This window comes from Cervus canadensis, chromosome 19, assembly GCF_019320065.1.
Source record: "Cervus canadensis isolate Bull #8, Minnesota chromosome 19, ASM1932006v1, whole genome shotgun sequence".
Lineage (NCBI taxonomy): Eukaryota > Metazoa > Chordata > Mammalia > Artiodactyla > Cervidae > Cervus > Cervus canadensis.
Window position 1 is genome coordinate 19,597,869 of NC_057404.1, and position 72,089 is coordinate 19,669,957.

General features: G+C 44.5%; 1 protein-coding gene across 2 annotated transcripts; it reads right to left on the bottom strand.

Annotated features, from left to right (window-relative positions):
* Positions 1–24,523: 24,523 nt before the first annotated feature.
* Positions 24,524–37,170, bottom strand: SMIM20 (small integral membrane protein 20). 2 transcript variants are annotated; one of them, XM_043438587.1, is made up of 3 exons: positions 36,939–37,160; positions 25,938–25,994; positions 24,524–25,187 (listed from the first exon to the last, which is right to left on the bottom strand). In XM_043438587.1, the coding sequence occupies exons 1-3, from the start codon at positions 37,045–37,047 to the stop codon at positions 25,150–25,152; spliced, it is 204 nt and encodes a 67-aa protein (XP_043294522.1). In that variant the 5' UTR covers positions 37,048–37,160; the 3' UTR covers positions 24,524–25,149. The 2 variants fall into 2 exon arrangements, with proteins under 2 accessions (XP_043294522.1, XP_043294523.1); XM_043438588.1 differs by having other exon boundaries at positions 25,052–25,187; positions 25,881–25,994; positions 36,939–37,170.
* Positions 37,171–72,089: the final 34,919 nt, after the last annotated feature.

The window sequence follows — 72,089 nt, forward strand, 5'->3', positions numbered from 1 at the left end:
GGATGCTACTCCACTATAAAATTATTTCTACTGTTATTCTTTGTAACTGTGCAGTATTTCAGGTGTGTATTAAATTACATGGGCTAACCTGGGCATCTAATAATCATCTGAAGCATCATCCTGTGTTCCCTTACCTCTCTGCTTTTCCCTGGCTGATCTCTCTTCCTGGCTTGCTCTGATTGCTTCTTTCACTGGCAAATGTTTACTTGTCTTTCAAAATCCAGCTCAGGCAGGCACCACCCCTCCTGGAAGGCTTATTTATCCACTCTGGTTGGATTGAACATCCTGCTGTATACCGCATAGAGTGCATCACTTTGTGGGGTCACCGTCCCCTAACTTGTCTGGTTCCTTCCCTGTTAGGGTTGATTCCTTGAGGGAAGGATGGTGAGTTTATCTCCATAATCCCTGATGACTAGCCTGTGCCTGCTTCCTAATAGACTTTGAACAAGCATTTACTGAACGGATATGAGTGTTGGAGCACATGCTACTCTCTATATGAGATGATGTTCCCTTCTCTAATATATACATTCTCTCTCTCTTTCTCTCTGCAATCTGAATTGTATTCATCTTTGGTCTTCAGTTAAAGCCTCTGCTCCAGATCCTGCAGCTACGTACACCGACACACCCATACTTCTGCTTCTCCAAGACTCATCAGTCAAGTTATTGCTTTCTTAGCATTTGTCTTTCTGGCCTGACAGTCAGCCCCACAGGGACAAAGCTTCATCTGCTGCCCCTTCCAGCGCTGATCACAACATTAGGCACCCAGTAGGCTTCCAATCACTGTTGGTTTAATAAATGAGCAAACAAAGGAGCCAGTGAGCAATTATATTTTTGAGTCTCCAAAGTCAAAACTTCCATTTGTGGCCAAATACTGGGATTACTACCCAGAGCTAGGACGAGTGAGGGAAAAGGGCAAGGGCACTGGATTTGAGAAGGAGCTCACTTCTGATGCCAGCCTGGTAACTCCTCCTGGCATGGTGGGCCTGGGGGTCTTGCCTGCCCCGCCCCCACCCCGCCCGGTGCCTTCCTGGTAAACCTCAGGCCTTGAGAGAAGCTGACAACAGAAATCTAATATACACATATCAAGCAAACTGCTGGAATTGAATTGCTCTTATAATAAAATCACAAGAAGGGGAGAGCTGAAATTTCCTGGCATCAGGAATTCCAATATTACTGGAATTCTGTTTCTCTTCTTCACTTTCCTCTGTTCCTATGTAATATTCTCTCAGAATATCTTATACATATAAAATCTCCTCTTGGTTCTGTTTCTCCAGAGAACATTGACTCATACAGTGCTGATAGAACTTTCTGGAGAGAATGGATTCATACTCCCTTCTCCTTGGCTACCCTTCCCTGCTTCATTGTGCGTTTGGTGTGGGGAGACCAAGGAAGGCAGTTTCCCAGGCCTCACTGTGCTCCTTGGCACTTCTTTCTGTATCTCTCTGATCAGGGCAGAAGGGGCCCTCAGTCCCGAAAAGGGGTGCAGAGTCTGCAGCTCCCAGATCATCTGCTCCAAATCAGGCAGGGGGCTACCCGGCTGGGAGGGAAATTGAAGCTGAGCTGAAATGGAACAGGTGGGCCTCTTTCAAAGGCACAGCCCATTGGGGAGAAGCAGAGCAGTTTAGCCTCCCTTAGCAACCCACCCGGAACCTGCCAGAGTGATGCTGCCCTTTAAAGACCTCAAGGGCTTGAGGAGAAGACAGAGCCTCCAACACACAACACAGCCGTCCGTCCCCTCCTTTTTTTGCATCGTCACTTGCCGGGCTATTTCCAGATGATGTTAGAGAGAAAAATAAAGCCCCTGCCTCAGAGAGTGGATGGGACCATCAGAGCTCTCTGTGGCCAGAACACAGCATCTGCTACTATGACTATCGCTGCAGAGGGAGAGTCGGTCTGCACAGGGGAGAGACAGACAGACAGGTGGTTCTTTCTGCCTCCAAAATGCTGCAGTTCTCCAACCTCAGTGTGCATGAGAATCACCTGGAGGACTCACTGAAACAGCTCACCAGGTCCCAGCCCCAGAGTTTGTGATGCAATAGGGCAGGGCCTGAGAATCTGCATTCTCAACAAGTTTCTAGGTGCTGCTGCTGGCCCGGGGGCCACACCCTGAGAACCCCTGGCCTCACATAGCCTGACTGCACTTGAGAGTCACTGGGGCACTTTATACATGCCTGGCTGCCACCAGGACTCTGACTGAAGCGGTTTGGGGTGTGGCCTAAGCATTTGCATCTTTTATGCTTCCCACCTTTTCTGCATCAGTACCCCGGTTCTGATGGCTGTGTTGAGGCAATGGCTGTGCACTCAATGTCTCAGTTAGGAGACTGAGGGATCTGCCAGCTGAGCCTCGCATTTCCCCACTGGGCAGGGATCTGATCCAGCTCCCACAGTTGGCTGAGAGTTGTCCACTCCTGGTGCCTTCTCTCAGCCTCACCTCACTTTCTCCATGTGACATCACCCGCTGCCCATGTCAGGGTCCTGTGAGGTCCCCAACCAAGTTCTCGGCCCCAAGACCCAGGCCAAGGCTGACTGAGCTAACAGGTCCTGCTGACAGACCTCTGTCTCTGGGTCTGAATCTCTCTGTGTGGGGCTTCTAGGGCCAGGAGCCCCACCACCGACCCCTGGGTCCCCGTAGACTCTAGGATCTGACCAGACGTGGGCCCAGCTGTCCTAATGCTGGCCCATGTGGGGGCTCACCCCCTGGACTTGCCCCGGTGGCCTGCTCCCTCTGGGCATAGCTCATGCATCTGGCCTCCTGCTTCCTCTGTGAATCCTGTGATGTTCTAGGCATTAATTTGAAACAGCAGCAAGCTCTTGAGAGGTAAAGCCTTACATTTAAATTTCAGAGAGGGACCCTCCTTACCCTTTGATGTTCATGGCACAAGCAGATCTTCAAAGGCTATGATATTTACCTCAGCACCTCAGCTCCCTAAAAGAAAAAATGCTTCATTGTTGAAATGCATCGTTTCTAATTAGAGCCTTTGCCAGGCTGAGGACTCTGGGGGATGTGCCCCTCCCCCCTCCTACTTCTACCCTCCCCACCCAGGAAACTGAGACCCTGGTTTATTGCTCCTCATCCCCACTTCGCACCTTCAGTTCCCCTACTCCTTGCCCCTAAGCGCTCCTTCTTGAAGCCCACTCACTCGGAGGACACAGTTAGGATCCCAGGAAATAGTCGACGTCCAGGGGCCTTCTGGGATAGAGGTGGCTGGGGTGATTTTTTTCTTTTAAATTCTTTTCAACGTATTTCCAAGTCTCATCAGGGACATTTCCTCCACTCCCTAGGGCACCTCCTGGCCTGGGTCATCTCCTCCTTTTTTTTTTTAATGTTTCTTTATCTGGGTGCTCAAGGTGTTAGTTGTGGCACACAAACTCTTAATTGCAGCTTGTGGGATATAGCTCCCTGACCAAGGATTGAACTTGGGTCCCCTGCATTGCAAGCGCAGAGTCTTAGCCCCTGGACCATCAGGGGCCCTCATCTTCTTCTGTATGTCAGGATTGATAGGGTATACTCCATCCCCAAGTCTCACAGGCTTACCCCAGGAAAGGATTTCTTTTTTACTTAGGCTAAATCTGATGCAGGCTGGGCATTCCTCTTTCATCTTGAAGCTGCACTGTCTTGAAATTGTGGCCTCCACAGTCTCTCTGTGTGAGAGGGAGAGAGAGGTGGAGGAGTCCCACTGGCTCCTAACTGCTTGGGCCAGAATGTGACACGTCCTCTCTGCTGCCAGTCCACTGGCCCAAAGTCGTCAGGAGACCCTGAGCTGCTCCATAGGGAGCACGTGAAATTTGGGGTGAGCTCCAGCTGTGATATCCTCCCTTCCCAGCTGATGTGGCTCAGGGGACATACACCACTTTCAATATGTTGCCCTGGATCCCCAATAAGAAACAGTCTTTGTGGGGTATGTGTGTGTCTGTGTACTCACTCCGACTTTTTGCAACCCTATAGGCTGTAGCCTACCAGGCTCCTCTGTCCATGGAATTCTCCAGGTAAGAATACTGAAGTGGATTGCCATTTCCTCCTCCAGGGGATCTTCCTGACCCCAGGACTGAGCCCTCATTTCTTGCATCTCCTGCATTGCAGGTGGACTCTTTACTACCGATGCCACCTGGGAAGCCCCTTTGTTGGGTAGAGGGGTTGTTAATTCTGTATTTACCCTAGATCCATCTCCTATCCTTCTAGGACCTGGGATCTGCTGGATTCCTCTGTCCTTTGACTTACAGTTGGGTTCAGTCAGGGGAAAATGAGTGCTGGGAAATCACCAACAGGAATGGGAAATCAGCAGCAGAGGAATGGGAAATCACCAGCAGAGAATGGGAAGCTGGAGGAGAGGGAGGCAGAAGGCGCTGCTCCTTCACCTGCTCCCTGCCAGCCTTGATTTGGCAGCACTGCTCTCTCCCCACGGCTACAGCACCTGTAAGGCGGCCTCAGTCCCTCCACACTCATATTCACAACCCCCCTCTCCCCTCTTCCAGCATCCTGCTCTTGCTGGTCCCTGGGAGTTTCATAATCCTCTGTTGGTTCCCTTCACTCCGCTCAAGCCTCTGAAAATAACATCTCCGTCTTCATTAACCTCTTTTCAACTTCCATTTGAATTAACCATCTTCCCACTTGGAAAGGAGCAACCGAGCAGGCCCAACTCCTGGCCCCAGCCAGGGACAATATCTACTAACCTGTGGGGGCCAGTGATGAGGGGCCAGGCACCCCACTAAGGTCCTAAGCTCTTTTCCTGGGTTGATAGATATAATCCTCATGCTAACCCTTTGAGACAGATTATATTGTTTCCTCAATTTTCAGATAAAGAAACCAAGAAACAAAGAGGAAAAGTAACTTGCCTAAAATCACATAGCACTTGAATTTGAACCTAAGCAGTCCCTGCTCCTGACATCTACTCTACCATGCCACACTTCAGCCCACCGGTTAAAGAATAGGCTCTGGTACATGTTGGAACAGTGGACCATCCCCCCTTCTCTTCCCGTGACTCATATAGGTAGGGGTCTGTGGGCTTGCCAAGTGTTCCTTTGGCCTTTGACTCCTGGTTTCATTGATTACTCTGGTTCCCAGACCCTTAAACTTCTAGGCTTCAGGGAAGCTGCAGTTGTATGGTCTCTGGACCTCTATCCAGTATGAGGGCTCTGCTTTCTTATGGTTAAATAATGCATTTTTTAACTCCCTAGTTCAGCAAAGTGTTGCCCTTTGTTATTGGTTGAATTGTGTTTCCTGAAAAGATTTGTTGAAGCCCAAACCCCAGTACCTCAGAACATGCAGATTATTTGGGGACATAGGGAGGTTACTGATGTAATTACTTAAGATGAGGTCATACTGAAGTAGGGAGGGCCCTTAACCCAGTATGACTGGTATCTGCATAAGAAGAGAGAAATTAGGACACAGCCATGAACAGGGTGCATACCATGGGGAGACAGAGGCACGTGCTGGAGTGATGTGTCCACAAGCCAAGGAATGCCGAGGATTGCCCACAGCCCCCAGAAGCTAGTGAAAACCATGGGATGGACGCCCCCTCACCGTCTCTGGAAGGAACCCACTCTGCCAACATTTTACTTTTGACCATCTAACCTCCAGAACTGTGAGACAGCACATCTTCATTGTTTTAAGCTGCTCGGTTTGTGGTACTTGCTATGGCAACCTTAGGAAAGGAACAGCCCCTTTAATCACCACGGTTACCGCCTGTATTCCCACCCCTCTCTCAGAAGTGCTCCAGCTCCACTGGCCTCCTTGCTGTGGTCAGGGGACGCCAGGCAAGATCCTGCCTTCGGGTTTTGCACTTACTGTGCGCTCTTCCTGGAGTGATTTCCCTTAGACGTTCACAGGACGCCTTCCTTCATAATACATTTGTCTGTGTGTGTGTGTGTGTGCACACTCGTATTCAGTCAGGTCAGACTCTTTGGGTGTTAGCCAGCCAGTCTCCTCTGTCAGTGGGATTTTTTAGGCAAGAACACTGGAGTGGGTTGCCACTTCCTTCTCCAGGGGATCTTTCTGATTCAGAATCACACCTGTGTCTTCTGTACGTCAGGCAGATTCTTTACCTGCTGAGCTAACCGGGAAGCCCATAGGAGATGGAAGGTTTTAAAGACCACCAGCCACACTTCAGTCACTCAGAGCCTCTCAGAAAACACCAAAATTTGCCAACATTATAAAAAGCAATACCTAAAATCTTAACAAATATTCACTATAAGAAGGCAAACCTACTTCAAAGATAGCTCTGAGGAGCAGACATTCTAGAGCTAAACTGAATCGGCTTTCTCACCTTCACTCTCCTGAATCAGCTATTCTACTGCTTCATGTAGAAACTGACTGCCTAAATGAAACTTTATAACAAGCTGTCAGAAAAGTCTTTGGCCTCCAAAATCTGTAGAGAGCCAATAAAAAATTGCTTTGGTACACTTGGAAAACAAAAACCTTCAAGAAACTGACAGACTTGTTAAGAGCTACAGCAAGAGAGGAGGATTGAAGATAAGGGATCAAGTCAAGAAAAAGAAACTGACATCAGGGAAATGCACAATGAAACCATCTCATACCCACGAGTATGGCTACTAGAAAAAATAGACAATGACAATGGTTGGCAGGCTGTGAAGAAATTTGATCCCTGTGCACTGTTGATAAGAATGTAAGATGGGATAGCTGCTATGAAAAACAGTATGGAAGCTTCTCAAAACATTAAAAAGAATGACCATAAAATTCAGCAATTCTAAAAAAAAAAAAATCAGCAATTCTACTTCTGGGTATATACCAAAAAGAATTTAAAGAGGACCTTGAGGAGATAACTGTAATATGCATTTATAAGCAGCAGCATTCACAATAGCTAAAAGCAACCCAAATGCCTATCAAAAGATAAATGGATAAATAAAATGGGATATAGACATGCAACAGAATATCATTCAGCTTTAAAAAGGAAGGAAATTCTGAAATAAGCATAGATGAACCTTGAAGGTATTATGCTAAGTAAGTCACAAAAAGACAAATACTCTATGATTCCACTTAAAAGAGTTACCTAGAGAAATCAAATTCATGGAGACAGAGAGCAGAACTTCCCTAGGGGCTGGGGAAGGAGAGAACGGGGAGTTACTGCTTAATGTACACAATTTCGCAGTGGGAATGTAAATAGATGGAGCCACTATGGAGAACAGTATGGAAGTTCCTCAAAAAACTAAATACACAGTGACCATAAGATCCAACAACCTTACTCCTAGGCATATATCCAGACAAAATGATCATTTATAAGGTACATACACCCTCTATGTTCATAGCAGCCTTATTCACAATAAAGACATGAAGGCAACCTAAATGCCCATTGGCAGATGAATGGACACACACACACATACAATGGAATGAGATGGCTGGATAGCATCACCAACTCAATGGACATGAACTTGGGCAAACTCTGGGAGATAGAGAGGGACAGGGAGGCCTGGAAGGCTGCAGTCCACGGGGTTGCAAAGAGTCAGACACAACTTAGCGACTAAACAACAACACACAAAGGAATACGACTCAGCCATAAAAAGAATGAAATAATGCCATCTGCAGCAACATGGATGGAACAAGAGATTATCATACTAAATGAAATAAGTCAGGAAGAGAAAGACCAATACCATATGGTATTGCATATATGTGGAATCTGAAATATGACACAAATGAATTTATTTATGAAACAGATTCACAGACATAGAGAACAGACTTGTGTTTGCCAAGCTGGAGGAAGGATGGGGAAGGGATGGATTGGGGCTTTTGGATCAGTGGATGAAAATTAGTATATATAGGATAGACAATAAGGTCCTACTGTATAGCACAGGAAACTATATTCAATATCCTGTGATAACCAACACAACATTGTAAAGCAATTTTCCTCTAATTAAAAAAAATTTTTTAATAGAACCTAAAAAATATCCTGTGATAAACCATAATGGAAACGAGTATGAAAAAGAGTATCTGTGTGTGTGTATACACACACACACACACATATATAACTGAAACAATTTGCTGTACATCAGAACCTATCACAACATTGTAAATTACCTATAGGTCAATAAAAAATAAGTTTTAAAAATGTACACAGTTCCCGTTTGCAAAATAAAGAGTTCTTGAATTTGGTTGCAGAGCAATGTAGATGTATTAACAACTGAATTTTACACTTAAAAATAGTTGACATAGTAAATTTTATGTTATGTACATTTTACCAAAACTAAGTAAAATTGTTTTTAATTAAAAGAGGAAAGAGGAGGAAAAGGGGAAGGGGAAAGAGAAGAGGAAGAAGAAATGAGACTGAAGAGTGTGAGGGGGAGGGGGAGGAAAACCCATGTCCCGTTCCGCTGTGGTCAGCGAGCTGCGTCTGCCTGCCGTGTAAATGGTATCGCCCAGGCCATATCTTTTTTTTTTTTTTTTTCATTTATTTTCACTAGTTGGAGGCTAATCACTTCACAATACTGTAGTGGTTCCCGTCATACATTGACATGAATCAGCCATGGATTTTCATGTATTCCCCATCCCAATCCCCCCTCTCACCTTCGTCTCTACCCGATCCCTCTGGGTCTTCCCAGTGCACCAGGCCCGAGCACTTGTCTCATGCATCCAACCTGGCTGGTGATCTGTTTCACCCTAGATAATATACATGTTTCGATGCTGTTCTCTCGAAACATCCCACCCTCGCCTTCTCCCACAGAGTCCAAAAGTCTGTTCTGTACATCTGTGTCTCTTTTTCTGTTTTGCATATAGGGTTATCATTACCATCTTTCTAAATTCCATATATATGTGTTAGTATACTGTAATGGTCTTTATCTTTCTGGCTTACTTCACTCTGTATAATGGGCTCCAGTTTCATCCATCTCATTAGAACTGGTTCAAATGAATTCTTTTTAATGGCTGAGTAATATTCCATGGTGTATATGTACCATAGTTTCCTTATCCATTCGTCTGCTGATGGGCATCTAGGTTGCTTCCATGTCCTGGCTATTATAAACAGTGCTGCGATGAACATTGGGGTGCACACCCAGGCCATTTCTTTGGCACGTTCTATGGGAAGTGTTTCTTGAGAAGGAGAGGCATAAATGAAGCATCCCCTCAAAGCTAAAATCCCTCAATGGTTAAGACCTACTCTAGACTAGAAATGTCCTGCTTGAAATAGAGGAATAAATGCATCTCTTTGTTGGTTGCTTTTATTTCACATTTTACTTTCAAATAGGCGATACATACATGCATACTACAAAATCCAAAAAGTACAGGAGGTACATGGTGTACAAGTCAATTTCCCTTCTTTCCTGGCCCAGCCACCAGTTTCTCTTCTTGGGAGCAACAACTGTTGATTTCCTCTGTGTCATTCTGGAAGGTAGATTTACCTCTGCCCTCTCTCCATTTTTTTTTAAGAACTCAAATGATAGCATTCTAAGCCCATTATTCTGTCTCTTGTTTTATATATATATATATATATAATTTTTATATATAAAAATTTTATCCTGGTGATCATTTCATCCCATATATGGAGATATGGAGATATGCCTCCTTCTTCTCCTTGCCGCTCCCTTCTTCTCCTCCTTTCTTTTTAAAGTAATATGTCTCATTAACTGACATGGGCGGGACCACGGGGAGCCTGTGACATCTGATCCCCACCTTGAGAACGACCAGCTTTGGAAAGTCACCCCTACTTCCTCCTCCCATTGTACTAGGAGGAGACTAGTACAATGGAGTCCCACACACTCATCACTCAGATGCAATGATTATCAAAATTCTGTGACATGTACTTTATCTCGATCCATCTAAAAGTTCTTTGTTTTTTGTTCTAGCTGATGTAGTCCAAACCAAAACTGGCATTGGGTCATATCACCCCTACATTTTTCGATGTGCAGTTCTAAAACATGTCAATTCTGTCTCACATAACCACAAAGTTATGATTGCACCAAACAAAATTTACAAGAATTCTCTGATATTGCCTTATACCCAGTTCCCAGCAAATTTCCCCATTTATCCTGGCAAATTTCCCCATTTATTCAGTGTCCCCTAAATAGTTGGTTTCTTAAAAAAAATTCTTTCATTTGATGTCTTTTCATTTTCTTTTAATCTCTCCCTCCCCCCATTCTCTTTTAACCATAAATACTCCTGCCACCATCTTTATTTCCCACCACTAACTTGTAGAAAGTGGGTCAGTTTTCCTGAAAAATGACCCACATTCGGGTTTGTTTCTTTGCTTCTTGTAGTGCCATTTGCGTGATTTTACTTATTCTCCATGATTCCTGTGAATGGAAATGGGCTCTAGAGGCGCAACTGGCATTTGTGGCAGGGACCTGTCCTGGAGGTACCATGTGCTATTACATATTATATCACATTGGGAAACACACAATGTCTTCCTTTCAGTGACACAAAGATTAATCATTGATTTAGATAGTGACAGCCTGATCCCTCTGTGGTCAAGTTCCCCATCAATCTTTTATCTAACGAGTTTATGCATTGATGACCATTGTCTGAATCAATGATTTCCCCAGGAGTTACGAAATGATGATTTTCTAAGTCTCTCATTCCTTCCACATTTATCAGGCATGTTTTTAAAGAGCCGGAGAACCTACCTTATCCACAAGTCTTCCTCTGAATTACTTAAGGTTGTTTAAACTCAAAATCACTCCTAAGAGACTGTTTCTCTACCACTGAGGACAATTTGAAGACTGTGTGTTCGACTCAAAAAGCAAGAATGAATAGAGAATTCTCAAAATTATTTCTCTGGGGTGGCGTTGTTAGGATAAGCACATAGCTACCCCAGGTGTCTGATCATTTGGGCATATAACTTCTGAAAGTAAAATGGAAATCAATTGCATTATTTTTTTTTCAATTGCATTATTTAACTACCACACCCTCACAGGTGCGTGCATGCGCGCGCACACACACACACAAATATTGTAAACAGATCAAGAATTAAATCCTAATGCAGGATTTACTGTATGCAGTGCTTTTTTTTTTCAAAAACTTATGTTTCTGCCCCTGGAGCACCCACCACCCACCATGAGTGAGGCCAGGTTGGGAATGGAAACATGACATCTTGCCTAGAGTTCTAGGAAGAGCTTGATCAGGAACAAGACACCCCGAAGCAGTCTTCTTTCTTCAAAAATGAATCTAAAAACAAGTATTTGAGGAAATCCATATTTTAACAATAGATTGTTCATCACCTTGCCTGAGTTTTGTCAGACCGAGGCTGTGAGTCTTCCCTTCCTATCAGCAAGCACACGGTTGAGAGTAATTGGCCCAAGGATCACCTCTGGCTGAAAGGAGACAGGTTTCAGAACGCCCCTGCCATGGTTGCCCTCACTTCCATTTGTCTACTTGACATTTCTTTCCTCATCTCTGAGCTGCCGGCTTGGGATTAGCCCAACTGAAAGGAAGGTGGCATTTCATTTTTACTCAGGTTAAAAAAAAAAAATCCATCTCAGAAACAAATCAATTCTAAATCCAATTAAATCAGAGATTGTGAGATTTGGAAAGGGATGTGTGGAAACACTGAAGCCATCGGATTCAGAGTTTTTTAGCTAAAAATCACCTTAGAGAGCTTATAATTAATTTTCTATTTACAGATGTGGACATTGAGGCTCAGCGGAGTGGTGGGACTCACCCAGGATCCTGTGGCAAAGTTAAGGCCAGAAACCAGATTTTCCCACTAAATCATGGACTTCCCCTCCCCACATTTTCCACATTAGGAGAAAGAGGCCTGGAGGGGGTCATGTCACTTGCCTAAGGTTAAAGAGTTAGGCATTAATTGCCTACTACATGCCAGGTACATGCTGGTGTGTAACCATACCACGCTCTATTCCTTGGATGCCATGCAGCTGTTTCCTACAGAGAAGCTCATTTACTGTCCTAAATAGTCAGCATTCTGTCATTGCAGCTAATTCATCTCCTAATGGGCAAAATACATTCACTGTGCTTTTCAAGGAAAATGTTGGCTCCATCAAAGTATTCCTCAGATGAAAAAACAATTCCACATTCTCCACAGTAAGCCATCATCTTCCTGCATGAAGTGAGGAGTATGAAAATGGGAGTCTAGAGGTGCCACATAGTCTGGAAGTGAAAGTGAAAGTGTTACAATAAGTAGTGCTAGACTCTTTTCAACACCATGGACAGTAGCCTGCCAGGCTCCTCTGTCCATGGAATTCCCCAGGTAAGAATACTGGAGTGGGTATTCTTCTCTAGGGGATCTTCCCGACATAGACATCAAACCCAGGTCTCCTGAACTGCAGGTGGATTCTTTACCATCTGAACCACCAGGGAAGCCATTGGTAAAAGGATGGTTTCTCTCAGGCTATCAGAAGGTTGAGTGCAGTTCTTGGGTTTTCATTGCTACCTTGATGGAACTCCATCTCTAACCCACTCCAAGAAGTCTTGGGATCCACCAGGTAAAAAACTTCCTTTAGTCTTCTGGTTCTAAAATTCTTCAGTTCAGTTCAGTTCCGTCACTCAGTTGTATCTGACTCTTTGCACCCCCATGAGCTGCAGCACACCAGGCCTCCCTGTCCATGGCATATTGGGCACCTACTAACCTGGGGAGTTCATCTTTCAATGTCCTATCTTTTTGCCTTTTCGTACTGTTCATGGGGTTCTCGAGGCAAAAATACTGAAGTGTTTATCCATTTCCTTCTCCAGTGGACCACATTCTGTCATACCTCTCCACCATGACCCATCTGTCTTGGGTGGCCCCACACAGCATGGCTTAGTTTCATTGAGTTAGACAAGGCTGTGGTCTGTGTGATCAGATTGGCTAGTTGTTTGTGATCATAAATTCTGTGATCTTCCTCAGGGGTAAATATTTGAGGTTTCCTCAATGGCAACCCACTCTTGTACCCTTGCCTGGAAAATCCCATGAACGGAGGAGCCTGGTAGGCTACAGTCCATGGGGTCACAAAGAGTTGGACACGACTGAGCGACTTCACTTCCCTTCTACTGATCACTGGAGTTACTTCTCCACTGATCTGCAGTAGCATATTGGGCACCTACCAATCTGGGGAGTTCATCTTTCAGTGTCCTATCTTTTTGCCCTTTTATACTGTTCATGGGGTTCTCAAGGCAAGAATACTGAAGTGGTTTGCCATTCCCTTCTACAGTGGACCACGTTTTGTCAGAATGCTCCACCATGACCCATCTGTCTTGGGTGACCCTACAAGGCATGGCTCATGGTTTCATTGAGTTAGACAAGGCTGTGGTCCACGTGATCAGGTTGGTTAGTTTCTTGTGATTGTGGTTTTCATTCTGTCTGCCCTCTGATGGAGAAGGATAAGAGGCTTATAGAAGCTTCCATGGGAGAGACTAACTGAGGGGGAAACTGGGTCTTGTTCTGATGGGCGGGCCCATGCTCAGTAAATCTTTAATCCAATTTTCTGTTGAAGGGTGGGGCTGTGTTCCCTCCCTGTTGTTTGACCTGAGGCCAAACTATGGTGGAGGTAATGAAGACAATGGGGACCTCCTTCAAAAGGTCCCATGCACTCAGTGCCCCCCACCCCGCAGCAGGCCACCGCTGACCCACACCTCCACCAGAGACTCCAGGACATTCCCGGGCAAGTCTGGGTCAGTCTCTTGTGGGGCCACTGCTCCTTTCTTCTGGGTCCAAGGTTGTGTTTGTGTCCTCCAAGAGTCTGTTTCTCCAGTCCTGTGTAAGTTCAGTGGCTTTATGTTGGGGTTAATGGCGACCTCCTCCAAGAGGGCTTATGCCATACCCAGGTATACTGCATCCAGAGCCCCTGCCCCTGCAGCAGTCCACTGCTGACCCGTACCTCCGCAGGAGACACTCAAGCACAGTTCTGTCTCAGTCTCTGTGGGGTCTCTAGGTCCTGGTGTGCACAAGGTTTGTTTGAGCCCTCTAAGCATCTCTGGTGGGTATGGGGAGATCAGTGAAAAAATAACTCCAGAAGGAATAAAGAGATGTAGCCAAAGAAAAACAATACCCTATTGTGGATATGGAAGTCCGTATTGTGGACTGGTGATGGAAGTAAAGTCTGATGCTGGAAAGAGCAATATTGCATAGAAACCTGGACTGTTAGGTCCATGAATCAAGTAAATTGGAAGTGGTCAAACAGGAGATGGCAAGAGTGAACATTAACATTTTAGGAATCAGTGAACAAAAATGGACTGGAATGGGTGAATTTAACTCAGATGACCATTATAGCTACTATGGTGGTCAGGAATCCCTTAGAAGAAATGGAGTAGCCACATAGTCAACAAAAGAGTCTGAAATGCAGTATTTGGATGCAATCTCAAAAATGATGGAATGATCTCTGCTCATTTCCAAGGCAAACCATTCAATATCACAGTAATCCAAGTCTATGCCCTGACCAGTAATGCTGAAAAAGTTGAAGTTGAATGGGTCTGTGAAAACCTACAAAGTCTTCTAGAACTAACACCCCAAAAAGATGTCTTTTTCATTACAGGGAACTGGAATGCAAAAGTAGGGAGTCAAGAAATACCTAGAGCAACAGGCAAATATGGACTTGGAGTACAAAATGAAGCAGGGAAAAATTTAACAGTTTTGCCAAGAGAACGCACTGGTCATAGCAAACACCCTCTTCCAACAACACAAGAGAAGAGTCTACACATGGACATCACCAGATGGTCAATACTGAAATCAGATTGGTTATATTCTTTGCACCAAAGATGGAGAAACTCTATACAGTCAGCAAAAACAAGACTGGGAGCTGACTGTGACTCAGATCATGAACTCCTTATTGCAAAATTCAGACTTAAATTGAAAAGAGTAGGGAAAACCACTAGACCATTCAGGTATGACCTAAATCAAATCCCTTAGGAGTATACAGTGGAAGTGACAAATAGATTCAAGGGATTAGGTTTGATAGACAGAGTGCCTGAAGAACTATGAATGGAGGTTCCTGACATTATACAGGAAGCAGTGATCAAGACCATCCCCAAGAAAAAGAAATGCAAAAAGGCAAAATGGTTGTTTGAGGAGACCTTACAAATAACTGATAAGAGAAGAGAAGCAAAAGGCAAAGGAGAAAAGGAAAGAAATACCCATTTGAATGCAGAGTTCCAAAGAATAGCAAGGAGAGATAAGAAAGCCTTCCTCAATGATCAATGCAAAGAAATAGATGAAAACAATAGAATGGGAAAGACTAGAGATCTCTTCAAGAAAATTAGAGATACCAAGGGAACTTTTCATGCAAAAATGGGCACAATAAAGGACAGAAATGGTATGGACCTAACAGAAGCAGAAGATATTAAGAAGAGGTGGCAAGAATAAACAGAAGAGCTATACAAAAAAGATCTTCACAACCCAGATAATCATGATGGTGTGATCACTCACTTAGAGCAAGACATCCTGGAGTACAAAGTCAAGTGGGCTTTAGGAAGCATCACTAAGAACAAAGCTAGTGAAGGTGATGGAATTCCAGTTGAGCTATTTCAAATCCTAAAAGATGATGCTGTGAAAGTGCTGCACTCAATACTCCAGCAAATTTGGAAAACTCAACAGTGGCCACAGAACTGGAAAATGTTAGTTTTCATTCCAATCCCAAAGAAAGGCAATGCCAAAGAATGTTCAAACTACTGTACAATTGCACTCATCTCACATGCTAGCAAAGTAATACTCAAAATTCTTCAAGCCAGGCTTCAACAGTATATGAACCATGAACTTACAGATGTTCAAGCTGGATTTAGAAAAGGCAGAGGAACCAGAGATCAAATTGCCAACATCTGCTGGACCATTGAAAAAGCAAAAGAGTTTCAGAAAAACATCTACTTCTGCTTTATTGACTGTCAAAGCCTTTGACTGTGTGGATCACAACAAACTGTGGAAAATTCTGAAAGAGATGGGAATACCAGATCACCTGACCTGCCTCTTGAGAAATCTGTATGTAGGTCAAGAAGCAACAGTTACAACTGGACATGGAAAAACAGACTGGTTCCAAATAGGAAAAGGAATACATCAAGGGTGTATATTGTCACCTTGCTTATTTAACTTATATGCAGAATACATCATGAGAAATGTTGGACTGGATGAAGCATAAGCTGGAATCAAGATTACTGGGAGAAATATCAATAACCTCAGATATGCAGATGGCACCACACTTACAGAAAGCAAAGAAGAACTAAAGAGCCTCTTGATGAAAGTGAAAGAGGAGAGTGAAAATTTGGCTTAAAGCTCAACATTCAGAAAACTAAGATCATGGCATCCAGTCCCATCACTTCATGGCAAATAGATGGGGAAACAATGGAAACAGTGGCAGACTTTATTTTCTTGGGCTCCAAAATCACTGCAAATGATGACTGCAGCCATGAAATTAAAAGATGCTTGCTTTTTGGAAGAAAAGCCATGACCAACCTAGACAACATATTAAAAAGCAGAGACATCACTTTGCCAACAAAGACCCGTCTAGTCAAAGCTATGGTTTTTCCAGTAGTCATCTATGGATGTGACAGTTGGAGTATAAAGAAAGCTGGGCGCCAAAGAATTGATGCTTTTTTTTTCTTTTAATTGATGCTATTGAACTGTGGTGTTGGTGAAGAGTCTTGAGAGTCCCTTGGACTACAAGGAGATCCAACCAGTCCATCCTAAAAGAGATCAGTGAATATTCATTGGAAGGACTGATGCTGAAGCTGAAACTCCATTACTTTGGCCACCTGATGCGAGAAATTGACTCACTTGAAAAGACCCTGATGCTGGGAAAGATTGAAGGTGGGAGGAGAAGGGGACAACAGAGGATGAGATGGTTGGATGGCATCACCAACTCAATGGAATGAGTTTGAGTAAGCTCCAGGAATTGGTGATGGACAAGGAAGCCTGTTGTGCTACAATCCATGGGGTGGCAAAGAGTTGGACACGACTGAGCGAGAGAACTGAACTAACTGAACTACTGGTCACTTCCAAAGGCTGTTTTTAAGAAAGAGGCTTGCAACCTTAATACTTTGAACCAGGAAATGGGCTTAGGTTCCTTTAGGCTAAAGGCAGATGCTGAAATGAAGATTTAAAGACATGTCATTAATTTGGGAGATGATATGAGAAGAGAGAAGTAGGACAGAAGGGAGAAGGATACCAGCTAAGGGGCGTAAGTGTGTCGACCGCTACTGTGTACGTCTGGGGCTCAGCCCCATAGCAGGGCAAGAGCCCTGGGTTGTTTCTCCACCCACTCCATCCCCTGCTGCTGGGGTCTGTTCACCGGGGTCAACTCGCTAGCAGTTCTGACTTGCCCTGTGAATGTACAGAGACCCAGTCTCTGGCTGGCTCAAACAACAGGAATTAATTTTCTCAAAGTTCTGGAGGCTAGAAGTCCAAGTTCACAGTGACGGGCAGAGTTTGTTTCTGCTGATGCCTCTCTTTTTGACTTACAGGTGGTTTTCTTCTCCCTGCATCCTCACTTGGTCTCTCCTCGATGTGGGTCTATGTCTTAACCTCTTCTTATTATTAGGAAGCCAGTCATATTGGATTGGATTTCCACACGGCTCAATGGTAAAACATCTGCCTGCGAAGGCAGGGAACGCAGGTTTGATCCCTGCGGTCGGGAAGATCCCCTGCAGTAGGAAATGGCAACCCATCCCAGTATTCTTGCTGGGAAGCTCCATGGGCAGTGGATCCAGGTGGGCTATATCCTCCATGGGGTCACAAGAGTTGACCATGATTGGACACACACTCACGCATGCATGTTGAATCAGGGCCCACCCATATGACCTCATTTTCTCTTAATCATCTCTCTGAAGACCTTGTCTCCCATGCAGTCACATCCTAAGATGCTGAGGGTGAGAACTTCAACCTATGAATTTCGAGGGGACAAAACTGAGCCCATGACACCTGTTAGTTGGTGTAATCATGTTAAGTCTTCTAGAGAATAGAGATGTAACCACCCTCCTTGTCTTCCCACACCTCTACTGGAAACACACCCTGGAGGCCAGGGCCTGGGGGACTGGCTATGCTGCATCCTCTGACACTGACTCCCTGCAACAACTCTCATCATCACTGAAAACAACTGTGTTTCGCATGAGCTGGTGCAAATATTAATGGGGAGCCCCAACGGGCCGAGGAATCACATGTTGAGTCAGTGAAGAACAGGAGTCACCCTCTGGGATTCTCAATCTGCTGCCTAACAACAAATTGTTCTCCAAAGCTGCAGACCAAACGTTCGAAAGGCAGGAACTGGCAAAAACCAAGTCCTGCTCCCTTCATTGCGAAAACCAAATAATGGTTTTGTGCTTGGGCATTTTATGTCTGTAATATGAGTCCACATCAAATGGGAGCACAAATAAAAATAAAAAATAGCCATTTTAGAAAGCAGATTTTGCTTATTCCACAAGATAAATCACCAGAGCTGCCGTTTTCCTGGTAATTTCAAAATCAGACATGGGTTATATTTTTTCTGAAAACAATTGTCTTCATTTGAACTTCTCTGAGGGAGTGTGTCCCTTTGGTTTTTCACTCAACTTAGCAAGGGCAGTGAGCTCCGCGCCCCCTGCACGTGTTTACCCTGTATTCCAGCACCACATTTATGGGGCTTAAGTGGCTCCAATGTATTCCAGGGCACATGTACTTAGCAGGGAAGTTCAGAAGTTAGCAATTCACAGTTGCCCAAATTGATTCCACTTCTGCCTTAAGTAAACCTGCTTCCTCTGATACAAACAAGCGTTTGTTTTGTTTTTTTTTCTCCTCCTCTTGCAAGTCAGTGTATGCTATTACACTTTGATTGAAAGGTTGAAAATAAAGGTTGAAAATAAAGGGGTTATTTTAGAAAAGAAGAAAAACAAGTTAAAAATCAGCCTGAGGTTCAGAATACTGCTGTGGGTTACTGTGCCTTCTTTGAAGAAACTAAATAACTTTGCTAAATTATAAGACATTTCAGCCCTACCTAATTTGCTCACATGGCACAATTTTTAGTGTGAAAATTTTGTTACGGTAAAATTCTCAGCCAGCAGGAACATCTAGAAACCTCATCTATCCAGAACAATGCAGAAACAGAAAGCAAATACCATTTTTAAAAAAAAAAGAAGAAAGAAAGAAAAGAAAAAAAACACTTCAGGGAGCCAAAATGTCACAAAGCCCTTGCACTTTATTCTCACCAGTGCTTCTAAATCCACATTAAAGACATTTACTTTCATTCAATGCCAAATTCCAGAATTTTGGCTAATGCTTCCCAACCTCACTGCACACTAGAAGCAGTAAATCTGAGATGAAGCCAGAGCCTGCTCCTTATAACTGTGAGGCAGGGCAGAGATAAGAAAAAGAGAAAAGCCAGAAATCTCACAAGCACAGTAGGTCTGACCCACCCCCAATAGTCCCTTAGGGACAACTGTATAATAATAATAAGCCCAAGTCATAAAGAAGGGCTGAATTATGTTCAACATCCTTTATGTAAGGTGAAAATAACATGTGGAATACATTTTAGAAAAAATGATTAAAATAAAAAGTTTAGATGCCTTGTCAAGACTCTCTTGGTTGTATGTGACAAAACCCAATTTAAATTGGTGCAGAAAGGAAATTTATTAACATTATTTATTAATCCAAAATAGCCTTGCTTCAGACACAAATGAACCCAAGGGATGTGAACAACATCAATACCTGGCTTCCATCTCCTGTTGTTTTGTTTTTAAATTTTTGGGCTGTGCTGTGTAGGATGTGGGGTCTTAGTTCCCTGACCAGGATCGAACCCAAGCCCCCTGCATTGGAAGGTCAGGATCTTAGCCATTGGACTACCGGGAGGTCCCTTCTGTTGTTTCCTTCCAGGATGTTAGTCTCAGACCAGCTCTGCCCTAGTGGTGGCAAGATGGCTGCAAAATCTGGTGAATAAGAGACCCTCCTCTAGTTTGAGCACAGAAGCCAACAGGCAAGACTAACTCTAGCTAGACCTGCCTTACCTGGTTTGTGCTCCACATTCATCCAAGATCCAGTTTCTGCTGGCCAGGAGCTTTCACAGAGGTTCTGACTGGCCAAATTTGGGCCACATGCCTGCTCCTGTTCATGGGGTGATGTCAACTCTACCCAAAGCAGGGAGACAGAGTGGGAGAAAGATGAACAAAAGACTCAGAGGTGGGAGTAGATGACCCCACGAAAGAGACAGAGTAAGATGTTAGAGAGAGCAAGAGCAGCTAATGTCAACCAGGAGAGAAAACCTGTAACCCTTAGGATATCCAGCATGGCTCTTTCTTGAGGATGCTGGATATAATTACTCTTTACATTCAGAAATGAGTGTCAGTCACTGATTTTTATAGTTCAAGATATGATCATGACAGTAGGAAATGATTGTGACTCGAGTTTTCAATTACATGACCAAATTCTCTTTTTTGCACTATTTGGAGTTTGATTTTCTGTCACTTGCCACCAAAAAGCTCTGGACAACGCATCTCCGCCCCCCACCCCCCAACACTTTTTTTTGGCATTTATTTTAATCATGTATGGTGAGATACAGAAACCCAGGCAGATACTGTCGTGCACGGTGGCCTGAGTCTTGTAAGAAGCCGTGACACTTCATTTCTCTGCATAGTATTCAGAAGATCAGAGTTTGGGAACCACTTAGCGGAAGTGGAGGAGTGAAACCCCCCCCCCCCTTCCGCTGCTGCTAATCTGCTGGGGGATTTTAGCGGAGGGCGACTTCCTGCCACTGCCTGGCTTACCTGCCCCAGGAAAGAGGGCGGTGGAGTTAATGTGCGCCTTCAGACCACATTCAGGGGAGCAGTGCAGCAGGGCCCTCAGTGCTCCTGCTGCCTTCCCACACACGGGGGCTGCCAATGAGCTGTGTATTTTGTCATCAACGGGCAGAATAAACTGTAGAGGGCCTTCTGCACTCAGCAGGTGTGAGGGGAGTCTGGGAGATTGAAATCACTGCCGCGGAGACCCGCCCAGGGCTAAGAAACAGGGATGTTTCATCTGCTGATGCTGCAGAACCCCGGGTCACGGGCAGCTGAGCCCAGGAACCCAGATCTGAGGACACCTCAGACCCATCCTCCTGTCAGTGCTTTTCAAACTACCTGGGGTGAAGCCCAGTTGTTTGTCTAACCACCAATCCACCGAGCACCTATAACATATAATAAAAGTAATTTTATTAAAAAATTTTAAAAAGCAAAAAAGTACAAAAGGAAAGCCCAACCTTTTGGAAAATTGAAGTATAGTTGATTTACAATATTGTGTTAGTTTCAGGTGTAAGCAAAGTGATTCAGTTATACACACATATATGTATCTATATATTCTTTGAATTCTTATCCATTGTAGGATATAAGATACAGTGAATCCTCGTTAAGAAAAGCCCAATTTTAAAAAATCGGATTCAAAAGATAAAACCTGCTATTGACGCTTCTCACTGTTGTTTCTGCACTTTGTTCACATGTACAGGTAACTGCCTCACAGTGCGCTGGGGAAAGCTCTCTTGCTTTGTTTGAAAGTTTTCAGGCCACTTCCTGCTTCCAGTATGTGTCTGAAAATTAAGTAAAGCTTGTCAGTGGACATTGGAGAGTGTTCACCACATGGTCGTAAACACCATTCCCTTCATTTGTTCCCTCACTCATTCTTTCCGTTTCTCATTCAATCTATCCAAAATGCTGTTCCCACTGGGCTCCTCCCACAGCCCTGCATCCCAGTCTAACCCGCTCTCAAATGCATGCTTAGCTTTGCTGACTCTGCACCTGTCTCTCACCATGTGTGTGAATCCCAGGCATTTTTCACAGCTCTCTTGAAATGTCAGCTATTCCATCAATGAAAGTTGTCATTATTCTGACCTCTGCCAGTTCCCAGTATTCACTAGGTACCTCACATACGGTATTCCTAATATCCCCAACAACAACAAAGGGGAAGTTGTATCATCTTTCCTGAAACCTGTGCTCCTCCTCCTGGACAATGTGGTTTTCTGGAAAGTTTCCTGCACGACATACATTTAGAAAAGTATGTGAAATTATGCAGCTCAAGGAAGTATTAAAAATCTCACTACACCCATGTAACTTGCACCCAAATAAAAATATATATATATAGAACATAGCGCCTTGAAGACCTCCTGTATCTCTTTCCAGTCACTACCCCACTTCTTCCTAAGAGCAGTCTCTACCCTGAATCCCAATTCCATGGCTTAATTTACCCTGTTTCTATTCTTTATCTAAATGGAATCTCAAAGTACTCTTGTAGCTTGCTTTTGTTCATTCTGCATCGCTTGTGAGATTCATTGCATTGTTGTTCATTCTCATTGCTGTATTGTATTCTATTGTGTGACTGTATCAGTTTACTCTTTGTACTGTGTGATGGGCATTTGGGGTTTCCAGAGCTGCTGGGTTTATAGTCCATGCCTATTGGTGGCTTTACAGATGCATTTCTACTGCATAAATAGTAGAACTGCAGGGACATGGGGTTTGCATGTGCCCAATGTCAGTAGATACCCTGAACCTTGTTTAAGGCACTTTTAATATTCCACATTATTTTATCTGTGAATTTACATCATTTTTCCTTAACAGATTATAAGTGTTTTCAATTAAATAAACACTGTGCTCTGGCTCATTTTAAAATGACCAATCTAGCATACAATATAAAATGGAAAACGAAGTGAGAAAGCAGAAATGAAAATAAGTTCAGAGGAAAAAAGAATAAAGGGAATGTAATGGCTCGAATACATTCCACAAGGTACTTTTCAACAAGTTGAACCACAAATGTGGTGGAGCCTCCTATCAGCCAATACAAAGAGGGAAACAAGTTACAGAAATCAATGTTCACAGGATAAATGTACCAACTGCTCAGCAGTGTGGCTATTTCTGGTGCTGAGATTTTTAAAAAGTCAATCAGAGTCTTCCTCAAGAGGATACTGTCTGGCATTGAAAATGAAGGATCCAACAACTTCAATTGACAACAACAAAGGAAATTTTATGTTTCTCCCCTCCGGTTATAATCTCCCTCAACGGGCAACTCCAGGAGAACTAATGCAACCAGATACATATTTCTCCAAAGGTGTAAGACCAAGAAACAAAATAAACTAGACTCAAAGTATGGTTCAGGTACCTGGAGGGGTCCCTAGGATCTTTCTAGGGGTATTGCACAATCAAAAATATTTTTACAATCCTACCAAAGGTTTTTGCCTTTTTTACTCTCATGAGGGTGTAGTTTTCCAGAGGTCATGTAACATGGGATACAGCAATAGATCAGATGCAGAAGTAGATAAGAGAATCTAAAATCTTCCATTAAGCCAGACATTAAAGAAATTTGCAAATTAATTTTGGAAAATAAAATTTTTCCACACAAAAATGTCATATACTTTAGGTCTTCTATGGATATTTTTAAATATTAAAAAAAAATGTTTTAATTTCTAACACATTAAGCATCAATCCACTTAAGAAAAAACATTTGGGAGTTCTCAAAAATTTTTCAGTGATAAAGGGTCATGAGACTATTTGGCGAATGTCCCCAAAAGTCACGAGGCCCAGAAGATAACTGGTAAAAAATGTTCTGTGATCAAATACACTTGGGAAATGTCATGTCTCTCTTGGAAATTGTGAAATGAGAAGCAAATGAACTTAATGGCTCTGCTTCCTAACTGTATGTGACTGTGACCGAGATCCCCTCTTTCGAGTGCTCTCCTTGTTATCCTGAAGGCACACCTGGAGAGCCATGGATGAACTACCAGGCCCTCATTCAACCCTCATTAAGTAGCATCTCTTACAACTTGGGGTTCTGTCAAGTGTGGGCAGCACAGTCTGACACGACACCTCTGACACCATCAAGAGTGATCCTTTTATAAACATCGAGGCAGCTGAGCAGGGCAGAAAGACTCTTTATCTCTGCAGAGGTAGACCAAGGGCAGGGTCAAGGCCAGGACAAAGAGCCCACTCAGACTAAACCGAGTCTGTTCCAGCCGACAGACCATCGAGGCCCCTCTCGTCTATGACGCTCAGACGCAGTCATTTCAGTTGGATGCCTTCCAAAGCAGATGGTACAGACATTGGCCTCAGTTACAGAGAAATCTCAATTAAGCACCCATTGGATGCTTGACTCTTAGGTCACACCTCCTGGTGCCCCCTCCAAAGAAAAGAGTGATTAAATGTACCCCGAATGAGTCAACTTCTTTTATTGGGTTGTTAACTATGAGTCAATTAAATGTTAAGGAATGCTGACCAGAAACGATGACTTTGGAACTATCAATCTTATTTCTTTCTGACAGTAATTAACATAATTATGCCAGTTTTCTATTAGGCCTACTCCCAGTTCACAATAATAAAATTATGTCATCAGGCAGCTCATCTAAAAGAGAGCATACAGCAATGTGCAAGGCACTCTGGAGAATCAAAAAATGAAAAAGATGTGTCTTTTTGAAAGCACAGAATCCAGGTAACAGGTCAGAAAGAGACCAGAGAAGGAAACAAGTATTCTCATGCTCATCTCTGCAGCACCTGGCGAGGTATCTGGTAGAGAACTGCATTCAGTGAACATTTGTCTCAACATATTTGCTATTTACCTGTAAGATTTTTACTTGACAAACACCACATAATCAAATGTCTGGTCAAATATAATCCAGTCAAACAGTACTTCTTGGTATAAAAATGAGCCTATAAAAAAGGATTTCCAAAAAACTTATACCATTATGAAGTAAGAGAAATCATTTTAATATATACATTTTCACTTCAGTCAATTCAACAATGATTTCTAATAGGCATGCAGACCCATTTAGTTTGCTTCAAATTTATTTCTCAACATGCAGCAACCTTCCTAATGAGATAGTTGAGCTGAACTACTTATTCCTAAAGAGTACAATGTACCTTGTCCTCAAAGAGTTTTATCAACGTTAACATTTTCAAAGAGCCCTATGAGGCTGCTCAGTATGGTAGTTTTCCCCTGAAATTTCCTATTTGGAGGATGGCAAAACAGTCTAGGATCTTTCCCAGTCTACTGGTTGCTTGTATTCATATCACAGCATGGCTGGCTAAGAGGTAGAGACTGAATAATATGTAGATAGCCTTCAAGCCCAGCTGAGTGAGACAGCTTCGTTTTTAGAAAGGAAACCAAATCATGAAAACCCTCCTAATAGTATGATTTGTTCCAGGGTTCTTTTAAGAAGGGACGTAATCCTCATGCACAGGACTCTTTGTGGCCTTCTAGAGTTTTCTGCTCCAGCCAGTGTTCTCTAGCCAGGTGACTTATTGCACTTGCTGCAGAACTGAAAGCATGACGTCTCTGTCTACTTGCATCATTAGAGGTGGTGTTCGTCTTCTCATTTCCGGCCAAATGGATCCGACCACACTTTCAACCCTATAGAAAGAAACATAAATTAAAAACAGGATTCGTTTTTAAATTTCCTACCACTTCCCTCGACCCCAAACAAAGAAGATGACATCAGAATGGAGTTGTGCAATTTCCACGGAGTTTGAGGTAGTCTGGGCAAGCTGCTGGAAACCTAGAATGGAACGGCTGGGCAGCCCTGGCAGCCAAGAGATTTTTAAATGGCTCAGAATCTGCCCCACAGTAGGGAGATATGTATCTGGCCTAGTTAAAAAATAAATTAAAAAAAGACTGCCGCCACAAGAGTTTTGGCTAATAAGCTAGAAACCTCTCATTCTCAGCCAACTTGGATTGTCTCAAAGTAACTAACCATTCAGCCATAAAGGGAACTTCTGAGCTTCTGTATAAAGCAGAATCCTGCATCAATTAAAATAGCTCACAAGTAAACAGTATTTTCCCATGAGGGTTGTGTTTAAATAGGTGCTGGGTAAATATGTCTGCAAAATAGCTATTTATGCTTCATAGTTAATTGCACACTTGTTACATGTTTATGCCCACTTATCAAACTCAAGAGAAACATGCAAACTTGCAAAAACTATTCCGGAGTGAAATATTAAGAGGAAGTCTTAGGGTGGCAACCTCTAAAATGGCAACTGCTGAAAAATAACAACACAATCACAATCTAGCCTCAAAGTAAAAAAGATTTCTCTGCAAAGCACATACCTCCCCCCAACAACGCAGCAGTTCACATGAGATTTTTGTCTTGATTTTTAAGTTTACCTGGTGGCTGCACGTCTTCTTGAACAATACCAGCTCGATTAATGGCTTGTTCCTTCTCTGAGAAACACAACAGAAAAATTACTCTTTAGAGAGGGGGTGGGGGGCAGAGTGGAACTCTTTGTATGTACATGGGACAATAAGAGAACAGTATATCTGAGTGCTATTAAATTCAGAGCTGCCATTGCCCAGAGCTTTTAGGTAATGGAAGTTGGATCCTATCAAGCAAAAAGACTGGATATTTTCAGTGAAAGAAAGCAAGCCATACTTCAGAAGAAAAACTCCCAATGAACATCTTTTCTCAGTGATCTCAGCAGTTTGGAAAGGCAACAAAAACAACAGAAAAAGAACAATTTTGAAAGAACTAGTGGGTGTGATGCGATGAGGGCAGGGCTGTTGAATTGATGGAACAAGTACAATTAACAAGGAAACGATGCAGTTTATGTGTCTAAAATGTACTCCACTGAAGGCCTAGACCCAGAGCTAAATATGCTATGTTTTTGATAGGAAATAGAGCAGAAAATTAATCTTTGGGTGGGTGGCTTTGGTTTGGATAATTGAAGCTTCCCTAATTGACTGCAGGTGCTTCACCAATTAGTAAGCGCGTTCTAGCGACAGCAGCTTAGCCGATCTCTTTGGAGATGTCCCACAGGCGAGGGCCAAGAGAAACTGGGCATTTTATGTCTGTGGGCTTCGGGCACTCTGACACATCTTTCTAAGTGGTTTCAAATAAACCCAAGGGCTGTAAAAACAAAGACTTATTATTTTAAGTATCTTGACAAATCGTGGCTTTTCAGCAGAAAGACTTGGAGCCAAAGGATGTTTACTACTATATTATAGTAATTAAGTGCTGTAATCAAACCTCTGTTTTAATCAGGCTAAAAGTCTTTCTTTTAAATCCGTATTTAACTCTTCTTTAATATTAGGCCATTTTCTTTATTCTGGCCTCTGGATTCTCATAAAGTTACAAGAAACAGGGCTTTGCCAAATCAAATATTCATCGAACTTGCTTCCCTGGTGATACGACGGAAAGTCAATCCTAAGGGACCTATCTGAGGTTTTATCAATGCTAAGTTTTGCTTTGGCAACTGAAACACTGGGCAGTAGGGATCATCTGAATCTTGACATCCAATTCTAAGTGAGACAGAGAAGATACAGCACAAAGAAGCCCCTTACAGGCAACGGTGACAGTTTCACCGGGCCTCTCTGAAATAGCAGGTAAATGACAACCAAGTCCCTATGGACCAAGAGATGCCAAAGGATGTCTTCCATTTAGAGCGGGTGATAATGGAGCCTCTAAGGTGTCAGACTTTCTAAAATAACTCAACACAAAAGACGATCTTATTTCCTAAGAAGTTGAATTCCTGTAGGATTGAGCCCCACCACGCTGTCACCATGTAAGTCTCCAAGTATGGATGTGTCTCAAACATGCTCTTAGAAAATGCCAACTAGGAGAAGACCACACTGTCATCAACAGTGCCAGGACCAAAAATAGATATCATTTTTCATACCTAAAAGGTCCATTCTCCAGTATTACGGAAGCAGGAAGAGATGAGTTTAAAAAACACTTGATTGCCAGAAAGCATTCTAGATGTCCAGATTTAAGAGAATCAGATAGCCTGGTGTACCAAACACATGCTACAAGAGGCAGGTTGTACAAAGCCAAAGAAACTGGCAGCCTGCCAAGCATCAAAGGAAGCTGACTTCTGGTGGCAACAGAATGCCTAATTGTGTCCTCACCTCTTATAATGCAATAGAGAACCAAGAGAAAGGAATCCCTGTCTTTACACTTCCTTGCTAATTGCTAATGAGGTTGGAGAGAGGCTGAGGATTTATTTTAAATAGACCATAATCTCTTTATAATCCTTGTCCTTATGCAACCACCTCTTTTTTTTGGCTTGGACGGGCAATTTAAACTGATTTGCAGAACTAGTTCTTACAGAGTGAAAACTGGTATTAGCATCCTATCTACATCCCCTGGTTCTTTTATCCATTAATGTTCTGTAAGTGCTTGAAGACCAAAACAGTCTTATATAAATTCACAATATGACACAAAGACACTTTATTTGTGAATGTGGGATATGCTAAAGGGAAACAAACTGGCCCCTCGGGACTTGGCAAATACGTCTTGATGAAGCTGACAGTAGGTGTCTATTCTGCTGTCATTAGAGAAACAGCAGATGTCTCTGGGCCTCAGGAAAAGGGCAACACAGAAGTCAGGGGTTTAACTATGTGGGCAAATCAGGATAAACTAATTACTGACTTTTCGGTAGTGAGCATATTTCTATCAGGAGTGAAATGATTAAAATGCAATACACAGCACTGGGCTGGGAGCATTGCAGTGTCAGTTAGACAAGCCCCCTCTCCAATGTCTCAGCAAGTCCAACTCTGCCCCCTGGTGCTAAGGCAGCGAGCTGATTTGCAGTTTAATCGAGGATCCTTAGCTATATTATTCAAAACTTAGTAATACATGCAGATGGGCTCATTTTTGTACAGTAGCAAAAAAGTCTTAAACCCATCTTTTAAGACTTTTTTAAGTTTTAAAGTTTAAGACTTTTTAAGTCTTAAACCCATCCTTATATTAAATGTCCATACTGTGAAATCTGTGTGACTTACTACTTTATTTAACATTTACAGCAAATGGACGCAGCACACCCATGCACCAGCCCCCTCAGCGGTCTTGTTCGGGACGGTGTTCTTGGGGAGCACTAGCAGACAGAAACGTAAAAGCAGGTGCAGAATCTCAGCTCGGGACCCTCTGCAGCGAGACCACCACCTCAAGAACACCCCTTCCATCTCCTCCTGCCAATGAACCAGTTAAAGTACAAGCAACTCACCATCTGAGCTAATTGGCCAGATGTCAGCATCTGAATATGGACTGTATATTACATAATAGTATTGTGTCAATATTAAATTTCCTGGATTGGATAACTGTGATTATGTAAGAGAATGTCCCTGTGCTCAGGAAATACATACTGAAGTGTTTAGGTATCAAAGCTCACAAGGCCTGCAACCTAACTCTCAAATCGTTCAGCAAAATAATAGTAACAGTAATATGTATATAATATGTGAACATACACATATCTCTATGTATGCATGTGTGTATAGATGTGTCACATACATGTCGGAAGAGAAAGCAAATGTGGCAAAATGTTAACAACTGGTAAATCTAGGTGAAGAACACAAAGGGATTCATTGTACTATCCTTAGATTTTCTCAGTTGCATTTTTTAACAACAAAAAAACACAACTGCAAAACAAATAAGCAAGTCCAACACTGACTATTTCATGATGATTAAGTCAAAGTCTCTTTTAAAAATAGCAAATATAAAATGAAAAAGTACTTTTCTAGTGCTCCCATTTTGCTGCAGTCTGCGGGGTGACCCCGGCTGGATGTGTATGCCATGGGAGTGAGTCTGAGCCGGTGGCTGAGGGCATCAAGCGGCCACTGGAAGCACGGGCTCCTCCCAATGCTGGGAACACCTCTGTTTCTCACCAGGGTGTGTGATGGAATCCAGACAGCTTTGTAAGGCCTGTTAGAAAAAAAGACTTTAGTCTGCAATTCATTTTACTCAAGGTGAAAGGAATAAAAAGCATATTCTGAGCACTTGCCATGGAATAGGGAAAATGCCCTTTTAAGGTAAGAGGTATTCCTCATCAAGTGACTTCTCACAGGCCTGCTCCGACTACCACACACTGTGGATGGGGGCACAGAGAGAGAGGAAGAATTGTGGTGTCATGGCTCTTCCACCTTGGCTTTGCTGGCAGGCCCTCCTCTGTCCTAAATGCAGGTGGAACTGGGCTTCATGAAGCAGCAGACAAGGCTGGGGAGTTCGGGTCTAGTATTTACCCAGCAATGAATGTGCTAAGTGACCCTGAGCAAGTCACCTAAACATGGGGGCTGAATGAGCACAAGGTTCCTGGCAAAACCCTACGGTTTTACGCTTCTCCACATCTAACTAAAATTAGTTAAAAATGTACAGGATCACAGGAAATGATCTTATTTTGTCTCATTTCATAGGTTGCCCTGAAATGCTGTTATTTTTAAAAGGCCACATTCAGGATCCCTGGTTGGTTCTAAGACAAAATGCAATTAAGCTTCAAGCTGTATCACTTGTGCGCTTCCCTAAACATGGGCTCTATCCCACAAACCACATTGGGCTGAGAGCTAAAAAGTAACATCCGGACTCCCCCGCAGAAGGACTGCAGAACTAACTGAATACTCCTGGTTTCGGACTGACAACTGCCATCTCCCCTGGGCTCATTTCAGTATCAGGTATCACGAGTCTGACCTTGTATGCTACCTAACACTTGGTAAAGTCTGGCTGAGTTAGTTAAAGAGCTGAAGGTCACACTGAATGTCAAGATGAAATTCAATATGGCAGTCTTATAACGGTGGCCTGTCTGCTTTTAAAGCAGAAGATCCTGGCTTTATTTTACATAAGGGGCCTTCTGCCTCTTTTCTACTGCCTTGAGGCTTATTCCAGCAGGGGCCCGGAAACCCACCTACCCCCTACCCAGGCCAGCCAGCATCTGTCAACTTGGCCCAGCTGAAAGCTCCTGCAGTGACTCGGCTCTTGGGCCCTACATGGCCTGCGCTCCTTGCCAGCCTCTGGCTCCCCTTGTCAAGGACTGGGCGTCTGCCCAGGCCTTCCAAGGACCGTGGGCTTCTCCTTGGTCTGCCCAGAATTCTGGGGACCACAAAGGTATGAAGCAAGCTCAGAAGAAAAAGAGCCAATGAGAGAGGCTGAGAAGGAGTGGATGAAAGGCAGGAACAAAAGAGGAAAGCCAGGAGTGCTGGTGGAGGCAGACCACCAGGCCCGAGGAGGAACGCGTCCCCAGGAGGGAGAGCCTGGCTGGGGGTCGCGCCTCTCACGTGCAGTCACCCGACCTCCTGCGTCACAAAGAGAACAGGAGCCAAGGTGACCAGGAAGGACCCACAACCTCCCAAAGTCACACCGCCGTCTAGCTGTATCCATGCCCGCCCTTCCTCCTCTGCTGGTGGAAGAAGTGTCCCGCCCTGGGTCCAAGGCTGCTCCTCCTCCATCTGATGTTGAGATTCCCCCACCTCCTCCAGCAGCCTTCTTTATCCAGAGACCCTCTTGGCTCCCCAATGCCACAAAACAGAACCACCGCTCCCCTAGCGCCCTCGACCAGCTGCAAATACAATTCCTCATTCTCCTCTTCAGATAGCCCAACGTCTTCACATAGTCAACCTAATACACTATTTACTCTTCATCCGCTGCAATCTGCCTTCTGCTCACTGTCAAACCACTGAAAGCACTCTTAACAAAACAGCCACTGAGCTTCACCTTCTTTTTGCTAAATCCAACGGACATTTTCAGTTTTTATCTTCCTTACTGTCTCTAGGCAGCCGAGCCCTGCTGATCACACCCTTTGCCATGAAAAGCTACCTTCCTGGGGCTTATGACTGCAGCCTCTGCCAGTTCTAATGCTCGCACTCTGGCCACTCCTTGTCAGTCTCCTTAGGAGGCCCCTCCTCCTCTGACCACTTGCTCTTCAGACCCTCAAGTGCCGGTGTTCACCTGCCCTCTGTCCTGGACCAGTCTCGGAATGCTGCCTGGAGCCCCACCTGCTGCAGTGCCTCCGCTTCCCATCTGATGCTGAAGGGGTGCCATCTCTAGCTCCAGCTCAGATCCTGTGGCTCGGCTCCAGATTGGCATGTCCCACCTCCTAGGGGAAATCTCCAGGAGCACATCCAGGTACCTAACACTCAGTACATCCCAAACTGAACCAGCCTGTCCCCTCATCCCCTAAACAGACTTCATGTATTCCTTAATGCCTAGCACCACACCTCTTCAACTGCTGGAGCCAGAAAGCTGGGGGCCAGTCTCCTTCCTCTCCCTTGCTTGCCCTTGAGCTAATCAGTCACAAATCCCTGTAGAGGATTTATTTCTTAAACCTGGCTCCTGAATTTGGTCCTTCTGCCCAGTCTCATAACCACTGGCACTCTGGTGCAGGCTACCGTCATCTCTCCTGAAGTCACAGGAAGCACAGCCTGCCTGGGTGTTGGCCTTCTTACCTTCAACCTTGGCCATTCCCGCCCCTTCGTCACATACAGTCAGAGATGCCTGGAAAGGCTGAATCTGATCACCTTGCTCTCCTGATTAGAACATTTCAATGATTTTCCACCAGCTGGACTCTGAGGACAGCAGAGGGTTATTCAAGTGTTTTAAAATAAGCAAGTGAGATGATCAAATTCCAAGAGCAAATGGCACAACAATAGGCTTTTCAACAGGCACAGTGGAAAACCGGGGTTCTATACATTTTCTGACACACACCCCTGTATTTTCCCAGTTACAAATTCTCACCAAAGAAACACAAAGATGTATTTCAGAATGAAGAAAACTGAAACTAGAAAAGGTGTGAGACAGAAAGATCAGCGAATAAAGAATGTGGGTCAAGAGAAACAATCAGTGACTGTGTAAAATGCTGATGGTCCTAAGTGGTCTAGAGAAACAATCAGTGATTGTGTAAAACACTGATGGTCCTAAGTGGTCTGGGGAGCAAGTTTCTTGTGTTTACAAGGCAGGAGGGGTGGGGAGTGTGGGACAAGAGCTAAGGCCTTCTAAGGTCTTTGTTTATTTCATAGGAGGTAAAGATACTGACTGGCTCTAAATTGTCAAAACAAAAGAAGAAAAACAGAATGTAAAACTTTCAAACGAGTAGAGGGCAAGAAAATTAAATAAAGAAGCCTTGAAGCAGAAAAGGAGAGGAAAAAAAAAAAAGTAGAGACAAGATTAAATAGAAAACATAAGATAGGGAAAATAATCCAACATTTTAAAGATTATCAGACTGAATTTTTTAAAAAAAATCCCAGTTTGGGTTGCTTATAAGACTTAAGGACAAATAAAGGCTAAATATAAGAGAATATGTATACCAGGAAAACACTAAACCAAAGAAAGCTGGTAACTATGATGATATTAGATAAGACAGAATTGGGGAGGCATGTTAGGGGATAAACAGGACTCTTACATAATGATAATTGAAAAAAAAATTCTTCAGAACATTCTAGATTGTGAGCAACAACTAATATGGCCTCAAAATATATAAGTAATAGAATTAAGAATGATTTGGAACCATCATACACAAAACTCTGTGCCCCCAAAGAAGAGAACATACCTCATTCCAAGCATACAGGGAACATTCACAAAAACTGGCCTGTACCAAGTCACAAAGCAAGTCCTGACCGGCATCAAAGAATCAAAATCACATGGTCTGAATTCTCTGACCACAAGTGCAAAGGTAGATAAGCAACAACAACGTAGCCAGGAAGACCAGCGTGGCTGCAGGGTAGAGAACGGGGTGGTCGTGGTGCTGGTGGGGCAGGGAGACCAACTCAGGGCACCAGGAGTGTGTGGCGGGAGAGGGGTCGGACGCGGGTGGGGACAGCGGCATGAGAGAAGAGCTCTGCCTGACCTGTCCGGTCTCATATGTCCAGCACCTAACACAGTGCCAGGCACACTGCTGCTAAAATACAGGTTTTTAAAAATAAAAAGGCTAAATAAATGCTAACTGAATGTGCTGAAACGAATCGAAGCCCCGTCCTCACAGCATATCTCCATGACCTGGTCACAAACGCCTCACCTGGGTCTGAGCATCTGCTTAAATCTCCTTGTCTCACTTCCCTGCCCCTGTAGCTCCTTATTTTTGAAATCTTTTTATGGGATTCCTAACGTAAAAATATGAGCTTCCCTGGTGGCTCAGCGGCAAAGAATCCATCTGTGAATGCAGGAGGACACAGTTTTGATCCCTGGGTCAGGAAGATCCCCTGGAGAAGGAAATGGAAACCCACTCCAGTATTCTTGCCTGGAAAATTCCATGAACAGAGGAGCCTGGTGGGCTACAGTCCATGGGTTGCAAAGAGTTGGACACAACTGAGCAACCACACAACTGAGCAACCAAAACAAAAAGAAAAAATAAGCATTTCTACACCTTTTATCTCATTTAATTCACTCCAAAACATGTAAATTCAGTCCTGCAAACTTCACTGTTACAGATGGGGAAACAGGCCAGGCTCAGAGAGGTACCTAGTAGCTCATCTTAAGATCCTCTTCTAGGAAGGGAATTAGACCCTCATCTGACTTTCTCCCTCTCTATCTTCTTAGAGAGGCAGTCTGGTGCCCTGGTGTAATAGTGCACTGGTTCAAATCTGGGACTCGCTGGTTGTGGGTTCTTGTACAAGTTAACTGTTTTATACCCCAGTCTGTCCATGTATAAAGTGGGGATGATGATCACATGGCAACTACCATAAAAGGTTGCTGTTTGCACCAAATGGGTTAATATATAAAAAGTGCTTGGAAGAGTATCAGACATATAATCCGTTTTCAATACATATTAGCTATACAGTATCATTTACCTGTTTAAGGACTCAGTTATAACTCAGATAAGAGTGTCCAAATTAATTAAAATTGAACCAGAAACGTAGGCAGGTGTTGACTGCCTTACATTTAAAAATGCTGATATTGTAGCCACACACTCAGTGTTCACTTAAAAGGCCTAATTTGTCTTAAAGTGACTCAGATAACCATAGACTATGGACCTGTAAGACTGTTGTTGCGAGACACAGCACAAACCCACACCCTGAACCAGAGGCGGGTTTCCCAATCTTGGCATATTTGCATGTTGGGCTGGGTAATTCTTCATTATGGGTGGCTGTCCCGCGTGTTGCACAAACTTTAGGAGCCTGGCTTCTACGCGCTAGATGCCAGTGGCACATTCACCCACTCCACCCTACCCCACAGCACCCATTTTGTGAGCCAAATGTCCCCGTGAGACAAAAATCACCCCTAGTTGAAAAACCACTGCTCGAGTCGTCCTAGACTGAAACTTTTCTGGGGGATCCAAAGCAGACCCTCTTGACCCAAGTTCAACTCTAGAGTCTATCATAAAACAGAGTGAAGCAGGATTCTGTAAGGAGGGATAACACAGATTATGCAAGGCTTCACTCAACCCCATTTTTATTTACCCCATGCATGGCACACAGAGACAGGCTGGAAGGCAGAATGCAGACCATTTCAATCCCGGGTGATAAAAAAGAAGCTGCAAGGAAATCTGAGTGTGTGCTTAAAACGCTCTGTCTCAGAAACCAAATGTTGTAGCCTTTGTAATGGGCAGAGCATTTACACGGAGCTTTCCGCTTTAGATCGCCAAGCTTTCAGCCTCCGCTAATATTCTCAAGGGGCATGGCTGGCCTTCTTCCATCTTCAAGATGATTCAGGTTTCCTGGAGAACAAAATGAGCCTCTAATGCCTGATATTTTCTCTCTGACAGATGGTTTCAGATGTACCAAAGTGCTAATCCTTGCTGAGGTATAGGTCTCAAGGAAGGAGAGTTTGGCTTTTAGAATGATAGGACTTGAATGATTAAGGAAGAAAATTACTCCCAGGATATTCGCCATTGTCATGTGAGCAGCCGGCTTAAAACGAAGGAAGACAGCAGAATGTGAAAAAAAGATTTGAGGAGAAAGGAGAGGAAAAACTCAAAAATCCAGGTTAACAGTTTAGGTTTGAAACATGTCCGCTCAATGACATCTTTGGGAGTGGAAATGAAGTGCCATAAAAACACCTTCAAGCTCAGGATAATGAGGGGCCATCCCTCCCCAGCTTCATCACCATTCCCAGCTTCAGGGTGTGGAAGAAGGCCCGGAAACGAAGGCGGAAGTTGGAATATTAGTCTTGCCACTTACTAGCTGTGTGTCCTTGGGCATGTAATACAACCTCTCTGAGATTCCCCATCCATAAAACACTTGATAATAACCTGCCTCAAAATGAGGCTGCATAAATTAAATGATCCAGTATTAGTCGCTCAGTCGTATCCGACTCTTAGTGACCCCATGGACTGGGGCTCCCCAGATCCTTCTGCACCTGGGATTCTCAAGACAAATACTGAAGCGGGTTGCCATTTCCTTCTCCAGGAGATCTTGGCAACGTGCTTAATGAAGACACATTAAAAAGCCTCCAGTGAATACCAGTATGAACTAGTATTTAGTGTTGACCTACTATGTCAACTGCTTTTATTACCACCTTTGAGTCTCACCAGATGACAGTTTTAAAGATATTACACAGACACAAGAGACGCAGGTTCGACCCCTGGATTGGGTAGATCCCAGAAGGAAATGGCAACCCACTCCAGTATTCTTGCTTGGAAAATTCCATGGTCAGGGTGGCCTGGCGGGCTACAGTCCATGGGATCGCAAAGAGTTGGACACGACTGAGCGACCCTGCACGCACGCACGCACACACACACACACAGTTAACTACTACTGAGGATGGTGAAGGTCTCAGAGGTTTGAGTCACTTTGTTAGGGGAAGCACACTGATTGAAACCGCCCACCCTGGCCAGGCACCATAGTAACCATTTGCATGAGTTGTTTTATGGCAGGAGATCCTGATAAGGAATACAGAACTAATAGGCCACCACCAGCTGGAAGAGTTCGGGAAAGATCGAGAGGAGACACTCACTACCTGTCCGTCCACTTCCCAGAATCCCTCTTGCTAGCATCCATCTTGGCTGAGCGATGCGTGCGCCACCAGGAAAGACTGTGAATTAGAATGATTGGCCAAAGACCACCCGGAAACTAATCCCATCACCATAAAACCCAAGACTGTGAGCCACGAGGCAGAGCAGTTCTCCTGGGTTGCCTTACCCTCCTGCTCTCCACCCGGGTGCCCTTTCCCAATAAAATCTCTTGCTTTGTCAGCATGTGTCTCCTCGGACAATTCATTTCCGAGTGTTAGACAAGAGCCCAGTTTCGGGCCCTGGAAGGGGTCCCCCTTCCTGCAACAACTTGACCCCGGTCACGAAACTGCACACAGCCAGAGTCGAACCCGGGTCTCCCTGACTCGTGAACCAACCTCTGTCCATGGCCCCACGTGGGGATGATGAGGGAAAGCGGGAGAGTTACTAGGGCCAGGCGGCCGCGTGGGGTCAGATATCACTGTCAGCGGGCTCGGGACGCCGCGTGGGGTCAGAGGTCACTCACTGTACTCCTCCAGCCGCATTAAGGGCCGGAAGTAGATGGGGTAGAAGGCGGCGCCGATCAGGGAGATGAAGCCACCGAAAATGAGAGCAGTGCGCAGGTTCCGGGACATGGCTCCAGCCGGGGTTACCCGGATTCTCCGAGTGCCCCGGACTCTCCAAACCCGGCTCCCGCCGGCTGGGCCGTGACCCCGCTCGGAAGAGGAGGAACAGCTTTCGCTTCCGGGCCTTGGGGGCGAGGCTAGAAGTTGGGGCGGGGCCGAGGTAGAGCGAGGCGGGAGCAGGGGTGGAATCAGAGGCGGGGCCTGGGGTGGGTGGGGCTAGGGCGACGTGGGGCGGGGCCTCAGGCATGGCGCACCGCCTCCCCGGTTGTCCCGGCGTCCCTTAGTGCCCAGCGAGAGCCAGCAGCTAAGAGTGGAGGTTTAATTGCTCATTGCTCTCGGTTCCCAGTCCCTCCCCCAGCCGCAACCCGCCTAGCCTAGTTTTTGTCTCAGCTGCCCCACCCACCGCTCTTCTGACCTTGTTTACCACTCCCTCCTTTACCAACCACGTTTCTTGGTTCTTTCCCCGCAACTGATTTTCCTGACTACAGTAGGAGGTGGAGGATCTCTATAGTTGGTTGATTTAATCCTCATGTATTTTACTAAGTCACTTAAGTCGTGTCTGACTCTGTGCGACCCTATGGACTGTAACCTGCCAGGTTCCTCTGTCCATGGGATTCTCCAGACAAGAAGACTAGAGTGGATTGCCGTTTCCTTCTCCATATCTTTTACAGGTGAGGGAATCTTGGCTTGGCTGCGCGGATTTGGACAAGTCACTTGGCCTAAAGGGCGATTTGAGGGGATTAGAGACAAAAGTGCAAAATGCCTGGCCAAGAAGGCCTGCAAGGGAATCTGAAGTCGGAGCCACAGGAGCTTCAGAACCAAGATTAACCTGGGAGGAATGTTATTTCAACGTTCAAGCTACAAAGCAGATCTTTTCCGACTGATTTTCCGCGCCCTCCTCTCTCCTTCCCCTTGCTGGATGTCAGGCTTATGGATGAGGATAGAGAGTGAATAGAGTTCAGCACAGGGCCGGGAGCCAGCAGCCAGTCCCACTGCAGGGACCCTGGGGCTCTGCCTTGTTCCCTGAGCAGGGAGCCACTGAGGACAGACATCTGCTTCCTCTTCCTGTGCTTGCCATTCTCCAGGCTTCTGTGTCTGCTCTGCTGGCACAGGACCCACCCAGGGGTACTGGCAGCTGAGACTAAGATTCCTCGGGCCTTCACTCAATCCTTTATTTTAAAAAAGAATGATACCAGCTACTGGGGGCTTTGGAGCAAAGAAAATCCCAGCAAATCTTGACCCCAGCATCATTAGTTGAGGAAATTATCTACGATCCTTCAGAAATGGTGTAGAGGGCACAGGTTTCGTCTGTTTTGGTAGTTTTGTAGTTAAATCAAGCTACTATTTACTTCCATACTTCCAGAAGCATGTATACCAGGTGTTTGATCTGTCAGCAGACTGTATGGACAGTCTTCTATGCCTCATGCATCAAGCAAAGTGCTTCGGGAGGCACAAAGATGAATAAGACGTGACCCTTGTTCCCCAGGATCCTGCCAAGTGGATGAAGAGAAAGGACATATACATAACAAGATAACTGATGACCCAACTCAGCCCGTTGCTGGTGAGTGATAAGGTCCTGTGGGCTACAGGAATTCACAGGAGGAAGACAGATGACTGTAGATTGAGACAGCTGGTCCTGGGGAGCTTGCAGGAGCTTTTTAGGATGAAGACAAAAGACTTCATGGCAAAGAGGGAAGCTGCAATGCATGCTTTATATCACGTGATATAAAAATCCCAGGTATAGGACTTCCTTGAGGGTCCAGTGGTTGAGAATCTGCCTGCCAGTGCAGGGGACACAGGTTTGATCTCTGGTCCTGGGAGATCCCACATGCTGCGGAGCAACTATGCCTGTGCACCACAACTACTGAAACCCGTGCTGTAGAGTTGGTGTTCTGCAACAAGAGAAACCAGGACAGTGACAAGCCAGCGCACCACAATGAAGAGTAGCCCCCCGCTTCCTGCAACTGGAGAAAGTCTGCAGGCAGTAAAGACGACCCAGTGAACCAAAAAAAAAATCCCAGTTATAGTGCACATTTTAGCCTCCCAGCATCCACTTCTCTTTCTGTTAATAGTACCCCAAGTATCTTTTGGCAGACCACTCTTCTCCCATTCTCGATCTGTGAGGTAAACTAGGGCTTCTCCCCCTAATTCCAACCCTTACTCTTTCCCAGCTCCGAATGTTAGCCATACAACCAAGCCTGACCAGGCTCTCTTACTTATCATAGGGATTGATTGGCACTGGACTCAGGTCTGATTATCCAATGTGGCTGCATCCCCCCAGCCAAATGACACACATAGAGCCAACCATAGTCAATCCCAGCTGCTGGGAGGCTGGATTTGAACTTGAAGGCATGAGACCCTGGGGCTGCTGGGGACCACTGTTTGGAGACTGAGGATGAGGACAGTACAGCAGAAGAGCTGAGAGTTGGGGAGAAATCAGATGCTGACACTACATTTGAGCGCCTGAAGCCAATTGTGCCCCCAAACAGATTTCTCAGTAACATGAGCCAATAAAGTCCCCTCTTCACTGAAGCCACTTTGAGTTGGCTTCTGTCTTTTAAAACAGAAGGAGTTCCAGATGAAATCACCATGGGTGTGATTTCATTTGCTCAACACCTCCACAAGCTCCAAATCAAGGATTACCCTATTATTTAGATCACAACACTGAGAACCAGAGACCTCACACCACTGACTGAGCCAGGGCCAGGGCTGAACTCTGAGGATTCCTAATCGGATAGGCTCTTCCGTGACATCCTACTGTCTTTGTGAGCAGACGTGGCAGATGGTTGACCGAGTCCTATCCACGGAGTGTGTTAAAGCCAGTGCAGAGGGTGCCAGGATGTCCTTGTGAGGTACCAGTGGCGCCTCCAAGGCAGGAACAGGACCAACATGGGACAGATGAGCCACCCCCCTCCCCAAGGCAGTGTGGCAAGTAACTGGTGGTTCCACTGCCCCCTCTTGTTGAACCAGAGGTATCAGCCTGGTGAACAGCCAGCCTATAATCTATACAAATGTCACGTACAGATTGACATGTACAAATGACAGGATAAATGATATATTAGCATCATTATATTGTCACTTGCCTGCCACCGACTCCTACCAGATACAACTCTGATCCCAAAGTTCTTCCTCTTTCTGAGAATCCCATTGATCTACAGATTCAATCAGCAAACACTTATTTTGAGCCTATTCCAGGCAAAGCCCTGTGCTGGTTGATCAGGAACACAAAAAGGAAGCAGTCAGATCAGTCTTTGCATATCTGACCGAGGTTCACCAAGCCAGATGCTGGTGGATGCATCAGTGAATTGAGAGGAGAATCTGTTGTCCTCATGGTGGCTACAGTCTGGCAGAGGGACGAGCTGTGGGCTGTGGACAGTAATTCCTTTTTGGACACTCAGCCTCTCCTAATGATGCCTCCTGGTTCTTTTCTGAGGATGACCTTTCATCTTGGCATTCTTGGTTGGACTGTAAATCCAGGCGCCCTGTGCTTTCCTAGCAGTACTGATACCAAGGCTGTAGAACACTTCCCCTGTGCCAGTCACTATGATAGGTTTACACCATCAGTACTCACCAACCCCCATAGATAGGTATCCCCATTGCAGGGGCCGAATCTGGAGCAATGGAAAAAGGACTAGCTCAAGGTCACATGGCTAGTAAGTGGCAGAACCTGGATACAAATCCATGCTGTCTGGCTGCAGAGACCGGCCCTTACCACCCCTCTAAACTGCCTTGCAAAGTCAGTGAGCTCATGTTGTCTGAGTATGGGTTGCTCCAACCAGGCCCAGTTGTTCTTTTTCTCCTAGAAATAAGAATCATGAGGATGATGACACAAGGACAGACAGCACTGTTGCAGTGGATTTCTTCCATTGCTAATGCTGTTGTAGGATTATGACATATCTCCCACTTGCCTGGGGTCCTAGGTGTGCACTTGCCTCATTGTCCCGTCTTGCAGCCTGATCTCAACTGTTTGTTGTATTCTACAGGTCACCCCATATGCTTCCAGTAAACTCCCTTTGGATTTCAGTTAGTCAGAGTCAGTTTCAGCTGCATGCCACTAGGAGCCCTAATAGATAAAGAAATGCCCACAATTACCTCCAACACACAGCAGAGATGAAGGGCTTGGGGCTTCACAGCTGTGCTAATGTTTGTGAATGCCAAAGGAAGTTCGGGTCTGGGAAGGTATTCACACAAAGGGAGAGAGAGCTCAAGGGATGAAGGGAGACGGGATGCAAATCAAATATGTCAGGAGTCCTAGGGTGCATGTTTTCATCTCAATCACCGAGAGAAAAAAAAAGTCTGCTTGGGCTCCTATGCGGCACTTCCTCTTTCTTGCCTTGCGTGTGAAGATTGAATGCTTGCAGGAAGCAGACCACCAGTGGTGTCTCGCACGGAGTTCAGACAGACATCAAAGTTAATCCGCTCTCTGATCTGAGCAAAATGTGACCAGGGTTTCCTGGGACAGCAGCTCTACTAATTGTGGCACTGCAGCCCAGCTGCTGTAGTTTTAGACTCTTGTGGATTCCCAAGAAGTAGCATCACCTTCTGCCGGAAAACAGTCAGACTAGAAGCCTGGGGTTTGGAGAGGAGTGAGATCTAACACAGGACCCTCTGGACTTGTTCTTTTGAGAACATGAGAGGAAGCTGGGGAAATGCTTCCCTGTTTTTCTTGAGCTCTGTGGCTCTCTCAGTCCCTACCTGTCTGTATAAATATTTCCAATTTAGATCACTTGTCAAGTTTTTCTGCTTTGATGTGTTCTTTATGTCTAAGAATTGAATTGAATTGAAAGTCACTCAGTCATGTCCAACTCTTTGTGACCCCGTGGTCTATATGGTCCATGGAATTCTCCAGGCCAGAATACTGGAGTTGGTAGCCTTTCCCTTCTCCAGGGGATCTTCCCAAACCAGGGATCAAGCCCAGGTCTCCTGCACTGCAGGTGGATTCTATAGCAGCTGAGCCACAAGTGAAGCCCTTACATCTAAGAGATTTCCCCAAAATATCCACCTTGGCTTCTTTCTCTCTTGCCACACTATCCACCTTACAGTTATAACTAGTGCCTTAATGACTTCCAGGTGTCTAGACCCAGCCTCATGTGCCTGATGGCCAGCTTCAGGTTCAAGACCCACTCACTCCTGCTTCCCCCGCCCATCACTTTCATAGCACTGGCTTGGTTTGAGGCCTCACCTGCTGACCTTGGCTACGGCCGTCCAACTTGTCTTGCATGTGTCACCCTCTTCAGCCACCAACTGTCTCATTTGTGGGACAGCCAAAGTCATCTTCTGAAACCATAGATCTGGTCAATCAATTCTGCTCTTCTCAGAAGCCTTCAGTGTCTCTCTAAAGGGTAAATTCTTCATCCAGGACCCCAGGCTCTGGTCAACAGGCCATTAAAGCACTTCAGGCTCCATGTGTTTCTGCTGCATGAAAAAACAGTGCTCTTCGTCTTGGCTGCCATGCTCTGTGCCGGTGGCCATGGTTGATTGAATCAGCAGGGTTGAAAAGCCCAGACCATAGTCAAAGACCCCAAACCTCTGTCTAAATGGGGAATGGGCTGACCCAGTCAGCCTCTCTGCCCCTGGAATTTCAGCTGGTAGGTTAGGGAGAGTTGGAGCTCAGCAGAGGGAGTAGAAGTTGAACAGATGAGCAGGAGGAGGTGGTAGCAGCATGCGGGGAGCTCTGAGTAAGCCAGGGTGATGAGTTAGTAGAAGCTGTCAGAAAAAGCTGGGTTGAGTAGATGGGGGAGGAATTGCCTGGGAGTAACAGGAAGCAGGGCACGATGGAGGAGAGTGAAAACCAAGATTCACAAATCCTGCTGCTGAGAAGTAACGAGATACCTTAAGCTCGAGGGCTGCTGGGGATTCATGTATTCATTCATTGATTTCTACTAGTTTTATGGAGCACCTGTTATATGCCAGACACTATTCTAAGAGGATGAGATGGTTGGATGGCATCAGCGACTCAATGGATATGAGTTTGAGCAAGTTCTGGGAGATGGTAAAGGACAGGGAAGCCTGGTGTGCTGCAGTCCATGGGGTCGCAAAGAGTCAGACACGACTGAGTGACTGAACAGCAATAACAAATTTTAAGCATTAGACAAAGTCCTTGCCTTCGTGGTGCTTGTATTCTAGTTGGGGAGGTAAATAATAAATAGACAAAAATAAATGGGGACAATTTGGCAATTTCTGACAAAACTAAACATACTCTTCCCATACAATACCAAAGGAGCCAAAAACACGGGTCCTCTTAAAAGCCTGCATGTGGATGTTTGTAGCAGCTTTGTTCAAAATTGCTGAAATGTGGAAGCAACCACTGTGTCCTTCAGTATGTAAATGGATAAATTATCTGTGGTACAGACAATGGAATATTATTCAGCACTAAAAAGAATTAGCTATGAAGGAAAAGACTTGGAGTAGCCTTAAATGCATATTACTAAGTGAAAGAAGCCACTCTGAAGTCTATATACTATGTGACTTTCTAGAAAAGGCAAAACTATGGAGATGGTAAAAAGATCAGTGTTTGCCAGGGTTAGGGAACAGGGAGAGATGAATAAGCAGAGCCCAGAGGATTTTAAGGACAGTGAAAATACTTTTATGCTCCTGTAATAATGGATTCCTGTAATTATATATTTGTCCCAATGCATACAGTACACAGCGCCAAGAATGAATCATAACAGTGAGCTATGGACTTTGGATGATAATTATGTGTCAGTGTAGGTTTATGGTTTGTAACACACATTCCACTCTGGATGGTGATAGTGGGGGAGGCTGTGTGTCTTTTGAGAGTAAAGGGCATAGGGGAACTGTCTATACTCTGCTCAGTTTTGCTGGGAACCTAAAACTGCTCTGGAAAAATAAAGTCTATTTTAAAAAACCCCTCCCCCCACCCTTAGAAGAGGTTTAGTAAGCTGTTTTAATTTTTCCAGAATCTATAGAGAAAAGAAACAGACTTTGAAGGGGGAAAAAAATCCATGTTATAACGAAAACCTGGGGGTGGGGGTGGAGATTATTCCAGATGAAAAGAAAATAAAGGGATATTTGATAGATGGACAAAGTAAGAAGTGCTGGGAAGAAAAACTGAGCCAGCAGGGGGGCTGGGGTTTGGGGTTGGAGGTGGGGGTGGGGGGGCAACTATTCTTACTTGGGTGTTAAGAAAGGCCTCTCTGAGAAGGCGGCAGACATCTGAGTGAAGGGAAGGGGGAGCCCTGTGACTATCTGGAGGAGGAACCATCCAAGTGGAGGGTCCTGGGTGCAAAAGTGGTGAGCGCACGGGGCGCTTGCTGTTCCAAGGACAGAAAGGAGGTCTGTGTGGCTGGAGCGGAGTGAACCGAGGGGACGCGGAGGCGGCTCAGGCAGGAGCATGGTGCCCAGGGGCATCAGAGGCCGCGCGGAGGACTCAGGATATTACCGTGTGAGATGCGGCGCGCCATGCGCCATCCCCAGCAACCCTCCAGTGCTGCCATCTCGGGGAAGGCCAGTTGCTCTATGGTTTTCATTCTTTGCACGGACGCCTTCCTTACCCATGGGGCCCCCTTGTTTCCCACAAAGCCCTTTTACTCAGAAGAGCAGAAATCAGTTTTCCTTCCTGGAAGCCAAGTGATCCCCTGCCCATTATTTGACCCCAACGACCTTCTGGGTTTCTTTTTCCCATCTCTCCCAGCACCTACCTCCAGCAGCCTGATCTGTTTGCCAGGTGCTAAATGCTGCCGCCTTTGCCTGCCAGGAGCCTTTGCTCTTAGTCTTCCCTGTGTCTGGGTGATTTTCTTCTCAGAGCTTCTTGTCACAGTCCTTCTCTTCCAGAACATTCTCAGACCTCTCTTCTTTTAGGAAAGCTTCTAGATCACTTGACTTTAAATGAACTGGTCTCTCCAAAACTCCCATTTGAATGAATTTTGGCTTCATAACTAGCTACCCCAAACTTAGCATTTAAATATTAAAATGATGTTTTACCATCTCTTGAAATGCTGTGGCTTTACTAAACCTTATTCTGTATCACAGGGGTGTCTGGGCACTGGTACAACTGAAGTCGACGAGGGGCCTAGCTGGGCTGGACCATCTAAGATGGCTCACTCCCATGGCTGACAGCTGATGCTCAGTGAGGGCCAATGGGAGCACCCATAGGTGGCATTTCCCAGCATGGAGATTCTGTCCTGAGAGGGATCATCCCAAGGAAATCAGGAGGGAGCCACAGACTTTTGATGATTTAAGACTTGGAAGGCATACCTGGAGTCATTTTAGCAAAGATCATGGATGGACTAGATTCAAGGGGGTTGGAGCATGGGATGGGGGGCTAGACCTCAGTTCTGCAGTTAACTTTAATCCACCACAGCTCTCTTGGTGCTTTACCCACATACTGATTAGGATGTTTATCTCCTTTTGTCTGTATTATAATCATTTGTGTTTTATCTCACATACTAGATTTTAAGTTTCTAATGAAAAAGGCAGAAGAACCAGAGATCAAATTGCCAACATCCATTGGATCATAGAAAAAGCAAGAGAATTCCAGAAAAACATCTACTTCTGCTTTGTTGACTATGCTTGAGCCTTTGACTGTGTGGATCAAAACAAACTGTGGAACATTCTTAAAGAGATGGGAATACCAGACGACCTTACTGCCTCCTTAGAAATCTGTATGCAGGTCAAGAAGCAACAGTTAGAACTGGACATGGAACAACAGACTGGTTTCAAATTGGGAAAGGAGTATGTCAAGGCTGCTTGTTTATTTTACTTACATGCAGAGTGCATCATGAGAAATGCCCGGCTGGATGAAGCACAAGCGGGAATCAAGATTGCCAGGATTTCTCCTGGCAATATCAGTAACCTCAGATATGCAGATGATACTACCCTTATGGCAGAAAGCAAAGAAGAACTAAAGAGCCTCTTGATGAAAGTGAAAGAGGAGAGTGAAAAAGTTGGGTTAAAACTCAACATTCAGAAAACTAAGATCATGGCATCCCGTCCCATCACTTCATGGCAAATAGATGGGGAAACAATGGAAACAGTGAGAGACTATTTTCTTGGGCTCCAAAATCACTGCAGATGGTGACTGCAGCCATGAAATTAAAAGACACTTGCTCCTTGAAAAGCTATGACTAACCTAGGCAGCATACTAAAACACAGAGACATTACTTTGCCAGCAAAGGTCCATCTAGTCAAAGCTTTGGTTTTTCCAGTAGTCGTGTATGGATGTGAGAGTTGGACTATAAAGAAAACTGAGTGCTGAAGAATTGATGCTTTTGAACTGTGGTGTTGGATAAGACTCTTGAGAGTCCCTTAGACTGCAAGAAGATCAAACCGGTCAATTCTAAAGGAAATCAGTCCTGAATATTCATCGGAAGGACTGATGCTGAAGCTGAAACTCCAATTCTTTGGCCACCTGATGTGAAGAACTGACTCACTGGAAAAGACCCTGATGCTGGGAAAGATTGAAGGCGGGGGAGAAGGGGACAACAGGGGATAAGATGGTTGGATGGCATCACCAACTTGATGGACATGAGTTTAAGCAAGCTCCAGGAGTTGGTGATGGACAGGGAAGCCTGGTGTGCTGCAATCCACGGGGTGGCAAAGAGTCAGACATGACTGAGTGACTGAACTGAATGAAAGATTATATCTTCTTTAAAAACTTTATTTATTTGTGCCAAGTCTTAGTTGCAGCATGTGGGATCTAGTTTCCTGGTAAGGGATAGAACTTGGACCCCCTGTATTGGGAGTGTGGTGTCTTAGTCACTGGTCCAGCAGGGAAGTCCTGAGATTACATCCTATTTAACTGAATTCTACCAGTGTAATAACCACAGTAACAACAACAAACATTTAGTGCCTGCTTGCTGTACGTTTGAGCTCATCTAATCTCCAGCCAGACTTTATCCCCATTTTACAGATGGGGAAACTGAGGCATAGAGAAATTCAGTCTTGCCCAAACCTACATAATTGGCAGGTGGCTGAGTCAGGATTTGAACCCACTAAAGAATCTGTGTTCCCATTCTCTCTTCTATTGTCATCTTACAATCTTGGTACCAACAAAATGTATTCAAGCCAATCCCTATTGGCATAACCAAAGTGTCACTGGGCAGAAGAACAAAAGTGAAGAAGAAGAAACAGCAATACAGAAAGGGAAAGGTGGCATGGAATTGTCATCAAGTGCTCCAAGTGGCTCCAGGGGTCCAGCGCTGAGCATCCTTTGCAGTCTGCTAGATGGAATACAGAGTGTATGGGAGTTCAGCAATTAGTAGAGTATTTGGTCTGAGTGCCTGATACAATTTTCCTCCCAAATCCCAATTTTCTATCTGCCAAGATAGGTGATGGAGGTTTATGGTTCATGTTCGAGCACATCTGCCTAGGCCAGGGACCTACAACTCTGAATTTCTGGCCTGCTCCCTTCCAGCTAAAAGTGAATCTAGATTTACTTCCCATCAGCAACAAGCACCATCTCTATGCCCTGTGAGATCCTAGTTTTGGAAGATTTGGCTTTTATCCTAGGGCTATCAATCTATGTGTAGAAGTCCTTATTCTGTGGAAGAAGAGAGACTGAAACAAAAAATAAGTGGAAACTTCTTATCCAGGCAGATGACAAATAAAGTTTCAGTGTTTTTTATATTAAACCACCTTTTATACCTCTGTTCTTTTATGAATATAAGAGCATGGATGGGCTAAAAGTAAAAAATACAGACTAAGTTCCTGTCTTGGTGCATTCAGGCTGCTCTAGCAAAATGCCATAGACCAGGCAGTACGTAAACAACATTTATTTCTCACATGTCTGGAGACTAGGATCATCACCCAAGATCATGGTGCCAGCATGGCTGATATGGGTCTTAATTTTGTATAAGTTGGGTCCTTCTCATCATGTGGTGGAAGGGGGAGGGATCTCTCTGAATCCCCCTCCTTTTAAGGCACTTATCCCATTCATGAAGGGTGCACCTTCATGTCTTAAGAACCTCTCAAAAGCACCACCTCCTTAGCCACTAGAAGGATAAAAGGGTAGATCAGCTTATAAAAATACTTGTTAAGACCCTAGAAAGTCTTAACTGAAATGATGAAACTCTGCCAAACCACAGAGAAAATTCATTCTGAAAATACCAACAGGTTGTGTAGTCAAGTCAATCAAAAATTGGCTCTATCAGAGGCAATATGCTCTAACATGGACTGCTGGTCCTACTGAATATTTTTGTTCCCTTGACCCCTGCCACTCATCCCCATAACCATTCTTCACCTATCAGTTCAGTTCAGTTCAGTTTCTCAGTCGTGTCTGACTCTTTGTGACCCCATGGAGTGTAGCCCACCAGACTCCTCCTCTGTCCATGGAATTCTCCAGGCAAGAATACTGGAGTGAGTAGCCATTCTCTTCTTCAGGAGATCTTCCTGACTCTGGGATTGAACCCAGGTCTCCTGCATTGCAGGCAGATTCTTTACTGTCTGAGCCACCAGGAAAGCCCAGATTGTATGACCTCTTGCTGAAATACCTCCAAGTCTTCCTAATCACTTAGAATAATAGCCAAACATCTTACTATGTCCTTAGAAGATTCTAGATCACTTGTCCCTGCCTACCTCTTCCAACCTCATCTCCCTCCATTCACATTCCATTCATCTTCTTGCTGTCTTTTCTACAGTGCCCTCAACCCACCTGTTAATACATTCCCCACAGCCCCTTATTCTAGAATGGAAGCACCATGAGGGCAGAGATGTTATCTACTTTCCCACTGTGTCTGTAGCACCTTTCAGGATACTTGGCGCATAGTAATTGCTCAATAAGTAATTGTTGAATGACTTAAGATACCTGTTTTCTTATATTCTCCAGTCTTTGTAGAGAAACTATTATACAGGGAAGATGCTTGGGAAGTTTAACCTCTCTTGGGGAAGCAGGGAAAGCTTTGCTTCTCATTAATTATTTAATTACCTTCAAAGCTTGGGATTTCAGGAAGATTAAAAATCTTCCCTATTCCTGTTGTCACAGCTACATGCTCTCAAGGCTAATCACAGCACCTGTGACTCTTACATCGCTTGCTGGTCTCTGGTCTCCCCAAAGGATTAGTACAGCAAGAAAGTATCTGCAGACTGTTACTATTGGCATCTTTTGAGAGTTTAATTAATGGAGTATTTTTTTCCTTTCCTATTCATGGTCAGGATTTTGATTAACTTCTAAGTGGGAGCTTTGTCATGTAGAGGAGCCTGGAGGAGGATGCTTAGGGCTGATGAGAGATGCTAAGGCTGCCCTTAGCTGGTAAAGGAATCAGTGTGTTCCAGCAGCCTCCCCCATATCCGTGTGGTCCACACCCCATATGGGAAGATGGGCATGTACTGTGATTGTTGGCTGCGGTGGGTGGTTGGACTCACTGGGACTTCTTTGCTGACCAGGCATTTCTATCTGTCTACAGCATCTTTGTGGACATGGGGGTCCCCACGTTTTCAGCAATTGAGGCCAGCAGGCAGCAGCTCACTCTGTTACTTTGTCATGGGCAACTTCGTCTCAGGGTTTGGGCCTCCATCCAGGCTGCCTCAGCACTTCTGACTAGCAAGTTCTGGAAATAGTTCATCCACAGAGCTGGCTGGCAGGCGAAGGCTTCTCCTTGGAGCGTGGGGGTAAATCTGACCACTCCCGCTCTGGCTCCAGGCACACCCATTGCTTCTACTTCTCCCTAATCTGAAGCTTTCACAGTCAACTGGGAGCTTGGGAAAGTTCTGCATTTAGGTGCATCTTTGTAGAGAGATGGAGCTGGGTTTCAATCTTACCAATGTATTTAAATCTTCTAAGCCTCAATTTCTTCATCTGCAAAATGGAGATGATAACTCTATCGTGCCTCACAATTTTTTTTTTGAGCACTTTAAATGAGACACTGCATGCAACTTTAGAACAGTAAATGTCAGCTAATATTATTTGCATTCAAGCCTGTGGGTGAGGGCTTTCTTGGTGGCTCAGCTTCCTTGATACCCTAGCATGTCTGCCAAGGCAGGTGACAAAAGAAACATGCATTCAATCTCTGGGTTGGGAAAATCCCCTGGAAAAGGAAATGGCAACCTGCTTCAGTATTTTTGACTGGAAAATTCCGTGGACAGAGGAGCCTGGCAGGTTACAGTCCATGGGGTTGCAAAGAGTGGGACATAACTGAGGCACACGCCCCCCCCCCCCCCCCCCCACCGCACAGTGTGTGGCACCTTGACAAGTTAATTCAACTCTCTGGGCCTCAGTTTCCTTATCTATAAAATGAGGCCAGTGTGATTGTGTGATGGTGAAATAAGAATGCAAGATAAAATGTCCATTTATTGATAAATTGCTAAACTGGACAAATTCTAGTTAATTTCATCAGTGACTTATCTCCATCTACCCTGGCTATTAAGTTGACTTTCTCAACAACGCCCTAAACATGGACATCCTGTCTGTCTTACTCATTTAAAAAAATGTATCAGTAGGAATATAAAATGGGGAGGACTGTATGCAAACACTGCTGAGAAGTGAAAAAAAAAAAGAAAAGAAAAAAGCAAATAACATTTAAGTGATTATTGCATGAGCGACTGGACTATCGTCCCTCGGGGGGAAATATTTCCCACTTTGCTTAGAGCAGCAAAAAGAGGGGACAAAAATTTGATGGCTATTTCAAATCTGTCTCCCCCAGGGAAATTAAACCTGAGTTATGGGGTATTTTTCATAAAGCAAAGTCTATTATAAAACTAACAAGCTAAAAATAAAACAAAAAAACATTGTTAGGCGAACTGAAGTGGATTTGGACAGGTTGTCCTGAGTGATGGCTGTTTGGGTCCACTGGCACGCCTGCCACAGAGTGTCATTTTACTCCATCCTCATCCCGGGGGAACCTGAGTGTATCCATTGGGGTTGCCTCACCTGCCCGTGGTCCTGTCTCCCTTGCAGGGACATCCAGTGCTAATAGCTGATGCATTGATAGACCCTCCCAGGCTATGCCACTCCCAGCAGCCATCCTCATCCCCAGCAGTAACGGATGTGCTATGAGGACTACAAAGGCAGTATTTTTATTTTATTTTTTATATTTTGGGATTGGGTTCTTAGGATGAACTAACATATATGCAACTTTTAATCATCTTCAAATCCCTAAATGATAATGCTTGGTTTTATTTTTTATTAAAAAAGTTTGTTTTTGTCTCATCATGAGGTATGTGGTATCTTAGTTCCCCGATCAGATTGAACCCATGCCCCCTGCAATGGAAGCACCGAGTTCTAACTGGATCGCCAGGGAAATCTCAAAGGCAGTATTTCTATATTGAAGCTGCAAGTTATTATATATAAGCTATGGTTTCTTTCTTTTTTTTTTCCAAAAACTACGTTGGGTCCTTTTCCAGAAGACTGATGGCTTTTAGCCTCATTTAAAATGTTCTGTTCTAAGGGCTATAAGGATCAGGGACATTTCTTATTTAAATCTTTCCAGCACCTCTTTCTGTAACAGAACCTTCTTTTCTGTAGGGAATCCACTTCAGCTGCCCAGTCTGGGTACCCCATGCCCTTGGCCATAACGACCGGTTTGGACAGGTCCGTGATCCAAATCAAGCAAATCGAGATCTTCTTTGTATCTTTTCTGATGCTTCCATCAGGAAAGCTGTGTCTTTTCCTGGGGGTTGTTAGGTTTGGAGGATTTCAGTCTGAGGCTTTGATACCTACAGTTAGAGAAACAGGAGATCCCTGATAGCATTATTTGCACTCTGGATCAAGCCTTGCCTGAAACCAGAATGGTAGGGCATTATGTGAGCTAATAAACACCTTCCATGTTGCTTTTTAAAAAATAATCACTTTATTTTTTAATATTTATTTATTTGGTTATACTGGGTCTTAATTGTAGCTTGTGAGATCTTAGTTCCCCATTAGGGGTTGAACCCAGGCCCGCTTCATTGGAAGCTGAGAGTCTTAGCCACTGGACCACAAGGGAAGTCCCCATGGTCATTTCTGAATGGAGTTTCTGCCAATCAATTTTCTGAAAGTGTTTGTATTTTCTTTTTAATTTCCAAAGCATACTGAAAATTACAGTTAGATTAGCCTGTATATTAGGCTTTAAAAATATCTTGAAGAATTGATATAATGGAATGAATGTATTGTAAAGAAATGTGAACTAGAGGGTAGCATGTAGGGTGAAGTTTTGGATTTCCTCTAAAAATAGTGTCTCCTATTTACTGAACACTTACAATGTACCAGCTGTTTCATATACTCTATGTCTTGGCTTCTTACCACTTTCTTGCATGTTATATTATACTCATTTTAGAAAGGAGAAAATCGAAGCTTAGAGGAACTAAGAAACACGCCAAAGACCATCCAGGTAGAATGTAATGGAGCCAGGATTTTACATGCAGAATTTGGGCCAGATTACCCATATCATACAGATCAAGCAAAGATTACTGTTGATTCAGTCCGTCAGCACTTATCAGATATTAGGTATTTGCTGGGAGGTCCTAGGCACTGGGGATATGAAATCAATGAGATAGTGTACATCCTTCCACTATTCACAGTCCAGTGGGGGGAACTTCATTAGGGTCCTCATTGGTTTGAACTGTATCTCCCCAAAAGATATTTTGAAGCTCTAACTCCCCAGTATTTGTGAATGTGACCCTCTTTGGGAACAGGGTCTGTGCAGATGTAATCAAGTTAAAATGAGTTCATTATTAAGGGCAGGCCCTCATCTGTTTTGACTGGTGTCCTTAAAAGAGGGAAATTTAGACTCAGAGCCACAAAAGGAGAAGGCCACGTGAAGACAGAGGCAGAGGTTGGAGCGATTCCTCTAAAAGCCGAGGAATAGCAAGGATTGCCTGCGGTCACTAGGAGCCAGGAAAGAGGCTTGAAACAGATTCTCCCTGCAAGCTCTCAGAAAGAACTGACATTGCCAACACCTTGATTTAGGATTTCTAGCTTCTAGGATGGGCTTTTCTCATAGCTCAGTTGGTAAAGAATCTGCCTGCAGTGCAGGAGACCTGGGTTCGATTCCTGAGTTGGGAAGATCCCCTGGAGAAGGAAATGGCAACCCACTCCAGTATTCTTACCTGGAGAATCCCATGGACAGAAGAACATGGCAGGCTACAGTCCATGGGGTCGCAAGAGTCCAACACAACTTAGCAACTAAACCACCACCAGAAGCAGCCTCCAGCAGGCTGAGACAAGAATTTTCCATTGTTTCAAACCACTCAGGTTTTAGTTTTTGGTATTTTGTTATGGCGGCCATAAGAAACAAATGCAGTCATCAGGGTTCTCCTCCGGTAACCTACACTGATTTGAATCTTGCCTAAGATTGCTCCCAGGTGGTGCAGTGATAAAGAACCCGCCTGCCAATGCAGTAGACACAGGAGGCGTAGGTTTGATCTCTGTGTCAGGAAGATCCCTTGGAGGAGGGAAATGGCAACCAATTCCAGTATTTTTGCCTATAAAGTCCCATGGACAGCGGAGCCTGGTGGGTCGAAAAGAGTTGAACATGGCTGAGCGACTGAGCGAGCACATACATACACGTTCACACAAGATTGCTCTGCCCATGCCCCCCACCCCAGTGGCCTTCCAGAAACAAGCCTCTGCAGACAGGTGTCCCATCCTCTCCTTCCATCACATCTTGAAGGTGGGCTCCTCTTATCCATAGCTCCCCGCCCTCTTTGCCACCACTGTGTAAAGCCACCAGGTTCGGGAGGTCCCAGCACAAGGACCCACCCTGTATGACAGCTCTTCCCTCCATGGCCCTCTGAACCCTCTGAACACACTCTGAACTCAATGGCTGCCCAGGGGCCCACTGCTTTGGACAGGCAGGAGCCTGGAGGCAGTGGACAGCTCATACCAGGGCGTTGCCCTTCCTTTATATTCCAAGGCTGTTCCGTTTCCAGGATACGGGTTTCATGATTTCTCCTTTATGATTAATGTTGAAGCCATTCCTTGATGTACTGTCTTAATAACTTGGTGAAGGCACACAGCCTTCGGTTGGCAAATGTGACAGTGCTTTTATCTGACCAGCCCTCACCCCCGCCCATTCCTGCGAGTCAGGTAGGCAGCACCAATGTGAAAGAAGACAAAAGACAAGGGGAAATAAAGTCTAAATTAATCAGTGATTTGCCTAGGGTAGTGATGAGCTACAACTTGGACTTGCTGCCTAGAATTTTAAACAATGATCCAACTTCCTCGAGTTGCCAACTTTCTCTCAATGCCCACAGAACTCTTCTAATAAAACGCATTCACCTGCTGATGTGTATAGCAGGCCAAATGCCAACTCATTAAAAATGGTGATGCTCCTAGTAGCTAGAGCTTTCCCTGTGGGTGAACTTAAACTTTCCATACTCCTGAAGAAAGGGGCAACAGCGGTCAGTCACAAGTAGTTCCAAATGGGTGTTCTGTCACTAGACCTTTAACACCTCAAGGCCAAGGCCCTATCTTGCTTTTTTTTGTTGTACCTTTAAGAACGTCTAACAGAGTGAATGCTTCTGACCTGCTGGTAGGCTCAGTACAGAGATTTAATCTGGGCCACGGTATGTTTTTGAGGGAGTATGGTGGTTAAGAATTTGGACTCTGGGGTTTGGGAGTCAGATTGCCTGTATTAGAATGTTAGCTGGCTGTGTGATTTGGGGAAGGTTTGTTAACCTCTCTGAACTTCAGCCTCTCATCTGTTAAATAAGCTGTTAGAATGTGTCAATGAGATATGTACCTAAAGTGCTTAGCATTCAAGAAAATGACAGCCATTATTGCTATTATTAACTGGTGATTGGCAGAGCTGGGACTCACCCAGGCCTGTCTGGTCCCTTGTCCCCGTGGTTGCCCATCTGGGGAACTCAGTGTGACTTCCACTGGATTGCTCATCACCAAAGGGTGAGTAGTCACACAGATAGGGAGCCATCATCATTGCTTATTTCCCTCCACAGATGGCCGGGCACCTAAGCCTCCCAACTCACAGCCAAGGACCCCCATATTCCCATTTCCAGTTGGTGATCCAGAAATCGAGGGAATATCCTTGCCTCTTTGGGGGAAAGTAGAATCTTTCCAGGCTCCTTTTAGGTCTCTCTCTCTCCCCAGTGCATGCTCAGTCACTTCAGTCATGTCCGACTCTGCGACCCTGTGGACGGTAGCCCACCAGGCTCCTCTATATCCATGGGATTCTCCAGGCAATAATACTGGAGTGGGTTGCCATGCCCTCCTCCAAGGGATCTTCCTGACCCAGGGATCCAACCCATGTCTCCTTTCCTGCACTGCTGGCAGATTCTTTACCGCTGAGTCACCGGGGAAGCCTCTCTATCCCCCAGGGCTTGTCAAAGGTCCATGGGAAGAGACAGGAGCTCACAAAAAAAGGACTGTTTTAAGGTTCTGCTTAGCCTCCTGCCTGCCCCAGATGTGCCTGAGGTCTCTCAGATATGGAAGCAAGGTTCCCAGTTATCCATCTGTATTAACCTCTTGGGACTTCCATAACAAAGTACCCAAAGCTAGATGGCTTAAAACAGAAATGTATTGTCTCACAGTTCTGAAGGCTGGAGTCCAACATCGACGTGCTTGGCAGAGCCATGCTCTCTGTCACAGCTGCAGGGCAAACTCCTTCCTCTCGCCTCTTGGATCTCCTGGCCTTTGCCAGCACTCCTTGGCCTCTCTTGCCTTATAAATGCATCACCTCAGTCATGTGATTTTTTTCCCTAGGTGTCCTCACGTGGTCTTTCCTCTGTGCATATCTGGCCATCTGTCCAAATTTCCCTTTATACAAGGACATCAGTTATATTGGATCAAGGCCCACCTCAATGACCCATTTGAACTGAATTACCTGTCAAGCCCCTGTTCCAAATAATATCTCATTCCTCAGGATTGGGAGTTAGGACTTCAGTGTATCTTTTTGGGGGAGATGCAATTCAATTCCTAACACCATCTGTGATGGTTAATTTTATGTGTCAACTTGGTTAGGCCACGGTACCCAGATATTTGATCCAACGTTATTGTAGATGTTTCTGAGAAGTTGTTTTTCCAGATGAGATTAACACTTAGATCAGGAGATTTCTAGTAAAACAGATTACCCTCCATCTGATCAGTTGAAGCCTTAATAGAAACAGACTGATCTCTCTGGAAGAAGAGGATATTCTGCCAGCAGACCACCTTTGGACTCCAGCTGAAATCCTCCCAGATCTCTAGCCTTCCAGCCCACCCTGAAAATTTTGGACTGGCTGAGCCTCCATGATCTTGTGAGTGAATTCCTTAGGACAAATTCTCTCTCTTGCCACCCCACCCCCCATATAGATATAAATAGTTATGCACGGTCTGTTTCTTTGAAGAGCCCTGACTAACCCACCATCCTAGGATCCCTGTCCCCGACACCCTCCTCCTCAGGCCACAGCGTCTTGGCAGGGCTGGCAATGCCTCACCTAGAGAGAGCTGAATGCCCGAGGCTGCCTTTCAACCCACTTCACTGTAAACAAACTATCACTAAACCACTGAACAAGCATTTCTGAGCCTTCAAGTTGTATTATTCCCTCGGCAAAGGAAGGTTGAACGTTCAGTCCCAGTGTGAATTGCCATGGGAGATGATGGGGAAGAAATGAGAAGAAATTCCTTTGCTTCCAAGTTAATACAGTTCTGGAAGCTACTGTTCTGTATGGAGAGTCAGAGCGGAACTGTTCTTTTAGAACATTGCACAAAATGTTAAAAACATAGTTCATGGTCTGGTGACCTATTGTTGTCTAGCAAACTATTTTACAATTGAGTGGCTTAAAATTGTACTTATTTGATTTGTTCAGGACTCTGAGGGTCAGCAGTTCATGCTGGCCTCAACTAGCTGGTTCTTCTGCTCCATCTCTTCTGGAGTCACTGAGGCACCTTCTGGCACCTGGAAGCATGACTAAGTTTAGGCTGCTGTAACAAAAATATCATAGACGTGGTGGCTTACACAACCACTGGGAAGTTCGGGATGAAGGGGCCAGCTGATTCAGTCCCTGGTGAGACCTCCCTTCCTGGTCTGCAGGGGATGTTGTGTCCCTGCCTTCTCTCATGATAGAGACAGAGATCATCTCTCCCATGTCTCTTCTTATAAGGGCTGAATGAGTGCTTGGTTGTGGTCCCACTCTTTGGACCCCATGGACTGTAGCCTGCCAGGTTCCTCTGTCCATGGGATTTCCCAGGCAAGAATACTGGAGCAGTTTGCCATTTCCTACTCCAAGGGATCTTCCCTACCCAGGGATTGAACCCGCATCTATTGTCTCTCCCGCATTGGCAGGCAGATTCTTTACCACTGTGCCACAGGGGGAGCCCTCTTATAACAGTACTAAAACCATTCATGAGGGCTCCACCCTCATGACCTAATTACTTTTGAAAGGTCCCACTGGCAAATACCATCACACTGGGGATTAGGGCTTCACCCTGTGAATTTGGAAGGACATAACCATTCACTCCATAGCACTGGAACTAGATGGTCCAAGATGACCTCACTCACACATCTGACAATTGGTACTGGTTGTTGACTGTATACTCAAAGTTCTCATCTTCAAGATGGCTAATTGGGGCTTCCTTACCTGGTGACACCCTGTGTTTTAAGAAGGTCAAAGCAGAAGCTGCAAGGCCCTTTAAGACTTAGGCTCAGGAGTCACCAAAACATCACTTCCATTGTATTCTTTTGGTCAAAGCAAGTTACAAAGCTTTCCTATGTTTAAGGCAAGGAGGAATAGACCCCACCTTCATAAAATAGACAGGAAGCGGTTCAAAGTGACATTATAAAGGAATGTGCATGCAGTGATATGAGAATTTATTGTGACAGTTTTGCAGATGATCTACCACATTCACTGAGCAAATTAAACTAGTGAATATACAGGATGAGTTCTGCCTGGATACATCAGTGGAGGTGACAGCGTGATACCAATCAGAGCCAGAGATCAGAGGGGCATCTCAGACGTGTGAGGGTATGGCTGTTTATTACGCCATTTGACTGAGAACCTGGCAGGGAAAGGTTTAGGACTCCGTCTGATTCCAAGTCTACTCTATAAATTTTTTCCTGTGAAATTAGATATTTGCCTCATCTCTGTTACAGCACAGCCAGAGGCATCTGGTGGGGCCTACTAACGTATGTTCTTAGATTTTCCTTGGCAGAAATTAATTTTTTTTTCCTTAGGAATTTTTTTTTTCTTTCCCTAAGGCTGAGTCTTTGGGTTAATATCAGGGATCCACAATTCATAAATTTGTTCCTCGTGGTTCATTGTTTCAAAATGAGACTTTTAATAGATTCTGAAGACTTAATAAGAGTGCTGCCTAGGCACATAATGAAGTCACTGTGCATGAGGCTGACAGGTAGTAATTTATTATTATCCTTGTCCCTGATAAGAGTCATACCATGCATGGTGGGTGCCTAATAAATATTAGCTGTAACAATAAAAGCAACGGAAGAAAGTTTGTCCCTTTATGTTTCAACCAACTATTCACAACACATTCTCCTTTTACCACCCTATTTTCAGTGAATTTTATCAGTTCTATAAAGAGGGGAGTTGGAGCTGTGTGTCTTTATTACTGTTAGTTTAAATGTCCTAATTTACCCTGTCATCATGTTTCACTTAGCATAGCAAGTCACAATATTTTTCTGTCCCTGCAGTGAAAGACTGCAGTAAGTTGATCTTGCTAACAACAGATAATTATTAGCTTTCTCGGGAATGTTACTGTATATGCATTGCTAAGCGTTCCAGGAGGATTAATATTTCTGTGAATTTTGGACAAGACGAGGTAGTGGCCTAGAGAGACAGGGCTGGTTGAATATTCGTCCTTGCTCCGTTTGCCTCTCCATCACTGGTAATTTGTTAAAGCTGCTTGTGTTCCATCTGAGGTCACGTGGAGAATTAATGCACCTCTACTGACTAATACACCCAATTCCAAAGAGAGAACGAGGTAAGTCAGAACCTTGGATGATCCTGGCAGTCACAAGGTTTGCATTCAAGAGCAACTTCTTCGCAGGGTGATGCTTTTCTGAAAAGTCGGCAGTAAAATGGCAGTTTGAAATCACGGTTCATTGATGTTCAAGGGTTTCTTCCTCAGATGAGCAGAGCTGTTCTGGCACTTGGAATTGCAAAGGTTTTTTTTTCCTTCCCTTTTGCTTATTTGTTTATTTTTGTTATTATTGGGAGCAGACAGGGAAGGCAAGGGGATTTAGAATTCAGCAGAGGATCACCGAGAGTCAGAGGCTGGTAGGGCTGGGAAATCTTTGATTGTCAGGCTCAGAATCTGAAAGAAACAAACCTTCTGAAACATCTGGGCCTAGTCATACCTCAGTTAGACTAGACACCCTAACCAGACTGCATATACCTGTAAGTATTGAAGGCATTGAATTCTTTTAATATGTTCCCAGTGAATTCTTCTATTTAGGAAGACTTTAGAAAAACCACAAGCAGGCTAGTGCTGACATATTAACTCGAAGTGGGAATTTAACTGTCATTAGTAAACCTTTATGCAGTATCTAGTTTATTCATTCATCAGTTCATTTCGTCAACCAACAAACATTAATAATTATTGAAAGTCTCATGTGGGCCGGATGCATGGTGGGCTTTGGGAATACCGAAGGGGGTTGTGGTCTAGAGCGGGAGAAAGACAAGGAGGCAGGTAGTTTCAATACAACAGGATTTATGGGAGGGAGGGGTGGTCAGCCCAAAGGGCTTTGTGGACATGCACGGATGTCTCAGGCCTAACAGAAGGGGGTCTGGGTGAGTCCCTCTGGAGGAAGTGACTTCTCAGGTGAGGCAGAAGGTGTGATGAGAGGTGAGGCAGGAGGGTTAAACAGCACCAGGTCTGTGGGATATAGACCCATGGGGTGGAGTTTGGCAGATGGGAGTCACGGCCAATTTTAAGAAAGGAAATGACCAGATCAGGCTGAGGTTTTAAAGACTACTTTGCTTGCAGTGGGGAGGGTGGCATAGAGAGGTGTCCTAGGCTGGGATGCCAAGAAGTTGAGCCTGAGACTGGCTTTCTGGGCAAGCAGTTTCTGGAAGAAGTGGGAAGCATGTGTGTAGGAAGCATGAATAGGGCAGGCAGAGATAGGTCTAGCCCCAGTCTGATCCCAGATGGAGCTCTGGGTGTGGGGGCCTTGTGCCTTGTTATCAGGCTGTCCCCAGAAAAGAGGCAAAACCTCCACTCATTTCCCACAAAAATGCTTGGTGCATTTCTCCCAGGGCAAGTCTCTGAGAAGGGAGCAGCTGTGAGCTGTTAGTAGCCCCTGGTCAGGGGGACATGGGTGGGGTACCAAGAGCATCTACTCCCAGAGGGAAGGAAGAGCCATGTAGGGGGTCTTGACCTCTTCCAAGGGGGGAGATTGCAGTTTGTTGTTGCTGGAAATGAAAGGGCAAATCGGTTTCTCTAATGGAAAATGCATTAGGCTGTCTAGAAAGAGCAGCTAAGCGAAGGGTGAGAACAACGGGAGATTACCAGCGGTTTGGCTGAGGGTGAGTCCAAAGAGGTGGGTCATCAACCACAAAGAAAAGAAGCCCACAGTCCCAAATTAATCAGATAAAAGGGAGTGGGATTGAAGTAGCATTGCAGTAAGTGTCAGGTAAGGCAGGGACTGGGCTATGCCAACATCTTAAAAAGAAATAATTCTCTCCCGTTTCTAACTGAGGTGCTCAAGGTAATTTGCAAATATTTTCAGGCAAGTTTTCACCAGGCTGAACTGCAGGCAGAGCTCCCACTGACTTCACAGAGTGCTCCCGGGGGACAGGCAGCAAGGTGAGGCTTCGGTTCTGGGTAATTAAGACTTACGGCACCCTCGTTAGTGAAGAAATCCCGGTGCACAGCATTGAAATGCAGTGGGCTTTGCAGCCCTATGGCCCCTCGGCGGCCTTGGCCGTCAGAAGCCCACTGAAGCCATCATTAATTTTTCTATCCTTCACTTTCTGAAATCAAAGGATGACATCACTTTGATTAAGAGGAACAGTCACGTTACAGACAATCAGTGGAGGCAGTTTGCATTGGTCAGTGTCCTTAGAATCGCTTACTGATGGTGGCCTTGGGGCTCCCACAGGGAATATGAATTCTGTGAGATAGGCTGAAAGCCCATAGTCACCTTCTGAACAGGCGAAATTCTCTCCAGAACCCACCTGCACCGCTTCCTTAGTTACACTATTCTTTTCTGCATCTCTTCCTATCACCATCTCTGAGACACAAAGGTGGTCATTGGTGGTCAATCCCAGACAGTAAGAAATGTCTCTAGAACACTCTGATCCCTCCTCTGGATCAGGGTGGAGGAGAGATGGGTAAATGAATGAGAGGTGTCAGTGGAGCTTCATCTCATGCAAGATGCTGTGCTGGAAGCTAGGAAAGGTACAAAGAATTCTGAACACATTCCTGACCCTCAAAGAGTTTACAATCTTGCAGAAGACGTACATCTCTTCCAGCCAGGGTTAGCAGCACAACTTTGAAGTCAGACAGCGACAGCCTGGGTTTGCATCCTGGCTCTACCACACTGGCTATGTGACCTTAGGCAAATTATACAACCTCTAAAACCTCAAGTTTTCAAATCTGTAAGATGGGGATAACAATAGTACCTACCTCATAGGGTCATTGTGAGGAGTAAACATATTAACAAGAAGGCTTAAACCATGGTCATTACTCAATAAATGTGACCAAGCAACAATCATTTGTAGAGTATTTGCTGTGCTGAGTGTTTTATATATGCTCTATTTCATCCAGTCTGCAAACAATATGTGAGATGGGCACCAATGTTATCCTTGTTTTATCAATAAGGAAGTGGAGTCTCAGAGAAGTTAAGTGATTTTTTATACAAAGCCACAGAGCTAGGAAATAATGGAACTGGGGTTTGTACCCAGAGCCCAGGTTCCCTATAAGAAAATCCTCAAGGGCTTTAGGTATGCAGAGAACAGAGCTCCCAGGGAGATGAGGCAGTCAAGGAAGTTTTCTGCTGAGTCTTCCATTCATGGGAGGAGCTTTTTTTATTTCTTCAGCCAATATTTGTTGAACATATACTATGATTGGGCACAGAGCTGGGGACCTTATGAGTAATGCATGGTTTCTATTAACAATTTGAAGTGGAGGAAGTAAACCATTGAATGCTACGTGGCAGGGAGGGACCTCTGTAAAGAGTCACTCTGAGCAGGACCTTGAGGGGGAAGTTGGATGGAAAGATATGGAAGAAGGGAGAGAAACGGGATGAGCAAAGTTCAGAGGGATGAAACAGCTCCAGGAAACCCCAAGTATTTACATGTCTGAAGCCAAAGGTGAACGTGGATAGGAAGATAAGAAATAATTATCATAACCAACATCCTCTGAATACCCATAGCGTGTTAAGTACTCTCTGCTATCTCTTATTCTTTCCCTGAAGTAGGCAAACTACGGGCCAAATCTAGTCTACCACCTATTTTTGTTTTTAGCCTAAGAGCTAAGCTAAGCATGATTTTTCACAGACGAACATTTGCAAAAGATTTTGATGATAGGAAATACTAAGACTGAACCTAATTAACCAAAGTATTATCTTTTCCCCCAAAAGAATTCCATTGTTCTCATTAGCAGACCTGTATCATTATTTTAAAAAGCCTTCAATCCTCAATTATTATTATATTTTGAATTTTATCAGTAAAATATGTTGTGGAAATTTATTCTCTCTCTAGTTACGTAAGTACCCATATCATAGCCTTAATTTTGCATCTTGACCTACAAAGCTGGAAATGCTACCTGGCCCTTTATGGGCCCTTTATACCTGCCAACCTTGTCCTTTCCAAATGCCCATGAGGCATCATTCTAATTTAAGGAGGTCTAGGGAAGAAGCTGAGGACCTGAGCCATAGCAACGTGACAAGGAATGAAGAGAAAGCTGCTGGGACTCGGAGACGAGCAGGAAGGGAGGGAGGCTCCCCTGGCTGTCCTGATGTGTGTGGACCTGGGCTCTGGCCTGGGGCACAATGAGAGTAAGGCTTGTTTCCCAGAAAAGAATTCCTGGCCAGGGGCAGTGTGTTTCTCCCTTGGATAACCAGTATATTCCCAGTGCTGCAGGAGATGCCAGGGGAAGTGCAGGTCTGGTGGACCAAAGGTGGGACAGACAGGTGGAGCTGGAGACAGCACGGGGGATAACTATGTGGAGATGTCCAGGAGGAGGGTGGGTCTTCAGAGCCAAGGACAGAGTTTAGAGTCATTAGGAATGGGGGCTGAAACCTCGGAGAATCAGAATTCGTGTACCAAGGGAAGAAATTATTCCCTCTGTCAACAGGAGTTGAACAGTTCACCTTTTCAGAATGAGAGCAGGGATAGAACACTTACTCATCTTTGAAGCTCTTAGGGGGTGGGAAGGAGGGGAGTGGGACCAAGTTGGATTCAGTAGATCTGGAAAAAGGAATCAGAGCTATTTTTGGAAAGGGTTATCCATGTCAGTATAATGTATTTCTTCACACACACACACACACACACACACACATGCACACACGCACTCCCAAGGATCATGAAGGATATATTTTTAAAACTCCAGTGTGTGCATTAATTCACACAGAATTATCTGATTAGCTTCAGAGGCTGCTGACTTGAAGATCTCCAAGTAAAAGCACAGGGGAAAACACTGGTTGTGATTGAGAATGAAAGGGGAATTTCCTTCTAGAGAAGTTTCAGGAAAACAAAGGATAGAAGCTGCTCCTGGTTACACAATTCCAACCTGGGAAAGTAAAAATCTTTGATTATCTATTTATGCCCTGCCAAACTCAGAGCCCAGAGGATATCAGACAAGCCTAAAAGAAACTGATTTCCAGCACTTCTCCTTTTCCTTGTTCTTGTTCGTGGTCTCTGTAACCTTGAGGAACTAGCCTGCATGGGCTTCCTGCTGGCGTGGGGCTCCAGGCAGGGCCAGTTCTTTATGGGAAACGGGGGTGCTAGTGAGGGAGAGACTGGGAGGAAGAGAGAGAGGTGACGATGCCACCACCTAACTGGGAGGAGGATGAGTCAACTTGCCAGCTGAGGGGCTCGATTCTCTTAGACCTACTGTTTCCCCAAGAACTCTCAGGGCAAGTAAGGGGGAAAGTGTGAGGCTGTCCAAAAGCTTACAGGGAGCAAGAGCAAGGGTTTATCGAGGTTTGGGGTGTGCCTAGTCTGAAATTTTTGCCTCGGTTTTCCTTGGGGTCAGTCCTGGACCCCAAAGTTCTTGTGTGTAAGTTATAAAAATATGACCCATTTTCCCTGGCTCCCCTCTTCCCCCACCCTCCCGGGGAGCCCGAGGCTAGGACTAATGGTTGAGCAGAGTGAGCAGCCTCCCACTTGCCCCCTTCAGGGAGCCTGGGGGCAGAGCACACCTGCATATCTGACCCCTGCCTCCGTACCCCCACCCCCAACCCCCCTACCCCAGGCGTGTGTGCCCCATTCGTTGTTGTTTAGTCACTAAGTCGTGTCCAACTCTTTCTGCAACCCCATGGATGTAGCCTGACCAGACTCCTCTCTCCATGGCATTTCCCAGGCAAGAATACTGGAGTAGGTTGCCATCTCCTTCTCCAGTGGTTCTTCCAGACCCTGGGATTGAACCTAGGTCTCCTGTATAGCAAGCAGTTTTGTTTTTTTTTTTCCCACTGAGCCACCTAGGGAGCCTGCCCTATACATTAATTTGCAGAAAAAGCAACATCTGGAAAATGGGTGTTGCAGAAAGCTGGATGACCTGGTGGGGGGGAGGTGTTAAATTAAGTACTTAATGTATGTCCATCTCAAATACTGATCTTTTCCTTGGGCAAATAATGTAACAGTAGACCCGGGAACACCTGGCATTTCATGGGCTCTATTCTCCCCTGGATTTAATTCTGCGAGAGATCATTCAGGAGGCACTCTGAAAAACTACAGCCACACTTTTGAGTTGCTAGGGTTCGACTGAAGAAGTGATCATTCTAGTGTTCTAAATGGAACCGGAGAGCAAGACAACAAGATCTGGGAAAGCCATTAATAAAAGAAAAAGCAACACATTCCCATATCTAACACAGGAATGAGATTTTCATGAGCTATCTTCCAAAAAGAAAAATGCATGTGCAGAAATAACATGGATAAACCCAAACCACTATCCCTCCTGATTTGAAGGGAACATATAATGTTGGAGAGATTTCTGTATTTACCTCTGAACCTGATTTTCATGTCATTCTGTCATTGATGAACAGTTCCCAAGTGCCTTGTCAAAAAGGATTGCTTATTAAGCCACTGAAAGTATAAAAATAACAGACAGTGTAAACCGTGAATCATTTCACAAACCTCTGGTGGCCCAGACTGGATCTGGCACTGAGTTAAACACTTGTGCAAACATGAACTCAGCCCCTTTCCACGGCAGATCCAGTGCTATCTCCAGGTAAAGGATGATTCACAAGGCACTGCCATGTCTGAGCGTGTTCACAACCCAGGGGGGAAGGCGCGAACAGGTTTTAAAAATACTGTACAAGATGAGTTTAAACCATTAGACATCAATTGGAAGGGATCACTCTGAAGCTGCCCTGAAGTATAGATTATATATAGAGTGTGCTGGGGACACAGAAGAGGTGAAAATTAACCCAACTCAGGGCTGCCAGGGAAACATCAAGACAGAGACATTTGAACGGTGTCTTGAAGGATGAATAAGAGTTTGAAAACAGCGTGGGGAGTCTTCTCTGCTGGGTGATAGTGTGGGCAAAGGTTTGGAGACATGACTCTGCACAGCTAACCAGGGAACAGGAAGAGGTTTGCATGGCTGATGATGTGTGTGAAGCTGGAAAAGAGGGCAGGGTGGCTGGGCCGGCTCTGTGTGGATATGAACCCTGGAGATTTTTCAGGCTGAGAAAGGCAGAAGCAGATTGGTGTTTTAAACAGTCTTTGATCTGCAGAGCAGAGCCTCTCAGTGAGATCCACCTTAAGGGTGATACATGGTGCTGTTTTTTTTTTGTGTGTGTGTGTGTGTTTTTTACTGATTCAGAAAATTAATCCACTTCCTAAAATTCTTTGCTTATTCTCAGGGAGTGTTTACCCTAGGACAGAGGTCTGCAGACTATGACCCACTGGCCATATCTGGTCTCCCACCTGTTTTATCAATAAAGAACACAGTCTTTTCATTTCTTTGTGCTCTCCACTGTGGCTTTCTCATTGTGGCTGATCTCAAAGCGGAGTTGAGTAGTTGCAATATAGACTGTATGACTTGCAAGGTCTGAGATATTCATGATTTGATGATTTACAGAAAAAGTGTGTTGACCCTTGCCCTTTGGTTCTCCGAAGTTTATGCCAATTTTCCCATCAGACTAGAAACTTTGGAGATCATCTTGAAGGTTTGTCTCATTACCTTGTGTACGGCTCACCTTTGCCTTTAACAAGTGGCCAAACTCAATTGTGCTGTTTAAGTCAGTAGCAGGAAACAGAGCGAAAAGTGTCACGTACAAAGGAGGTTGAACACCAAGAACCAGGCAAGTCTGGTCAAACCACTTCATTTCTTCTCAGCAGGAGTCCCCGAGCATGAGATGAGCAGCCTGCCAAGTATTGATTGCATCAGAGTTCAAAAACCTTCCACCATATAGGTAGGATGGAACTGATTAGGTGGTTGTGTTGATGGCCAGATAATGGCCCACACAATGTACAGATGAATGGGCTGACATCAATCTGGGAGGTCTCTAACAAGTTCTCACAAGACTCCGGACTTAACTCCTGCCCTGCTCAGCATTTTTATTGGCACAAATAATTCAGAAGTCATGCTATCAATGTGAAGTTTGCCCATAGCTGGGGGATAGGGGATAGCTAGTAATGGGCATTGATCTGTCAGCATCACTGTTTCAGAAAGTTCTTGATAAGCTAAAGTGGTACTTTACTAAGGGATAAATGTGAGACTCCTGAACGTCCACCCCTAACATTCCTGGGCCCTGGGGCGAAAGTACAAATGCAGACCAGCATTCCATACAGCCAAAGACTTTGAAGTTATAAATCAGTCTAACAAACTTTCAGACAAAGTGTGTTTTTTCTTCCAACCTTGACGCCACCTGGATGCCTAGATTCAAATTCAATTTCTCTGAGTCCTCAGAGTGTTAATGCTGGAAGACAGGCAGCATGGGAAACAGTCCTAGTTCCCTGGGTTTCAGCTTTCTGGGAGATGAACCCATCTTTCTATTTTCTGACCTTACTTGGACTCCTCAGCAACTTCTTTCCAGCAACTTGTTTCCTCTTTACTGTCTCATTGCTTGTATCTGTCATTTGGTACCATTTATCTGGCTCTATCCTCTGACTTTTATACTTAAACCCAATTCCTCTTGCACTGTGGGTTAATTTGTTTCCAGTCTCTTCAGGTAACCCTGGTCTAGGACTTACATTTGGCAATCCCCAGGAAATCGTGTCCCTGATGGACTCCCCTCCAGAGCTAGGAAACAACCTGGCCAACTCCCATCCACTTCCTAGCTCCCAGGTCTTCCATGATAACCCCTCTGCCTTGCCAATACCTCTTGAACTTAATCACAAAGGATGAACACATACTTCAGCAAATTTGGGGTAGGGAGGGTGGGAGGTAGTCCCACCCATAAGCAACATAACGTCTCCGAAAGCTAGTGCTTTTATTTTCAAAGGGTCACACGTTTTAAGAAAAAAAATTAATCTTTAGAATATGATTAAATATGTATAACATACATTCTAGAAAGTACACAAAGCATAAACAGCATAATGAATTATCACAGGGCTTATGACCACCGGTAAACAAATGCCCCATAAGACGTCACCCTTTTGTACTACACTCTCTTCTCCCTGAAGGAAAGCAGCCACTATTGTCCACTTTGCCTATTTTGAGATTTTATGTAAATGGAATCATGCACTATTTATTCCTTTGTGTATGGCTTCTTTCACTCAATATGTTTGTGAGATTTGGCTGTGATGCCACGTGTGGTTGTAGTTCACCCATTTTCATTGCCATGTGTGCATTATGCGAGGACTCCATGATCTGCTTATGGGCTTCCCCGGTGGCTCAGATGGTAAAGAATCTGCAGGAGACCTGGGTTCGATCCCTGGGTCAGGAAGATCCCCTGGAGAAGGAAATGGCAACATACTCTAGTACTCTTGCCTGGAAAATCCCATGGACAGAGGAACCTGGTAGGCTACAGTCCATGGGGTCGCAAAGAGTTGGACACAACTGAGCGACTTTACTTTCACTATCATATCTAGAAGTAAACCTCTAGATCATAGGTTTTGCATATTTCAGCTTAACTGAAACTCCCTAATAGTTTTCCAAAGTGACTGAACCCATTTGTGCACCCACTGTCAGTCTGCGAAAGTTCTTGTGGCTCCACATTTTCTTAAGTTTTTAAAAAAATTATCCCCCATGATATAGCCATGTTTGTTTCCATGTTGAAAAAATATTATACATTTTTTTCCAGAAAGGGAATATTGACCTTTCTGGAAGATGTACCAAGTTTATCCTGTGGCTTTACGCATCCCAAAGTGGAGGAGCTTAACCAAACTGACCTCTTAGAGGTTCTTTAACCAGAGTCATTACCTTCTAGCCTTTCACAAACTTTTTTATTCAGAACCCAGCTTCCCTCCTTTGTCTGTAAGGAGGACCCACTGCTGACCTTCAATTTATTTTTCCAACTGAATAATCTTATTTTGATCACATGTTCATCTCTCTGTCACTTAGATTTGCCTCCAAGTCCTTTCAAGGAAACGGACCATATACTCCTTTAATATATACCTCCATCACCTGCAGGAATTCTTGGGACCCCGTGGGGAGCCATCAGTATTTGCTAATGGACTGCCTGGCTTAGTGTAGCTTAAATTCCATCTTTATTTTTATATGATAGTTTAAGTGATTTAATGAGTGGCTGTCACTGACAAGGCATTTGGGGACTGTGCATAAAATGACACAATAATATAAAAATAAAGCTTTGCTCAGAGACTAATACACAGAACTGCTTTCCATGTACACATCACTCTTTATCCTAGAGGAAACAGTTCTTTCTTCGGTCAAGTGCAGTCTGTTTTCATTGATAAAAACAAGCAAGTCCTCATTCCCCTCTTGCCTGGTTTGAATGCTTACAAAATCAGAAATCATATATAATATTCATTTCAGCAATGAATATGCAGAAAGTGCTGCAACTCTTTATTTAGGGATTTTAAACATTGCAGTCATGTTCATCATGGTGACTGTGGGCTTTATATCTAAGTCAGAATCATTTCTCAATTTCGTATTTAAATATCTCAAATGGTGCTCTTGGCTTCTTGGGTACTTCACAACATACAACTAAAGAAGGAAGTTTAGCCACGCCAAAACCAGAGAAAAAAAGCAAAGGAATGGTGCAGCTGTGACTATTTCACGTTTAGGAAGCAGCAGGATCAGGGAAGAGAAGAAGAGAATTCTAGGGGAGCCAAATTTGCAATGAGAATCTGGATGTTGGCTTCATCCTAAAGCACAGTGTGGGAGTTGTTCTCTAACTTAATGATGCTCTGAGTGAGGTATACAATTTTTTTCTCAGTTGTTTTGTAGGCAAGGTTTCTCTTCTGCTCCTTTTAATAATCTAAATGCCAAATACTGACAATCCGAATGGTTACCTGGACCTAAGCACACACACAGTTTCACACCTATATCTTGGCTGGTGATTTTACATTTTAGAATAGTTTCATTCATTCAATCATGTTGTTTCATTCATTTTATGTTTAATGTCTAATTAAATGGTCAAATAACAAATACTTACCCAGCATCTGTGATATGGTAAGTATCGTGCTTGTTGTTCAGATTACAATAATGTGTCCTAGCCAGATATTATTCAAATAATTACACAAATGATTGTAAATCTGCATCAGTGTGAATGCTCTGAAGGAAGAGCAAGATGGAGATGAGTATTTGAGGGCTTTGATTCAGGGAGGTCTGGGAAGTGTTCTTAAGGAAGTGATGGGCTGAGCTGATGTCTGTTAAACCAGCAAGTGAATTAATTAGGTAAAGTGGAGGGAGTGGAGGGGAGCTTGAGGAAATGGAAATGGGTTGTGCAAAGGCCCTGCGGTGGGACAGTGCCTTATGTGAAGGTTAGGTCTGCTTGGCAGGAGTAGAGAGAATAAAGGCAGTGGGCAGGACCTTGCAGGCACTAAAGGAGCTTTGTCTTTATCTTAAAAGCAAAGTTGACATACGGGGAAGAATAGGTGGAGGGCAGGAAGAGATCCAATGGCACAGTGTAAGTTGTGGGACTCAGAGGTGTGCAAGGAAGAGGGTTTCAGAACCTCTTGTTCTTGCCTTACACAGCTCCAGGGTGTTTACTTGACTCAATTGCAGATGTCCCCTGATAGCTGTCAGGCAGGCTGCTCTCCCAGGCCTGAGTGGGTAATAGGGAGGATGCTAAGGGGTGGTGGCGGGCCACGCTCCAGTGGTCCGGATCTGCTCTCTCCTCTGTGCAAAAGGAGCCATTTGCAGGACGCCTGTGCTTTCTGCTGGGAGACCCAAACGTATTGAGCTGTAAGAGTCTGACAGGGAAGCCTGGTTTCAACTTTAACAGAACACAGTGCACCCAACCGACTGACATAATCTCTCCCCAGAAAGGTAACGTGTGGCCTTTGTGTGCTGGAGCTTCCATTTACAACCTAGATTAAATATAGACAAATGCAGAATATAAACGTTCTTGACTCCATTTATAATGCAAATCATAAAGTACATCGCAAATGGCATTTTCAGACTCCAGGTATTCAACATTTGGAGATGTAAATGATCTGAAAAAATATTTTTGGTTCAAGCTATTCTAATGTGGAGCCTGCTAAAACAATAACAACAATAAGAATTAGAGCAGAGTTCTGGGCGGGGACAGAAGGGGAGGGGCACCTATTTCCTGAATGTTGGATGTGATGGTCATAGAGTAGAGTTTCTCAACCTCGGCACTGTTGACATTTGGGGCTGGGTCATTCTTTGTTGTGGGGCTTGTCCTATGCATTGGGTGAATAACATATTTAACATCATCCTGCCCTCCCCTCATTCGATGCCGATAGCGCAACATCCCCTCTCCTGGTTGTGATCAGCAAAAATGTTTCATTGCCAAATGTCCCCTGGAGGAAAAAGTTCACCCCCCACTTTTGAAACCCTGTACTAGAGGATCCATAATTAATATACATGGTGTAGAGACTATTGTGAAATAAAAGTATGCATTGCCAACAATCTGAAGATTGTTCCATGTAACAATGTTTGAATTTTTCTATGGAATGTGGCCAGAGGCTTTTCAACCTGAAATCAGTTTTACTTCTCAAACTATTTAGACACACAGCACGTGTGTGAAAATGACTACTTGAAACTCCCAGCTAAGGGGCAAACCCCTTTCTCTTCACTGAGGGAAGTTGAACTTTTGATTCTGCAAGTCCACTTTTTAATTTTAAGTTGGGAGTGCAAAGACGGTTTTGCCATTTCTTCCTTCGCTGAAGAACAGCAGCACTGAAAAATAACTGGTTGTTCATGTTCTGTGCTCTTAAGCCTTTAAATATTTCTCAGTTTGGGTGGGAAATGGGAGGATATTAAATGCTGTAATACAATCATTTGGATGCTTACCCATAGTCTGGAGGAACTGGAAAATCTTTGGGAAATTTCCCAAGAGGGTGAGGTGCCCTGACTGGGGTCCAGTGCTCCCCGTCCTCTGCTGGGACAGGCATTGGTGTCCAGCGGGGGCTGCTGCAGCCAGGCAGGCTGAAGATATTTGGCTTTCAGCTTCTTTACTGTGCTGTAAGTGAGTGACCTTGGAAATTGGCTCAATCTCCTTGGACCTCCACTGTCTTTTTCCCTGAGAATAAAAATAAAAGCAGTGACTGAATCCTTCATCTTAGTGTGGTGAGGTTTAATGAGATCACAGTTGGGGGATCTGGCGTTATCATTTAAGGAGTGTTGCTTCTCACCTTGATGCTGCCAGGGCTTTCCCCTTGTTTTGCCTATTTTTGTTAAATTGGCTAGGTAGGCAGATGTTTCTTCTGTATAATTGGAGATGCAAGATTTAGAAATGTCAGGGAAGTACCTGTCAACCATCCTAACTTTAAATCTGGTGAGTTGAGATTAGGTATAGACAAATTTAAATGAATTTTGTGTATATATAAAATATATAAACTTATATATACAAAATAAATTTAATCTTATTTTGTATAATAAGATTAAATAAGTTTAATCTGAATCTCTAATATATAGTTGTTTGCTTTCTATATGTAATATATAAAATAGATTCAAACTATAGATA

Coding starts and splice junctions, on each gene's coding strand:
- SMIM20 (XM_043438587.1), bottom strand. CDS start 37,047: ATGTCCCGGAACCTGCGCACTGCTCTCATTTTCGGTGGCTTCATCTCC. Junction 25,995..36,938: donor AATGCGGCTGGAGGAGTACA/GTGAGTGACCTC, acceptor TGTGTTTCTCAG/AGAAGGAACAAGCCATTAAT. Junction 25,188..25,937: donor AGAAGACGTGCAGCCACCAG/GTAAACTTAAAA, acceptor TTCTTTCTATAG/GGTTGAAAGTGTGGTCGGAT.